Here is a 72,089-nt window from a genome sequence, read left to right on the forward strand (position 1 = left end):
GCCTGCCAAAAATCGCTTGCTGCCCCCTTTACACATGCCTTTTTTTCGGGATCCCAATTTGCAAAACTTCAATGGTCTAGCTATAAAATTAAAATGTTGCGAGCGCACCGAGCATGAACATTTGCATATTTTAAACTGCAAATGTTAAAAAGCGTTTCCGTTCTGTTTTTCAAAGCCTTTTTAGAACGTTTTATTTAAAAGACGCCCCATGAATGTGTGCCAAAAATCGCTTGATCCCCCCCCCCCTCTCGGCTGGCCCAAAATTGCCCAAAAAGCTGGCCCAAATGGTACCTCCCCAGGGCTCATAATTATTGCATAGCCCCTAAGACGAGTGATGATCATCAATATTAAAGGTGATTGCACAGTTTATTTGAGCTTTAATGATCTCTTTGAATTGTTTTTGTTCCGACAACAAAATGTCACGTTTTGCTTTTATAAGAAAAAAATACCTACTGATTGGATACTACATAAGTCTAGAACCGGGGATTGCAGATTCAAATAATTCGCTGTCGTAGTCTAACGTCACTTCCTGCCGAGGTCACAACTACTTCCGTAGTGATGGATCAAGCGGTTGCATAACAACGCTATCTACACTGTACACATCGATGTTCTGCTGTTTGCAGGATGTTTTCCTTCTGAAATCTTGAGGTTGCAGGTCTTAAATATGACTAGTAATTTTAAAATTTGATAAATAAATTCCATACATCGAAATCGCCATTGCGGTTCTCATGAAAGCGTGATCCAGTCCCGGGGTGACCAATATGACGTCATGTCTACGATAGCGAATTGTTTATGAAGGCCAAACAATAACGTAACGTAATTCTAAATTATACTTTCCCCTACACTCCAAGATTTTACAGTGGTAATTGGATTTCATTAAATAACGGTGGTGGCGGTTCTTGGGATCTGCGATCTTATGTGAATCTGACTGCAAGACCTTTTGGGAGAGCCATAAACACACCACCTACGGCCGTCATTACTCCTGTAGTCACCGCAACTGCTGGTACAACAAGCACTATAGTTATTCCAAGTAAGCAAACGTCCCTGTTTATCTAGCTTGATAACGTAGTTAATTCGTAGAAAGCTCATTTATTTCATATGCAAAATATTGCGCTTAAATACGTTTCTTCACCAAACAAAATTGTTTTATTAGTTTGCCACCAGTTTAGTAGTCTATGGGTGGCCTTCATGTGTAAGTTGTGGTTTTCTCCCTATTATAAAGCATGCATAACTCATTAACGCAAAATAAGAATCAACTGAAATTTTGAGAACAAGTTTTGTCGTGGATATCTACTGAAAAAATGTTATAAAAGGAGGTTGCTAGGATCACAAAATATTCCTTTAATAAACATAAGGAATTTAATGGCGCACATCATAACTCAAAAAAAGAACAACAAAAAACATCTTAATGAACCTTCTCATTTTACTTGATGGGTTACATTTATCATTTTTATAGCTGCCGATGCAGACGGTGATTACATCAGGTGTCGATGGGCTACGGGGGAAAGTGGCAGTGTGGACCAGCCGTCGACAAGTGTCTTAAGTCTAGATCCGGTAGGTGGTAAATCTTACACTACGTTACACTGCCTTGAACAATTGCACAAAGTAACAAGGTTTACAAAATACCTTCACTTGCAGTCGTGTATTTCCTTCGCCTGGGCATTTTAGTTTCAATGTAGACAGTCTGACTGCATGTTATAAGCTAATATTATGGCCGTCCAATTGTCAGCGGCAATAACACTGTCACGGAGAAAATCTCTGAAATGTTGACTTCCATCTCGTCCTTTAGATCAAACGGTCCTCTCTTTCATACAAGACAATACGGACTTTCTCAATAAACTTATTACCTTACATTTTTCTATCAGTTGGTTTACCCATTGTGGTTTAATGTCATTGGGGTGCGATCAGTAATTGACTTGGCCTTTTTTCGAAATTTAACTGTAGTAATATTTTAAAAACAGATCTGACATTTTGACAAGCACATAAAGCAGCATGCTTTTCAATGCATGTAAATCGCAACGGTCAACCAAATAGTTTTGAGATGTAAACACCCTGTACATTTTTTAAATCACGTTTTTAAACTTCGGGCCTAGTTTGCCACAAAAAAAAATCAACTACCAGATAAGGCTGAAATGAAAATAAAGTGGATTACAAGGACGGTCAATAAGTTCCCGCAATTATGATGTAACTCCACTTATACATAACTTTGATGACTGTTACTCACGATAAATGCAAGATTGTACTTTTGCCTTTCAAAAAAATTGCATGATGTTTTATGTTTTTAATATGAAAATTGATTATTTGTATTCATGTCATACTCCATTAATTATTTCAATGCATTTGAATTTGAATGCATTTGAAATCAGTAATGGAGTATGACATGAATACAAAAATTTCACCTAAAAAACGGGTGGGACTATACTCGGACGAATACGGTAATAGTAATAATAACAATAATAATACAATGACATAATAATAATGATGATAATAACAACAATAATAATAACTAAATAAACGATTTACTTTCTATTTGCAGCTCACTTGTACTATTACCTTTACATCCTATGATGGCACCCTTTGGGGTGTTGCAATATATATTGAAGATTTCCTTTCCAGTGACTCAACAACTCCTCTAAGTACAGTTCCACTGCAGTTTTTGATTCAGGTGAAAGCGTTATCGCCTGGGTGTACAACAACTAAACCTACCCTGATTGCTCCATCTCCAGCCCAGGGGTCTATTGTTACAATATATACAGAAGAATTATTTACAGTGGAAATACATGGGATGCCCACATCAGGAGACAACCCGTGAGTACAAATACTGAAGAGGTCATCATCATCTTCTTTTATTTTTATTTTTATTTATTTTTATTTTATTTTATTTTTTTTTATTCTTCTCCTCATTTTGCTTGGACTTTTTTCTAATCTTCTTCGTCATCTTATGCTTACTTTCTCTTTTTCTTCTTAAAGCTCTCTTGCTTACCCTTCTTCTTTTTCGCCGTCTCCCTTCTTCTTCTTCTCCTCCTCCTCCTTTCTTCCTTCTCATTTTTCTCATTCTTCTTCTTCTTCTTCTTCTTCTTCCTTCTTCTTCTTCTTCTTCTTCTTCTTCTTCTTCTTCTTCTTCAACTTCCTCTTCTTCTTCTTGTCATTTTTCTTCTGCTCTTTATGTTTTGTCGATTGCTTGTTTTATTATTATGAACTTGAAATTACGCGGTAGAAATAACTTAACCTTTTAAGTACATTATTTTTGCTTATTAGCATTACCAATTTTGCGACGGTTTCACCAAGAGGGATGACAAGATCAACTATCATGTCTGGAGAAGGAGATAACAAGTACATCACCATTAATTGGACCCCAGAACAGACTCAAGAAGGACCCAATATATTCTGCTTTTCTGTATCTGATGAGTGGTAAGAGAAAGCATCAAGTTACATACCACTAATAGGCCTGGGCGATACATGGAAATACGACGAGTAACTATTTTTTTGCATGACATCTGAAAAGACTGAATTAAAATCGCTGAAATTGATCAAGTTATATAGCCAAAGAAGTACTTATTAGGGTTTAATGCTTCAAAATGGTATATTTGCCCACATTATATGACATTTTTGTTGTAATAGTACCAAAATTCAAGGCTTCAGTTTTTAGTAAATATTCGCCATACCATATTGTAACTTTCAGCTTCGAGGGCGCACTGCCATTTTAAGGTGTTTACGGTTCAGTGCGTTAAAACGAGAAAAGTCTCAGGTCAACCTATGTTGAGTTTTTGATATTTTCTTTTTACCAACCATCAGAATATATTGAAATATTGCAGGGTAGTAGAGGACACTAAGTTAACAAATCAAATGAAGAGTGAAGGGAAAATTACTAAATTACTAAATTTCTACTTTAACGAGCCCGTAATCCTAATTAGTAAGGGGTTTTTTTAAAGCTCTTCATTTGAGTTTGAAGCTAGTCTAACATAATACACCTATGGAATTTCATGGTAAATTTTGACCTTTAAATCCAAGATGGTCGCCGTTTACATGCCAAGAGATGTCCGATAACATATTGAGTGCATTTTTTTAAATTATTTTACAAGAGGAACATTTTGACCAAATATTAGCAAAATGTGATCATTATTTCACAAAGTCACCAATGTATTGCATGTATCACCTTATTAAAACGATTTAAATAGAGGGACTGTTCAGAAGCTAAAAACTTTCCTAGACCCATCGAAGATTCTGTCTTTGCCTCTCTTAAAACAAACATCGCAGTGTTTAATAGCATGTGCTGGGAATAGTAGGGAGACCGAGATCTGAATAAAACATTTTATATCCTTCATTCATAGATTCTTGTTCATTGATTGGTTAAAAGTGTGTCACGTGATCAAAAATAAACGCACTATTCTGTGAGGAAGTGGAAAAAGTACTATTTACGTCCGTAAATAGTACCTCCAAGCCGTAAATAGTACTTCTGGATATTTACTATTTACGGATAGCGGCATACCCACGTCGCAGTCCATAAAGCATAAGAATAACATTGAACGTCTACATTGACTATGAGAATATTTTGTCACTGCCGAGAAACGACTCGCGAAATAATAAATCAAGCTGAAGTGGGCTGCTACTGCTAAAGAAGATTCACGATTTCAACTGTTTAATTTGAATTTGTTACCAGTTCTAGCGCAGGAATATCGTACTATTTTCAGACCAAAACAGAGTCAGATCCAGACCGATACTGACGTGATAAGCTTAAAAACAAACACTGACAGGGCGAGCCTAGCATGCTAGTCTTGGACCGCCTAGCCATAGTGCCGTGCGTACGGAGGCCTATCCCGATGCATGATGGCCTTCGCGTTATAGGCCTACATGGAGGCCTAAATCTTTTTACGTGTAAATCTTTTCACTAACCTTTGCACAAAAAATCTATGAATGACGGCATAGTGGAATGAAGATACAATGTGAACACTGACAACGAGTAAGCTTTAAAACCCACTAGGCCTACCAGTGCATAGGCCCTACACAGTATATGCCATGTATGCCTAATTCGTAGCATGGTGGTGGAGTTTTCTTGTAATCTTTTAAACAATCAATGAACAAAAAATCTATGAATGAAGGATATAAAACAAATACTGCCTACATTCGAGGTTCTGGTTTAAAACTATGGTCCCTCGCTGAGATCAATAGTACTATTTTCCTTCGGGGCTGCGCCCCTCAGGAAAATAGTACTATTGATCTAACCTCGGGCCCGTAGTTTTAACCATAACCTCTCATGGCCGTATATATTTGTATATTATTCATGGGCAGTATTAATTTTGTTAGAGACAGTCCGTTTCCCAAATTTAAATAAATTAACTTTATCTTTAATACTTCGACTACTAGGGCCTATTAATAAAACTGCTAATGATGATAATAATAACAATAATAATTGTTTTTCTGTATTTTTAATTACCTAGCCAAGCAAGTCTGACACAGTGTGTGACCTTGTTGGTACAACGTAAGTTATTTAAAAAAGAAAGAAACATTATTTGTATTATTTTGGATATGTTATTTTAAAATAAAACATTAAGAAAAAAGGGAATATTGCATTTCACAAACATTGAGTATCCCCACCTGCAAATTCGGACTGACGCCCTTGGTTCCCATATTCAATCAATTCATTTAACTTGCATGTTTATTGATGGGGTATGAACGTTTGGAATTTATTGTGGGACATTAGAGCACATCAGACATATCGAATTGCATTCTGAATACGAAGAATGTCCTTCTGATATCAAATAATTTTGATTTTTGAAATCGCAATGTAATACACATTTTATGGCAAATGATTAAAAATTGATATTTTTGATATTTAAGAGTACTGGAAGTAAACTTTATAAATCAGAAGGTCTGTACTCAAAGTGTATGTAGGTGGGATGAAAAACTGACGATCAATTGAAAAATTTGACCTTTCGTAATGAAGATATGGATTTTTTTCTCCAAAACACCAAAAAAAAAGGTCTTTTGGGGAAAAATCCATATCTTCAATATGAAAGGTCAACATTTTCAATTGATCGTCGGCTTTTTCCTCCCAGCTGCATACACTTTAAGAATGTATCATTAGATTTATAAAATTTACTTCGAGGACTGTTATATATCAAAAATGTGAAAAATATCAAATATTAATAATTTGTCATAAAATTTGTATTATATCGTGATTTTCAAAAAATGAAAATTTGGTATCAAAAAGACATTCTTCGTATTCAGAATGCAATTCGATATGTCTGATGTGCTCTCATGTCCCACAAAAAATACTGTCGAAACGCTCAAAACACTCATTCCAGATCCCTTAATACAGTTAACATGACAATGTGATTTCAAATTTGTGTATTCATTTGCTTTTAATAGGCCTATTCATTTGCTTTTAATAGGCTTGTTCGTTTTCTTTTAATAGGCCTATTCATTTGCTTTTAATAGGCCTATTCATTTGCTTTTAATAGGCCTATTCTTTTGCTTTTAATAGACCTATTTGTGACCCCTCTCGAGACTCAGAAGGTCAAGGAGGAGCAGGTTCGTGGTCTACTAAGTAGATCCAAGTAATCTTACTAAAAATAAAAGCAATTAGAAACAATAACAATGGACAACATAATTTGTAGGTAATCCAAAAGTAAAAGTAATTATTATTATTAATACTTCATTATTATGCAAATCAGTTGCAATCAAAACAAATACACGCATAAATTATAATATCATGAACAATCAGTGATCCACACATGTGTACATATACAAACACTATGGCCATTTTGTCGCGAATAAAGAGTCATAATGAACGACAATCTCGAAGCGAGGATAGAGACTCAAGTCCACATACGCACAAGTTCATTATCACGCATACAAGTTCATGCGTTCAACAAAATGGAAGTAAATGTAGAAAAAGTGATCGAATCCACCCATGATATTGAGGTGCGATAAAGAGTTCGTTGCATCCAAACTCACAAGTTCATCAACTTGAATTGACTAAAGTAAATCTGCGAAGGCGCTCATCGCCTTTCATGTCAAGAGATTATGAGACGGTAAACGTATGATGATGACAGTGACGCACGGCTGTTTGATGTATATAGGATTAGCTTCATTATTAACTAAATGCAAACTATAGATGGCGCTATTTATCCTAAATCATATTTCTTATTCGCAAGGGTTAGGTGATTAATACCGCCATCAAAACAGCTGGAATAGGTGAAACAAGCAACAAGGAAATTTTATAAACATGTTTTATGAAACAATAAAAGGAATTACTTGTATTAAAAGCTTGAAAGAGTAATTTCCAGTAACTAAATAGCGCCACCAATTTTGTCATTAATAGATACATTTTATATCCGAAAAAGCTTTAAAAATACTATAAAAGTCAATAATTTTGTAAAAGAGGGGAAATTAAAGTTAAAAACAACTCAAAATCATCTGTATACATTAGCACGATCTCACTTTTAGCTGTTTAAGCCTAAAATTTGGTTGTACATGATGTTTTGTTTGAAAAACTAATAAATGATCCCATCAAACAACCGTGGACGTTGGTGACGGGTACCTCAAGCGACAGGCGACATCATGATGGAGCGTCATCGGCAAGTGCTGATGGTCCCGGCACCTGTATCAAACAAAGAAGAGTCTTAAGAGCAAAGGGTGCTGATGTTCCGTCGCTGGCATCAGTATTGGAATGATACAATGGTTTGAATTACCCATTTTAAATAATAAACTAAATCTACTAAAATAATATAAGTCTAAATACTAAGTAAACATAAACATAATTGAAATCAGATAATATGACAATCAAACATGATCATGCCAGTCAATCATCCAAACCATGATTGAAATATAAATAATTGGAAATAATAAAATAATCCAAACTATATAAAAATATAACACATCCTCGCAGGAGCGTATTACATCATGATCATAGAAATGGCACATCATCCTAATGGTCATATTATTAAGAATATCTCATTGTAATACACAATCATCAAATGATCACATGCATAGTATAAAAGACCAAACTATTAACAAGCAAAAGTATATGACCCAGTTCCAAATATATTAAGGTCAACCACTTTGGTTGGCATGGCAACACAAATAAGTTCTAGCTTCATTCATCATGAGCAGTCATGTGACTCAAACTTGTAAAAGAGAAGTCCTTGGAGGGTATTAGAGTCTTCTCACCACACATTCCTTAATACTCGAATATAATTAGATAAACATCTTTTGAAGTGAGCATCTTTCATCAGTTAAAGCCAAAAGTCAAATTCATAGTTATGAAAGTGATCAAATGGTATAAACAAACTAGAATTAGCATATAATTAATTAATTGCATCAGGACTAATTAATTAACATTCAAAAATAGTAATTAGTAGCCTTGTGACTAATTGGCTGATTGTATACTACTTAACCAAGAACATAATAATTATCTTAATGTTGTCATACTTGAAATTGAAAGTCATCATTCATGAAAGACTTTAAGTAGGAGCAATTATCTAAACAAATTAACACTGCCAATTAATACTATTTACATTCCTTCATTCATAAAATGCATACCAACAGGTAAGTAGGCAGGTCAAACACCTTGTTCCTATTGTGACCACAAAGAGGATTCCAAAGTAAAATTAAGTCCTCTTTGGCACCGTATTGATAAATCATCATGGTGATGAGCATAGCACAAAAGATTGATTTATCAAGGGTATGACTCATTTCTTAGAACTTCTGGTAGAAGTTTTCACATCAACAAAATAATATCCTGAGTTACTTTTGGTACTACCTCTGCTATGGCTCTGTACAAATGAATGTGCGGACTAGGGGTCGGCACAGGTAACTCGGACTAAATATTTCTCTGTTAAACTTTCAGTTAGGAAAGTTTCAATAGCAATTACACAACTAAGTTTAAGTTCCTCATTAAAACTATTGTGTTTAACTCAAAGACCAACTTCAATATTATTAATTATGTGAAATTTGGTAATCACATAATATCAGAAAAATAAGCTATGACTTTGGGTCATAGTGTTGGTCATCAAACCTCAATTATTAAGTTATGATATCGTTAACAATAATTCCTATACATACTGATAACAACATAACATAATCAAATTCTACAATATATAAGTGAACACATATGGGATATATAGGCCTACATAAATATAATATCAAAATGTGGATCACATTTTGTCAGCCTTAATTATATCAAATTCTTCAAAACAGCGAAGATACGATTTGCGCATATTATTCACATTATCAATTTTGATATAAATAAAATCACATCATCTTGAATCTTAAAAGATAAAATAAAACATTATCTTATGATCCCATATGATATCACTAATTAACATTACACATAAATATCTACAAAAGTGACCAAAAATAGTGGTGCTTACCTGTATCAAACAAAGAAGAGTCTTAAGAGCAAAGGGTGCTGATGTTCCGTCGCTGGCATCCGTATTGGAATGATACAAGTTGCAATCAATGTTGCCAGCGCTTAGGGTGTGTCATCGCACCCAGAATACACCTACATCTCAAGAACCCTATGTTAGTTATTGTTTTGACTGACCATCTACTGCTGACTCATTTAACCAATTTTGGGCCTATTCCCTAAGATTTGAGGAATTGGAATTTAGCTTTGCACCCAAAGTGATGATGTCACTAATAGGATGGACAAGAATGTCTTTGTGGTATCTCAAGGTCTTCCAAGTAAACAGGATCACAAAAAACCGGGTCACAATGGTTAATAGGTTTTATGGTTAATATACTTACCATACCTTAGTTTATTAGAACATCTCTAAATAATATAGGTTTTGGGAACCAAATTAGAGAGTGTTACACATTCATTTGCTTTTAATATGCCTATTCATTTGCTTTTAATAGGCCTATTCATTTGCTTTAAATAGGCCTATTCATTTGCTTTTAATAGGCCTATTCTTTTGCTTTTAATAGGCCTATTCATTTGCTTTTAATAGGCCTATTCATTTGCTATTCATTTGCTTATGTTTCTATATCATCAGGTCCATCCGCGGGTGATGTGCGACTTCGAGATAGAAATAACGATTATGTTGGTAGACTGGAGTGGTATGGTGGTGCCAGTGAATGGAGGACGGTATGCGGCAGTGGTTTTGGATACGATGAGGCTGAAGTGGTCTGTCGACAACTTGGCCATTCTACCGACCATGCTACACCTGTATATGATGGTCCATGGTCAGATGGTACAGGGAAGATTGCAAATATAACGAACTGTCCTGCTTCTGGCAATACAGTCGACGATTGTAACTATGATGGGGATGATTCAATACTTAGTTCATCAGCAGGAGATTCCACCAAGACGACACAGTGCACACACAGTGAAGATGTCGGGGTGCATTGCATAGAAGGTGAGTGTTATCATCATTCAAAGGGGCTCATCATTTTGATTTCCAGGGAGGAGGAGTTAGAATAAAAACTGCGGCAACCAGTGAGAGTGAGACGAAAAAAATCGCCCACTGATGAGTAAAAATAAATAAATACCGTAAAATCAGTAAAAAATAAATAAATAGATCCCGCACCGAATGTTTCAACCCGGGTTTTCAAATTTTCTACAAGCTACATACCGTGAACCCCGTAGTTAATTCTCTCTTTTGAAATTTCAAGGGCATGGGTCCGGGGTCGAACCCTTGAAAATTAACGAGGACTCTTGAAATTTCAAAGGCAAGGGTCCAGAGGACCCTTGGAGTTTTCTTCTTATTTTGATGCCTGGTCCCGACCCAAACTGCCATGACCTCCCCCCCCCTCCCCCACATCAACTGTTGTGCGTCCCTAACATCTCGTGTAGCGCCATCCTATTGTGTTCGCCATACATCGAAAAGGCTAATTACGTATTGCGGCAACGCGTTGCTTTCGAAAGAAACGATTGAGTTTCTTCAAGAAAACACAATAGAGAAGAACCCTCGAGACGGATCCTTCGTTCCGCTCGCTGGGATTTCTTTTCTTTTTCACGGGCCTAAAAATTCGCTCGCTCGCTTTTTGTTTTCTCGACAGGCGTTGAGATGGTCTGAAGTTCGTAATCATTGTACATTCCCGTGTCGATCCCGATTCTCTCTTGAATTTCGTGCACTGTCGCTGACCATTTTGGAGCGCTGCACTTCGTATTAAAACCGTACTCTGTTGGTGATGCGTCTGACCTTGGTGCCCGGAATAAGAGCGAGTTTGTTGACACGCTGAGCCACTCTCATCGCTCTGGCTTGATCTTGTAGTAGTACCTGTTCGATGTCTTTAGGTAGGTTTGGTTTCGGTCGGTGCCATTCCTGTGTTTCTATTCTCACGTTTGTTGTAGGCCTCGGAAGATCGCGGGTAGGGAGTCCACCCAGGTATTTTTTCCGGTGTAAAGGAACCAAAGTTTGAAAATTGTACGAAGCGTAAGATAAAACCGATCAATTCTACCCAAATGAGCGTGATTCTGGGCGCCGGAGAGTTGACTCTGAATCTTGGCGGTCTTCATCAAATTTTGAAACTTCCCAGCAAACACAACACGTTTTCGACATCATTCGCAAAAGGTTATAAAAGGTTGTCAGAAAACGTTTAAATGTCGGGTTATAAAAGGTTATATTAAGAGTATAAAACGTTTTCATAACCTTAAAAAACATTTTTTGATAATCTACTGCTCAGCAAACAAAAATGCTTTACAGAAACGTTTCAATGTCGGGTTATATAAACGGTATAAAAACGTTTTAATAACATTCCAAAAACATTCTTGAAAACTTGACACGAAACATTCTAAACAGAATGTTATTTTGGGGTTGAAAAATATTTTGCGAAAAATGTTTGCCCAAAATATTTGCAATAACGTTTTAAAAACGTTTTCATGACCTTTATATAACCCGACATTTAAATGTTATTAAAAGGTTTTGAAAGAACATTTTAAGAACATTTCTGTGTTTGCTGGGTTCAAATATTTTAACATAATGTTATTTAAGTATTGACAAAATATTTGGCAAAAATGTTTGCAAAAATAGTTTAAAATAACATTTTTGAAAACATTAAAAAATATTGTTGTAGTGTGTTTTCATACAAAACGTTTTAAAACGTTATCATGACCTTTATATAACCCGACATTTTAATGTTATTAAAACGTTTTTACCTAAACCAAAAGCCAAAATATAACTTATTTAAAACGTTTTAAAACGTTTTTGTGTTTGCTGGGTTTTTCGAAGTGAACTCTCTCGAGAGAGAGAGAGAGAGAGAGAGAGAGAGAGAGAGACTTCACGAGATTGGGAGTTCTCGATAATGCGTTGCATAGCATCTGGCGTATCGGATTTTTTTCTTCAGAGGTTCCGCGTACACGAACCTAGACTTGGCACTGATCACGGTCAGAATGCTCTTTATAGCCTCGATTCGCACGCGATATGTCGTCGAAGAATTTTAGATCACCCTGGTATGTGCCCGGAGGGCCACCGGTGGGTGCACATTCTTTCGGTTTGATCGCGCGTTTGGTCATCTGCTGTGAGGCAGTGGTTTTCTTTTTGGTAGCAAGAGTCAAGAATTGAATACATGAATACAAAACCCACCCAAGTCCATGGGAAGTGATTTTGAGAGAAAACCCTGTGTATCATTTTAATTCCTTCAGTTATATTTACCTGGTCAATATGGTAAGTTTTACGTGCAAATGAGTGGGTCAAACTGTATTAAGTATGACGATTATCATTTCAGGGAATTCGTGGGGTTCATTTTAAATTTTGGACTTGGGTGGTTTTTTGAATCATATACAAAGACAACAATGTTTGAATGAGATTACCACTAGTAAGATAATACAAAATAAAGCACACAGGTATGTATAATGTTGATAAGCATTCTGCCATGTAATATAAACCACACACTTTACTTTATTAAACCCATTTTTTTTCAAAAGTCACTCTCCAGTAATGAATGTGTTACAAGCGGACTTTTATACATACTGGATTTCAATTAATGTGTTACAAGACTCAAATCATGGACTTGGGTGGTTCTTTCATACATGCTATTTTTCACATGCTTAATAGACACAGTGGATGAATTTGAGTTGTTTTTTTATACATATGGCAGGCCTATGTATAGCAACAAATTCCCATGCTTAACTCAATTTGGCCACAGTATGGACTTGGGTGGGTTTTGTATTCATATATTCAATTGTCAATTATGTCGATGCTCCAGTCGAGGTCTAACGGTTCGAGGTACAGGACACAATTGTAGCCCTATGCCCTAATTTTTGATTTGCCCTCTACCTGGTTGCCTCCTTGACGAATACAGGTTTCAATCCTGGTCCTCAATTCATCAATTGCATTGCGTATCCTCCTTGTGCGCCGTCATAATGATGTTATCTATCATCCATGTCATTAACCGTGTGTTTCGTGTTAATCTTTGATGTAGCCAAACCTCATCCGTGGACAGGGTGGAAAATAGGTACATTTCTTAAAGAGGGCATATTTTCAAAAATTGTGAGCCGATTGAAATACTTGTTTTGGTTTATTAAAGCTAAAGGTTTCTTAACATACCAAAATACAATTGATCAACTTTTCAGAAAAAGGAGAAAAAGAGGGCGCAATGAGGGTTCTGTTTTTATTGGTATACCCTGTATGAACATCATCTGTGATTTCTGTGATCATTTCAGTGATTTTGTTCAACTTTCACCAAATAAAAGTGAATTTTACTCGGTAAATCATGGGGAAAATTCCAGATATTTGAAACATATATAATAATGTATTAATATGTATGTGTACATCACAAAAGTGAATTATATCAACGTCCTAAAACCAACAGTTTTTGACCTATAGCCTCTTGAAAATCAAAGGTCAACATAAAATGCTTTTGGCTAAAAGTGGCAATTTTTAGCTACAAATGAATTTGTAGTGCAATTAATATTACTGATACAAAATGGTATGCATCTAATTTCTGGAACATTTTCTAGCACATTGAGGAGCACAACATTTGATGTATGTAAAAGGGGGAGGGGGGGGGGTAAGAAAAAAGAACAAAACCGCCTCACCCAAAAACCCATGCCCCTCCCCTGACAATTAAATGGTGCGTAAGACTCTTCCACAGGGGTGTATGTATACAACCGGAATAGCCCATGCAAGCTCTAAATTAGGTTTTTAAATTTTAAATATAGATTTAAATGAGGTTACAAAAGATAAGAGGGAATGACCATTTCGTAATCTACGTACAAATGAGGAGCGTGCAGAAACAATGTGCAATATTTATTTGTACGACGCATTTAGATATGAATGAGTACGTTAATAATGGGACATTTGGCAGAACGGTAGGATTTGTGATATAGAATAAGTAAGGTACACATGATGCATGTGACCACATGATGTGACTCAGTACAGTACAAATTCTCTCCTTCCTTTCAGACAGCGATCCAATACCAGAATTACGGCTAGTCGGTGGTACCAGTACTTATTCAGGACGTGTTGAAATCAATATATTTGGTTCTTGGGGAACCATCTGTAAAGAAGGTACCACTACTAGTGACTTCGGTGAAGATGAGGCCAAGGTAGTCTGCCGCCACTTGGGATTGCCACACAAATACGCATATCCTATTCACGGCGTGTTTGGTGAAGGCAGGAGAAGTATTATCTATTCCGATATAGAATGCAACGGAGACGAAGAGAGAATCGACTTCTGTCAACACATTGAGTATCCCGCATCAGGCTGCAGTCACTCTGATGACGTCGGCGTCATTTGCACTAATCATGGTAAGCTACACCAGGGGGAGGGGCGGAGGCTTTATGAAAGTCTTTATGGACCGTCATTTAACAAATTTTCGGCATTTTCAAACTAAAATTTTACACATTAATAGTGCCAAAATATTCCACCAAATCACTTCGATTAAGTCTTCATGTTGCTCTTACTTATGAGGGGGCACATACATCCGCGTCACTGAATAAAAAAATATATTAATTTCTTTCTCCCTCTTCTATCGCTCTCCCCGTCTCTCACACACCATCTCTCCCCTCGATCTATTTTGCTTTTAGGTGAACAACTTCAAGACAAGCTTCAAACATACGACGGTGAGCATATTCCCTGGAAGCACAATCCCAGTTCCATTCTACCAATCTTCCGTATCCAAGAGGGAGCCGTTGTTAAAGTCGTCTGTCCATCGTACCGTGCAGGAGGCCTGAATACTCTAAATGACGACCACGTGGACATCGAATGGCATCTAGGGGGAAAAGAAATATCGAGTGATAACCATAATGGTATTGCCCTCCAAGAGAAGATTCAGATGTATCAATCAAACGGTTTAGGCTTTAATGGTAGAAAAGGCAAGCGTCTTGCGTCAATGGTTTACACCGCTCGAAAGGAAGACAATATGAAGGTATTAGGCTGCAGGGCTATTGATGAAGATTCCTATGACTCTGTGTTGGTCACATCCTCTAGCTATTACAGCGGAATGACCCTGCTTGTCTTACGTAAGTACCAACAAGTTGACAATCTGACAAAACTTACAAGGAAACCACCGCGCATGCGTGCATACCACGTGTCCCCCGGTGTTTCCTAGACGGAACGCTGGCCGACCCCACGAAACCCTCGCGAAATCTCGAGGGTACCAAGTGACGTCTCTGTTTATGTTATATCCTTTTTCGAAAATATAAACATGCCTTGTTTTAAATGGGCTTTTGGTTACGAACCACAGAACATTGAGTTTATAGTTCCTAATGGCTTCAAATGGTGACGTTTATAGAGCATTATGTTGGAAAAATATGGGTTTTGAGTGACAGTTATGTTGAAAAAGGGAGTCCCGTTATAAACATATGCGTCACCTGTTCTTTCGTTTTTGTTAACTGCACATATGATTTTTCCGTCTGCTGACCATGCCAATGTCACACTACTTAGCTGCTTTAAGTAGTTGCGATCGTTTGGCTGTATAGGTTCTCAGTCAGGGACCGTTCATAAACACTTGTTAGGGGGCCCTGATGCAAAAAAGGGGGCCGTGAAATTTTTTGACCCTCCTAGGGGGGGGCTAAAAAAGTTTATATGCTTTTCTATGGGGTTGACCCATAATTTTCATGTCAAAAGGGGGCTTGAAATGTGTTAGGTCTGTAAAGGGGAGAGGGTGGCAAAAATTTTCGCGATGAAATTTTTTTGCATCAGCCCCCCGCTTACAAGTGTTTGTGAACGGTCCCTTAGTAGAATACCTGATCATTTTTCACTTCAAACACCTCGTTGCGCTTTTGGTATTCTACGAAACGAATTTTACTATGATGGAACGCGGGCGAACTGTGACATTCGCATCATCTTTGATTGCATCATTGTCTTCGCTGACGACGGACATTTTATACATTGTTTTTTAGCAAAATATTGGCAAAAATACATATTAATGAGCACTTTTCAAGTCATATTAGCTCATTAGCTGTATTGATTATTGATGAAAACAATTCAATACAAAGAAATTTAAAATGTGTTTATTATAAAAATCATATGCCCGATTAACTTGACATAATTATTATAACATTTTCATACAAAATAGATTAGCATTTATCATGAAAGTTCATCTGTGTTGGTAATCAAATAAATGAAGAATTGAACTTTTGTTCACAACACATAAAGTTGCTCACCTGAAATTTTCGGTTGTTAAGACTACAACCTTCTTCAGCAGACTGATCCAGTTCGTTGATCGATTTGACGACTCTTGACTTGTGACGTCAGAACTGGATCGTTGACTCTTGCTAAGTTGTAGCCCCCCCAGGAATTAAAAGCTGTTGAAAATCTTAAGAAAGACAAGGACATACGCATACTACCAGCGGATAAAGGGAGGATTGTTGTTGTATTAGACACGGCAGAGTACCAGCAAAAGTGTGAACAACTACTTGGTGATACAACTACTTATACAAATCTTGGTACTAAAGACCCTACTACCAAATATAAGAAAGAACTTGTGTCTGTGTTACAAGAATTGGAAAATGAAGGTGTGATAAATCATGTTGAATACAGGAAGCTTTACCCTACTACAGAATCACCACCGAAATTCTATGGCTTGCCAAAAGTGCACAAAAAGGACATGCCTCTAAGGCCTATAGTTAGTAGCGTTGGCTCAATAACCTACAACAGTGCCAAATTTATCGCTGACATTCTTTCACCATTGGTTGGTAAAACTACCCATCATATTGCCAACTCGCAAGACTTTTCCGATCGCATAAAGGACAAAAGGGTAGAGGAAGACGAAGAGCTTAGATCCTATGACGTCACTGCCCTTTTCACTTCAGTGCATATAGATAAAGCCCTCGATATTATTCGTGATGATCTGATCAGTGACACTACGCTAGATGAAAGAACAAATCTGTCAGCGGGTCAAGTGGTAAAACTTCTTGAAGTTTGTTTACGTTGTACATATTTTGTTTACAATGGAGGGTTATATCTACAAATACACGGAACGGCAATGAGGAGCCGGCCAAGTCAGTTATCTGGAACAATTAGCCATCTCTACTGCTCCGAATCCTACATTTATGGTTCAGATATGTTGAAGACACCCACACCAAATTTAAAAAAAAACACGTTACGCCCAGGAATTAACTGATCACCTAAATTCTCTCGATCCGGATATCAAATTCACCACAGAGGGTGAAGATAACAGGACTCTTGCCTTCTTGGACACTCTAACAGTCATAAAACCGTACGGCTCACTCAATATCAAGATCTATCGCAAACCCACACATACAGACCAGTACTTGAACTTTTCTTCGAATCACCCTCTACAACACAAACTGGGAGTGATACATACGCTTTTTCATCGCGCAGAGTCAGTTATTACCGATCCGGTAGACTGTGACGAAGAGAAGTCGCACATCACTGAAGCCCTATCTAAGTGCGGGTACCCCAAGTGGGAGGCTCAACAAACCTAAGGACAAAAGTAAACCGACAAAGGACAGTACGAACACCAACAAAGGACAAGTTGTTATCCCTTATGTCAAAGGCATCTCCGATGCCTTAAAACGTATTTACAGCTCATACGGCATAAGAGTGTGTTTTAAGCCAACGCACACACTACGTCAACTGTTAGTTGCGCCTAAAGACAAAACGGACAAAAAGGACGTCACGGGTCCCGTATATCTGATTCCTTGCCAGGGTCAGACCACCCGGGGCCCCTGCTCGGAATCATACATAGGAGAGACAGGCAGGTCTCTAAAAACACGTTTCCTTGAGCATAGGCGGCCTAGCTCCACCTCGTCCGAGGTATCTCAGCACATACACATAGAGTCCCCAGGACATCACGTGGACCTAGAGAAAGTGCAAATCCTCGACAGAGAACCACGGTACTTCGAAAGAGGAGTCAAAGAGGCCATTCACATCCGGGCCAACCAGCCTTCTTTGAATAAGGACGGGGGGAGCTACGACTTAGCAAGAGTCTACGATCCAGTTCTGACGTCACAAGTCAAGAGTCGTCAAATCGATCAATGAACTGGATCAGTCTGCTGAAGAAGGTTGTAGTCTTTATGTGTTGTGAACAAAAGTGCAATTCTTCATTTATAGATTAGCATTTCTTTGCCATAAAATGTTAGTTTTTACGGTCAGATATATGCCCTTTTATTTTTGAGCCGAACAACTACGGCAAAGCAAAGAAAATGGGAATTTACTACCAGCGTATATGTCGCCAATACGTACCACTCATTCGGTCATGGTATGGTACGACCCTTTGTTGTGTAGATCACCGTCCCGCACGCCGTGTACGTACTGTGTGTTATGAACATCGTGTATGCGTTCGACTAATAATTCCATCGTAATAATAAAACGCCGGTTCCATCGTTTTATTCAAAATCTCGGATTTTGACAAAACTACAGCACCTAGAGTCTTGATTTTTACAGGGTATATTGGTGTAATGAAGTACAATATAATCGTGTAAAAAAGGAATTTTAAAAAATCAGTGAGGGCGTCTTTCTCAGCAAAATGTTATAATATGGCTTTAATCTGTTTAAAAGATGCATCAATCTTGTGGATAACAGACAAGCGTCCATCTTATTTATTTTACTTTTCAGCCGCTCCTGCACAACAGCACTTCAAAACTACCATTTTGGGAGATTTTATTTGGATTGGCGGTTTTGTTGGCGAGATACACATTCCCATTTCCGATTACTACAACCAGGGGCGGATTTAGGGGGGGGCGCAGCCGGCGCGCGCCCCCTCTATTTTTTGACTAGCAAAGGGCGCCGGTAACTTAAAAATACAAAAATTGTAAGAAATTTAAAAAAAAGGAACAAATTCGACCATGAACAGCAAACAATGGGCCAAAACCGTCGAGTTTTCGAGGGGGTAACCCCCTTTAATACATTTTTTTCCTCGACGACCAAAAGGCGCCCCCTTTATCAAAAATTCCTGGATCCGACCCTGACAACTCCTGGAAGATGGTGCTCCAGTTCCCCAAGAAAGTCTTCCGACTATATGTAAGTTAAATCGTTTTCATCTGTTTCAGCTATAGTGACAACTCGTTATACCTGGGTGGTATACGGCATGTGTTAATTAAATTGTTATTACGTACAGCTGTACATAGGGCTAATAACAGAGTTACATAATACTTTTAAACCCTAATACATCCCACGTGCGTGCCATAACGCAATCACCCTAAGACATGCACGGACTCGTGCTTTTGTTACATGGTGGCAATCGTTACAAAGATGAGTTAAGCAAAATAAATAAATAAATTAGTAAATAAATAAATAAATAAATAAATAAATAAATAAATAAATACAAATTCAAAGACTTGTGGAAAAGGCAACCGTTTACTATTAGTTTCACAGCATACCCTCACTTACGATCATTGGGTATACTGATCATCAGACGGATAATTTGTCATGGTTTCAACTTAACAGTAATGCATATACATGTATATACATTATGTGGTGTTAGAACCATGACAAAGCCACCTCCAGCACAGCCTCTACTCCAAAAGTAGTCGAAAGTGCTCAACCACCATAAATAGTGGGGGCGTAATATAGCAAGTATTATAGTGCAGCCAAAAACCTCAATTCCGTGACCATTCTCTGGCTAATAGGGTTTGACGATTGATTTGACTTCTATGGGCTATTTAGAAAATAATTAGCCCCGTGTACGCCCCTTTCGGGTATGTCGAGCACAAGGATTCCGATTCTGACATTAGTTTGACATTACGGCATCATTTTCACCCAGAAATCCAAGATGGTGGCCGGCACCATCTTAAAAAATTTAGTTTTGAACCAGAGGACCTAAAATCGTGTACAGAGACACTTTTTTGGATAAATCGACCACAAGTATTTCAAATCTGACATTACTTTGACATTACGACCCCATTTTTACCCAGAAATCCAAGATGGCGGCCTCTAGCGAAAAATACCGGGATTTTCGCGAGGGACATGGGGGCTAAGTTTTTTCTAAATAATCAATCGTCAAACCTTACTAGCCAGAGAATGATCACGGAATTGAGGTTTTTGACCACACTATTATTTTTAGGTGACTAACTTCAAACCCATTTCAAGCTCAAACCCATTACAGGTGAGCGTTTCTACGCTCATCTGTAATGGGTTTTGAGCACTTTTAATTCCAAAGTTAGTCACCTGAAAAATAATACTTGTTATAAATAAATAAATAAATAAATATGTAAATAAATAAATAAATAAATAAATAAATAAATAAATAAATAAATAAATAAATAAATAAATAAATAGACTCAGGCCTCCCCTTCAAAAAATAATAATAGGCAATTTGATTATGAGGGTGACGATGTATGGTTTAACCGGTTAGTAAACTTGGTGTGCTCAAGAGGTAGGGTGTGTAGCGTTTTGTATTAATCATATGATTTATAAAATGATAGCAATATTATTACGATTACGATTATTTACAGGACCAACCGCTATCGTTGTTATGTACTGGTTATCTATTACACTGTTCAAGTCATTTAGTTAGACTGTTTTCTTTCTTTTTAATTGAATTATTATACAGGGTGGTAACTTCAACATAGCCCCCGAACCATGTTTACATCATGGATCATGCACCAAGAGTCTTTATACTTGGATCATCTACAATACCTATGAGAATCGCGTGCTCAGCCCTATTAAAGATCTGCACTTGAGATTTGTCGCGGAGGTGTCGAAAAAGATACGCACTGGTCGTGGTCGTGGTCGTGGTCTTGAAGCCGATGTCACCTTTTATGGCTATAACAAATTCTTTGGCTCTGATTACAAGCCTAATTTGTCTTCAGATTTAGGCATGATGGAGAGGCATGTGTCATGAATGTGGCTATCATAGTAACGGCAGTTTATGAAGTTATTATCAAGACAAAGAATAACAGCATGTTAGCGAGTTTCATATTCATTAGGGAGTGTTCATTAAAATGTATCCTCCCTTTTTTATGGTCTAAAATGTTTTTGATCGCCCCCCCCCCTTCATGTCCTAAAAAGAAACCAAAAATATACATCATCATTAACAGTGGCATAAATTTATTTTTGGCATTGGGGTTGGAGAAAATTTCAGTGAATCCAGCACCTTTTGCCGACAAAATAAGCGTGCAAACAGATTTGCCATATTGAAGCTAAACTGGTGAAATACAGTAGAAAACTCGAATTAATTTGCGCGAAGGGCAAAAAAATGTTCCTCCTGCATCTAAAATCGGACCTCTTCCCATATGCCTGTCCCGTCATATCCGGATGGCATCCCTTGAATTTAGTAGCCTCTGAGCACTATTGGGCTTAGCCTGGCTTCGGCCGAATGTTATAAATAAATAAATAAAAAATAAATAAAATGTTTATGGAAGACATGACCTTAATCTTCCAAACAGGAAGTGTGAATTCCAATGGGTTACCTGAATGGGCGACTCCATTTGAAATCGACATTATCTGTGTAATCCATAGGGTGTATGAATAGCCGATAGATTTCCTCCCACCTCCCACCGATTGAAATATTTCCAACTTTTGGTGATATAAATCAATCTAAATATATTGTTTAATAGATTGAAATGATATTTTTGATCGACCCTTTTTGTAAACTGCTTTCAACATCCAATCAGGTGTTACTAGTTAAATATTTCTTAATCTCAACTTCTTTAGAGTGAATAATTTCAATTTTTTTTCCAATCGGCGAGAATCAGCTCTTGGTTTAAAAAGGTTGAAAATTAAAATCATCCGATTAGATATTCAGTCGAAAACGATTTGTTCCTAACTGCAATAGACAGAAACTTTTTGTGATTGATCATTTAGTGATCCCAAAATGCGTCATTTTACATTTTTGTCCACAAATAGTGTCAAAAGTTTGACAACATAGTTTTAAGAATGATCGAGTCATTTGTTCTACAGATTTTCATTCGTCTATCTGATTGCATTTGGTTGATTTTGCCAATTCGTGGTCCACACTCTACCTCCAAAGAATTGAACTTGAATCGTGATGAATTTTCAGCCAATATGTTAAATACGGTACTGGATAGTTCTGTTACTCGCGCCTTGGTGCTTACGCCCGTTCATCCATTTAAAACCACTCTCCTGTCAGTGACGTGATCTTAGTTAGCTAAACGGGCGTAAGCTGCACCACCATGGCGTTTAAAGTGTAAATAACATTTCATGTTTGTTTCCGAACTTGACCATGTTGACTGCGCATGCGTGGTTATTCGATATATTGTGAAATTTGGGTACGAACCATGAATGGTGGTCAAATGTATAATTCTAATAGTTTGCATATATTTTGCAGTGGATAACGACTTATCGCAACGCAACGACCACGATTATTGTCCGTTATATTCAATTATATTCATGGTGGTGTTTTTTTTAACTATAAAGTAAGAATTGTATTTTTGTAAATACGCCATTGTTGAAGTAAAATAACAGGATTTGAAGGTTTATACAATCTCCGGAGGATAAAATTATTTCTGGTGATCATGAGTAAAAGAAATATAATAACGTACGTAAGCTATACCCGAATGTATCATCGGCTAAGTTTATATACACCTTAAAAATTGTATATTATTAAAGATTGTTTCAACTTGTTCAAGGATCGTGCGTCTAATAAATTATTATATATCTACATAAAGTTGATACTTATTATAAGGCAAGCCTACTGAAAGTTGATTCCAAGTTCCCCTTCACCCGCCAAAAAATTAAAATTCGACGGGAAACTTGAGCATGAACTTTCATTAGCCTAATGATCATTCCTCACAATAGTTTTAAAAGTTCAACTTCTCGTTATTTTACTTAAAGCCATACGCCCTCAATTTATTTTTTAAATTCTGGATTTACACGATTGTAATGTACTTTAAATAAAGATACTCTGCAAAAATCAAGACTTTAGGTGCTGTAGTTTTGTCAAAATCCGAGATTTTGAATAAAACGACGGAACCGGCGTTTTATTATTACGATGGCAATATTAGTCGAACATGTATGCACAGTACGTACACGGCGTGCGGGATACACATACATACACACCCGAGGGTCGTACCGTATTACAACCGCGGGAGTAACATGCATGGGCGCTAGTAGTAAATTCCAATTTTCTATGCTTTACCTCACTTGTTCGGCTCAAAATTAAAAGGGGACATATCTGACAGTAAAAGCCAATATTTTATGGAAAATAAATACTAATCTATTTTTACAGAAATGTTATAATATGGCTTTAATCAATTCGGTGTTTTAGAATAAAGTAAAGAGTATTCTTTGTTTCCGCCAATGTACTCTGTATGTTAATATTTAGGACATTTAACCATATTATTTTAACAAATTGATGCTCCACTTATGTATAATACAATTGTATATGCTATTATGTGCTATTCTCATCGATACGACAGTTTATACTTCACATTAAAATTCAAGCGCTATTTTAAAATCTTACGAAATTACAAATTTTAGTTGAAAAATCATTGGTGACAATTTCCTAATATTCGATTTTAATGTCGGTATTTTATCGCAATGCCAGACTTTGTGATCATAGAACTGGCAATACCGTTCACAGAATCCACTTTTGAATACGCTTCAATTTACTTCCTGGAAGGTTTGTAGCGAAATGTTAGATCTTTCCATTTCAACACATTTTAAACATAAAGGTAGCTCGTAAACAGCTATGGATATCGTATTTATAAATACCGCATTTATAAATCCACAAGGAAACCACTGAATGCTGCCATCATGGCCTGCTGGCAGTATGTCAGGAGAGTGGACCTCTAGAAAAGTGAGTGGTCCCTTGTTTTTTGGAAGACTAATTCATATGAGTAACATGTCGCTCATAATTTGGTGCGTTTTTCTGAACAAATATCACTTTTAATTGATTTTCCTCGGTGTTTTTTTTTTTTTTTTTCTAAATTGTTTTTTCAAACATAAGTTAAAGGTTACAGAACATTTAGTAACTTCGCACTGATCATATGTTTCTCTCCTATTCATTTGTCTAGATTGCATGCTTATCTGGGTATATTTGCTGGACAATTTTTGCGTAATGGCTGCGCCCCTGTACCTAAATTAGTATTTATAATTACGGTATTTATTAATACCAAATCCATAGCTGATAAATAAACGTTTCATCTGTTTTGCCTTGCGTGCATCATGATCAAGTCGAAGAATCACTTTCATTAATTTGTTTTGTGACCGAAGATTAGGGAAGACCCATCTTAAAAAATGATCATGGTTCGTAGATTGCATACGTCTATCGTATCCCTCACTTCACCCAAGAGCAGCTCAAGTCGTAAACAATATAAGCAGTTTTTAAGTGATAAACAGGACTTGAATTTTACTTATGTTTCGCGGAGTATTCATGTGTACTGGGAAATTAAAGAATGGTTTACTGACGCAAAATACCTGTCTGATGTCTTTATCTTTGACTCCAGTTATATCTCTGTAAATATTATGCACGTGGACCTAACAATAGTTTCTTACAATTAGATTTGTTTTCACATGATAATATAAAAAATAAGAAATATAATCCTATATCTTGCCTGAAAAATTTTATGACACGTCCTATGACGCCGGTTTGAGCATGGAAGTTGGTTCACCAAGTTTGGAAGTGACGAAATTTATGACCAGGTCATACATACTCGGCAACACGAAAGTTTGATGACGTCATCAACACCAGACAAGGTTTTGTAGGTCCTAAAATATCTAGACACACCAGTACCAGAGTAAGCAAGATTCCTGACAGGAATTGAAACATAGCTGCGAGAACCTTTCTCAATTAAATTTCAAAAACACGCAGTGTCATTTTAACTGAACATTTTTTTTAATATGTTCTTCATAGCTATATCAACATTTGACACCGGATCAAAACAAAAAAATATGAATGTCGTTGATGTTTACTTTAACATGTATATACCGTAAACGTTCGCCTAATGGCGCTATGGAGTTCATGGAAATGAGATAGCGCCATCCCTGTAAAAGCCGACTATTATCACTGATCATTAAGGGTACGTGTAGTTAAAGGGTGAAACCTATCGACACATACAATTATGAACAAGATAATGCGGTAATCATTCACCTGATACGTTGTGGCCCAGTGAGCAGAGCATTAGACTATAGTGCGAGGATAAAGAGAACTTGTGGAGAATATTGATGGTTCGAATCTCATGCAGTAATTTCTGACAGATTATGATGTCTGTCAATGTTTTTTTTCTGATTTGAGAACATTTTATTCTCTATTTTCTTGATTTTATCTTTAACATTGTTTATATAATTTTATTATTTTATCTTGTATGTGTCTTTTTTTCATGATTCTTTGTTTTTATCGTTTCATTTTAGAGTAACTCAATCCATTCAATCAAATGTTGTAATGAACCTATTTGATTGTATAGGCATTTGTTATGTGTGTGAGACGAACTGCCGCGTGCGACAAGTCTTTCAATTCGCGCGAGTATTATTCGAAGGGGGGGGGGGTCCCAAAATATACGGGGGTCATAAAGTATTGGAAAGAATAATAGGAGGGGTCATAAAATGTTTTATGACCAAAATGTAGGGAGTCACACGATGACCACAGAAAGTGTGTTATATTATTTAAAAAGACTGATTTCAATACAATTTTGGGGTTTGGAATCATAAAATTTTTGTTGCCGAAATAGGGGGTGCGCAATTTTATTGACGCAGACTTTTTGTACATTTGGGACCCCCTTCCGAAAAAATGATAGCCCTCTAAGAGGATTCAAAAGATAACCTCTGCCCCAATAATCCCTAGCTATATTTGTTTGAAACTGTTCCACGGAGGATGTATCATAATAGGCTCAGTCTTCAAATGATATAAATAAAATTTGAATGAGTGAACGAACAAAATCATACAACGACCAACTGAATAGAGGCTGTGCATATGACGTATCATCCCGTAAATATGGCGGACTACTCAAATGCATTCAACAAAAGCATGATTGCTTCTACCGCGACAGTTCGTCTCACATACATAACAAAATGCACTACGATCAAATAAGTTGACGACAACATTTGATTGAATGGACTGCACTGCGCCATGATTACGGGGAAGAAACCAGTTCAAATCCTTTGTTTGGAGCCAATCGATAAACGCAAGGCCTCTATAGCTATCATTGAATACTGGCTAGGATTCCACAACACAATGAGAACATGTTATAAGGCGCTTTGGAAGGCACACAATACCCCCAATAGCTTTCCATATTATGTGTACTCAACAACTATTCAGTATCGAAGCCCGGTATCGAAGTTACGTAATGTTACTATGTCAACGGGATCACGCGCTTAAGTAATGAACCACGATCGAAACAATTAGTACACAAAAAAGGAATACCAAAACAGCGTGATCGTAATGATCGCCATACAAACAGTGCTTGGTTCCGATACCATCACGGAGTTACGTAACTACTTCGTGGTCTGATAGTTATATGATCAATGGTCTGATCTACTTGGGTTCGATCCTTTTAAGAAAAGAAAAAATAGCTGATCATTTATAATGCATAAATGAATAAAGTAACGTAGTTACACAATTTGAAACATTGAGGCCGTTCTATTTTTCAAAGGTCATTTAACTGTTAAATGTAGTGGAATATATCACGCATTGATAGGTAGCAGGTGGAGCAAATTTTGTCAGCGGTTTTTGTTGCCGTTTGTTCGCAGTGCCTATTTATCTAAAAAAAAAAATAAGAAAATTAAAATTAAATGAAAAAAAAATTCACAATATTCGTTCGTAAAATGGGGACAAAATTCCAAAACATTTCTTGACCCTTCTTCACATAAAAGTGGGGGGAAGGAATCAAGATTCGAGCAAGAACCATTCACCATTCAAGACGCACCCTTTACCGACTGAGCTAACGGGTCAGACAATAGAAGGGTGTAATTTTGAACTGAAGAATATTTAAAAAAATATGAAGAAATTACAATGTTATAAAAAGATTTACCAAAATGAGTTAGGTATAACGTATGATTCGATTTACAAATTAAGTCCAATGGCACTTTGAGAAAGAATACCTGAAGAAACCCCAAAACATTTGCTGCTCTAGCAACTAACCTAGTGACCTAAAGTATTGGGTCATGTCACGATATTTTTTTCTGAGGCATTATGTCCAGGTTGCTCAATTTAACATACACGTATCCTTAATGCTGTTGAGATTTTACAAGGCTGGCGCTCTCACATTTCTAAGAATCCAAAAGCGCCATTAGGCGAACATTTACGGTACATCACTATATTCATTTGACATGTTCGACGGTTTGTGGGAGCGAGTACTATTCAGCATCGAAGTGGTTACGTAATTCTCTTGGTTACCGGATCACGCTACTTTGGTATGCCTTCGAGTGCCATATACTTTATGTGGTGATCATTTCGATCGTGGTTCATTACTCTAGCGCGTGATCCCGTTGACATAGTAACATTACGTAACTTCGATACTGAATACTGCGCCAAAAAGGTATCCTTACACTTGGAAGAAAAAATCCTAATTTTAAAACTAAACCATATTTGGGTAACACCCTATTGAATCCAATGTGACTTCAAGAAGCAAAGTTACAAGCATTTGATTAGACGAAGGTCCAGTTTTAAATATGACAAACTGGCCTTTTCAAAACTCCACGGACTAGACATCTGGTTTGAGAATGGTGAATGCCTAATTTATGAGTGCCTTTAATTTAAAACAAAAGAAAACTGAAACAAAAGAACTGACAAATAAAATGAAAGTTATGAAAAGTACAGAGAAGTAAAAACTAAAAAAACTGCTTTAAATAAAGCTTCATTTAAGAAAATGTGTTGTCTCTTTGTTGCGCTTGTTGGAATCATTTTGCGCCTTGCATTGCCAGTTTGTCACTTTTAAAACTGGACCTGCGTCTATTCAATTGTTTATAACTTTACTTCTTGAGGTCACATTGGATATGTTGTGGTGTCATAATGTGCAGGATTAGTGCATCTATTAAAAAACAAATTGACCAGTTTTGAAATTGTGATTATTTTTCCAAGTGTAAGGATACTTTTTGGCGCAGTATATATCATCATGTATATCCATACTACCTCAATATTAATTATACAATGCATTGTCCTCCCACCCTTCTGTATCATCGCCGCCATTTTGCATATTATCTGCTTTATTTTCCCGCTCAAAATTTCCACCGCCGTCTGCAAAACTGTATGCTGAATTGTCTTCCCAACCCACGCCATCTTGCGTATCGGAAGTGGCGTAGTATAGACTCCCGTCTTCTGGCGTATCCAAATGTGTACTTTTCTTCGGCGGTTTAGCATACATAACGGATAACCCTCCTTTGTTAGGAGAACCAACAGCAGAATAATAAATCTCATCAGTATCATTATCTGTAGAGGATATTTGGATATCATGGTACAACGCATCGGGAGACGAGATCTCTTGAATTGGAAAAGTGGGTATAGGTTGTTTGCTAGCAGTGGTGGGTGTTTGAACTTGACTCGGTTTGGTCCCAGAAATTGTCAAATCATATGGCCCATCGAATGCCAGCGGTTTAGATGTGGAGGCATCAGGCTTTGTCTGGTTTTCTCTCCGTTTGCTTCTAGATAGATGAGGATAAAGAACATGAGTGGATCGGTTCATTTTTTTAAATTTAGCTTTCGTTTTGAGTTTTCCAAATCCACTTTTATCTTCTATTATCATGATAAAGTTGATAGTGCCTTAAAAATCAAACAGAAAAACCTGGTCATATATACGTATATTCGTCATGCCAGAATCTTTCACCAGTTTTAACCAGTCAATGTGTTATTGATTGGTTAAAACATGGCAAGGATTAAGATGACGCATTCATAATTCTGACCAGTGATTTTTTTCTCACTGGTCTCTCATCTTCGATTTTAAAGGCACTGTCCACGAAATGAAGGTCCGTACCGTTTAACCGTATTATGTATGAAGAATTAGAGAAGAAAAAAAGGTGCCATATATGGAAAGGTTTCTCTTATAAATCATCATGCGCACAGTTTCCACCTCGATACACCTGAGCACACATTTTCGTCCTCCAAGCAGAGAACAACAAGCAGTGAATGTCTCCACCACAGTCTTTGATTACACTACACGGTTGAGTGGGCCTCTTTTGTTGTTTTTGTCCAAACCTCAAGTGTACCCTTCATCCCATCAGATTGGTTTTTTTTTATATCAAACGAAATCTATTACACTTCCCTCTGAAAACACTTTTTGTCACTAGGTCAACAGATAACGCAATTCAATGTTATAGCAAGGCAAATGTGGTAAATCTGTTGAAAACTACCTATCCAAGCACATTTTTTGTTGTTTTGAAGGTATTGCACAGAAGTAAAACATGAAAACCAGAACTTTCTATACCGCCACGTTCAACAATTCATTAAGGGGGGATATTTCATTTCCCCAAATTTGACCTCACAGATGGATTCGTCAAGTCTTTGCCACTCTAAATAATGTATACTTTTATTTACTTTAGACCAGCAATTTAGCAGTTCAATGAGGCCCAAAAGTTTCGGTAATTCCAGGGTAAAGACAAACCTTACAAAATACACGCACCCTCAAACACCTCCGGTACATACACATTTCCATTTTGTATAATAGTACTGATATTTCTTGAAAAAGTTCAATCAAGCACAAAAATGTGTAAGAACTGCAGCTGTATACCTTAGTTTTCGAAGACATATAACAGAAATTAAAAATACTATGATTGCTAATGATGATCCAAAGACTGCTCCAACAATTGTCCCTGTGAAATTAAATTGAAAAGATGTGATGCAAATGATTACACGAAATATAAAGTAAAACGAATTTTTAACACGGCGCTTGTCCCGTGCAGTGACCATCGCCATACATCGGATCCCTCGATCGATCCTCTATCAACTGATAAAATGAGTCATAGAATATAGAGTGCGGCTATGAAGGCCTATAGATAATAACATCACTGCTCTTTTCCATCTCACTCATTAGATCAGTTGGTAGAGCATCGGTTCGGTTCCAAGGTCCCAGATTCAAATCCTGGATGGTTAGTGAAATATTACCTGTTTGCCATTTATGTATGTGGAGACTTGTCTTAAAACCTTTCTCACAGGGTGTTTCAATAAAAAACACTACCCTTCCTTGGAATTTCTCAGGTTTATTATACTAAATCGCTATAGCTTAGCGAGGTAATGAGTTGTCTTTCAAAATATCCAGGCAAAGTTCTATTGTTGAACGTCGGAAAATAAATCTTGTATTTATACTGTCTCTATAGATGAGAAAACTGAAACTCCGTGACAATACGAGCACATTCCTCAAGCACATAGTTGCATTGAGATACATTGAATGACCGCCACTTGAAATCATTTATGGTATTTATTCCTTATTATAATGAAAAAAGAGCATCATGCATGGTTTATTTGTTATTGTTTTTCAATGTATGATTGTATCTCAAATCCTTGAATATATCCCGTTATTATTGGTATTTGTAAAAAGCTAATGTAAGACTTCCAGTTGAATATAATGTGTTGAAAGAATATGGTAAACCTCAGTCTGCGCATTGAAAACCCAAACCTTGATTTTTGGCTAAAATGGTATAAAACTGAACATTTTATCGCGCTCCGCGGGGATTTCAACAAATTCATATTCACATCGAAATTCACATTGATCGGGGGCTAAAATAGCATAAACAGTTTCGAGTGAACAATACGCCCAGTTGGCCCCGTTAACTGTGACCGGTAATAAATGTGCCTACCCTGATGTCTTACCCCTGGTATCTGGCACGCCAGTGACAGAAAGGGAAAATAGGGCTTTCAGAAGACTGAGGAAAAAGACGGAAAAAGAAGGATTAAAGAAAGTGAACATGACGCAGATTCGCATGACAAAGCCAACTAAATATCAAATAATCAGGGCCTAAATATTTCCTTCTAAGAGTTCTTTCTTTGACCCCCTCCCTCCCCCGATAACTCAATAAATATGTTCATTGTTCTTAAGTTCTGTTCAAATACGCACACACTCTGTAAACACATTAATTTGGGTATAAAATGGTGTTAAATTTTAATGTTTGCGCGCTTCGTGCGAAATTAACCCAACTTTCACTTCAAATAGTATGAAATTGTCATGCGATACGCGTGCAAATATCCCAGTAAAATCTATACATTGTGGTATAGTGCCGCCAGAGATGCGTCGCAATGCATACAGCAAGTAGAAGAGCCTGTCATCGCCAGACAACAGATGAGCAACACCTTCTATTCGGTCATGAACCTGCAAAGAATCGGCTGAAGTGCACAAAGTGCACAAACTGAAAGGTACCAGAGCTGCCAATCTTCCACAAACAACATCCGTGTCCATAAGTACCAAAGAAGATATTCCCCCTTGTGCCGACTCAAACTGGGCTGAATAGAAATGCCTCAACAGACTGAGAGCTGTGCTAGTCGATGTAAAGTGACTCTCAAAAAGTGGGGTTATCTAAACACCCAAGGTGTGACCTGCGTATGTGGAACTGAACCACAAACCATTGCAATGTTCTCTGTTGGGGCAAGAATGCAAAGCTGAGGACCTTACAGAGCACAATGATATTGCTAAGAGTTGTGTCCAGCTTTGGCTGAAACATAATATCTAGCGTGTGTAGACACGATAAGAAGAAGACGATCCCTCGATTATAAAATTTCGTTGATGTGCTGATAACTAAAATTATGTTTAAACTTTCTTAACCAAAGAATATGTACCAACATTTACCTTTTTGGAATTACAATTGGTTAAACGAGAACTTAATTGATGACCCGATGATAATAGTCTGCTTTCTTACCTGTTAAATGATCAGTTGATGATGATATCCCTGGATGCAAAGTAGTTGCCTCCTTGTTTGTGGTAGAAGTTGATTCACCTGGATACAAAAAAGTTGCCTCCTTGATTGTGGTAGAAGGTGATTCAACTGTTGGGATTACTATGTATAAAGGACATTTTGGTTAATATATTTCAAGCGCTTGTTTTCAAAACATGCAAAATAGATTAAACCCACTTTTTGTCTGAATTGAGTTTTGTGCACAACATAAACATGATAAAAGAGAGTTACAAAGTACCCATTTTAATCTTAAATTGAGGGATCTGTGTTACGTAACAGTATCTACTTTCGGGAACTATTTTACATGTTTTCTCAACGTAAAATAGACTATGTGAAAGTTTCTCCGTGCGTAATATTACTGTGTACAATTTAAAAAAATAAATTCCCGCGCCCTTCACAATTATCATGATTATTACTAGAACACAATACCAATAACAACAAACTACATAGGCAGCGGAAGCGGGCGGGAAATAAGGCTGTACCGGGAACACGTCCCCACTCAATTCTTCCATGTGGCACGTCCCCTCCAAAAATCACAATAGAAGAAAAGATAAAGAATAATTGCCCTATGTAGCTTTCCTTTTTAGCCCGAAAAACACCCTCTTTTGTGGGAGAATATACGATATATTGACACTTTTATGCGGAAATGTCACAGTAAAACCGGATCAAATTATGCTCGTCCCCTCCCAATGTTCATGCTTCCGCCGCTACTGAAAGACCAACACTTTACTACAACCAAAACAACGACGACGAAAAGTGTACTATTCCTATCGATTAACGTGCTATTCGCGAAGTGCTTGTTTGTACGTAATTCGTCGATATAGTTTTGTATTTTTTTCCTGAGAACTGACACTTTCTAATACAGGTTTGACGATCACGCGACAATTCGAATCATATCGAAAGATCACATGATCAGTAAAATATCAATATCGATAGCAATAATATTTGCAGCAACGAAACGGACCACAGCTGATGTACTAGACTGTCTATTTGAATACAAGTATCGGGAGCATAGCCGAGATAGCATAGATTCTAGTCGCAATTCTAATATAAATTAGGTCACATTGTACAAAAAAAGTTGTCCAAATTTAACTTTTTCGTAATTTTCTTTTTCGTTATCTGAAGAAATGTTTTGTAATTTAAGGGGGTGTATCTCACCTTCACAAAGGTACTCTATTTGTAAATACTTATGGGTCCCAGAACATGGGTCACCAAATATGCTATTGGTGGCCTCGATGCTACAGTTTTGAAGCTCATTGCAGCGCGTTTGGACTACATCAAAAGCTTCACAGTCGTTTGTCTTAATGCTCTCATGCACACACACCGACATGTTTTGGCGCCCATATAACACCGCAGTAACGTTAATTATATGATTAGCGTTGCATTCTAAGTAAGCTGTCAGTCCTTCACATGCGTAAATATCAAAACGAAGACCTACAAAAATATAATAAAAACGATGTGATGCGATCAAGCAAAATCAGTCGGAACTCGGAAATATTAAATTTTCAGTTTCTTAGGATAGTAAAAAGCATTTACAAAGCTGCACTTTTGCATAAAACCCCGTTGAAATTGAACATGTTCCAAAGATATGAGCAATTAAAGAGTTTCCAAAACAATATCAAACAAAATTAAATTTTTACTTTGCTCAAAATCCAATATTTCTGAGTTCCGACTGATTTTGCTTGATCGCATCACAGATTAATCATACATCCAGTGTCTTCTGAAAGAAAAACTTTTTCAGTATTGGTCATATGCTGTCAAAAAATTAATAAATGATCTTAAATATTGCTAGTTAGCAATAATGTAGAATATTTCATTATCTATGTAATGAACACTAATTGATGACATTGTGATGTGCCCTGAGTATTTTGATTTGATTATTTATCTTTGTTTACAAACTTACATGAGTGATGACATTTTGGGGGAATTCCCCTCTCAAGTTGAGCAAAACAAGTTGAATCATATCTAATTTGGCATATTTGGAAACCCCCCTGAGGTTGTAAAGTGAAGATGACATCACGGGATTCCCCTCAGGAAATGATTTCATGTGAACGGTTAATGTTATAATTAAGTTTTGGGAATTTCCAAGGTCACATTTGGCTATTAATACTTGGGATTTCCCACTGCTTGATATATACGAAAATGTAAGCACAATTATTCAGTTTTGTAGTATTGATCTGGGCTAGCTAGCTAATATGCTTACAGTCCAATTCCTTCAAAGAAAGGACATTGCTAACCAGAATTAATTTAAGTAGTCAATGCACTACTACCTGTCAGTGTTGTGGGAGAAGATCTAGAATACGTCAAAGAACGTACTTCATCCAAGAAAGGAATATAAATTCTTCTGTCGACTCGCTGAAGTCTGGTTCATGCATAGATTATCCAAATATGATGAGCTATGGTTTTTGATACAACACAGCTGTCAAAATAAGTGGGGACAACTGCATCGCAGTCCTGTTTCCTGAAGATATTGTGTGAAAGGTGGAAATAGCACCAAGTTTGGAGAAAGTAGCGCAAGGAGTTAAGTTTAGAGAAAGCAGCGCAAGGAGATAACGGTTTGGAGAAAGCAATGCCATTTTTGTGTGAGGATTTCATACGCAAGGATAATTATAAACTCAAGTGTACACTGGACTTTGCTGATTTTCGCAGGACAAGTGAATAAGGATATATTACATCAGTCGTCCAGAAGGGTGATTATATTTGATTATTGTGTATGCGCATTTGTTGTCATATATTATACCAATGTGCTTTCAATTAAAGACTTAGATTTTGTTAGCTTAATCAAACAGTGTATTTGTGTTGTGCATTCGTGTGAGTTCGGGTAAAAGGTGATTTTGGCCTTGAGTCAAGTACAATTCGTAACAACATGATGAGTATTCTTCATTGGAATAGATTAAGTGATACCCAGCAAACACAAAAACGTTTTAAAAACGTTTTAAATAAGTTATATTTTGGCTTTTGGTTTAGGTAAAAACGTTTTAATAACATTAAAATGTCGGGTTATATAAAGGTCATGATAACGTTTTAAAACATTTTGTATGAAAACACACTACAACAATATTTTTAAATGTTTTCAAAAAATGTTATTGTAAACTCTTTTTGCAAACATTTTTGCCAAATATTGTGTCAATACTTAAATAACATTATGTTAAAATATTTGAACCCAGCAAACACAGAAATGTTCTTAAAATGTTTTTTTTTCAAAACCTTTTAATAACGTTTAAATGTCGGGTTATATAAAGGTCATGAAAAGGTTTTAAAACGTTATTGTAAATATTTTGGGCAAACATTTTTCGCAAAATATTTTTCAACCCCAATCAAGTTTTCAAGAATGTTTTTGGAATGCTATTAAAACGTTTTTATATCCTTTATATAACCCGATATTTAAACGTTTTCTGTAAAACATTTTTGTTTGCTGAGCAGTAGATTATCAAAAAATGTTTGTTAAGGTTATGAAAACGTTTTATACTCTTAAGGGAACTGGAATGAGCGTTTTGAGCGTTTCGACAGTATTTTTTGTGGGACATAGGAGCACATCAGACATATCGAATTGCATTCTGAATATGAAGAATGTCTTTCGGATATCAAATAATTTTCATTTTATGAAATTTACGATATAATACACATTTTATGACAAATTAATAAAATTTGATATTTTTCACATTTTTTAGATATAACATAACAGTCCTCGAAGTAAATTTTATAAATTTAATGATATATTCGTAAAGTGTGTGTAGCTGGGAGGAAAAGCCGACGATCAATTGAAAAATTTGACCTTTCATATTGAAGATATGGATTTTTTTCCCAAAAAGACCTATTTTTGTTGGTGTTTTGGGAAAAAAAATCCATATCTTCAATACGAAAGATCAACATTTTCAATTGATCGTCGGCTTTTCATCCCACCTACATACACTTTAAATATAAATCATCAGATTTATAAAGTTTACTTCGAGTACTGTTAAATATCAAAAATATAAATTTTTAATGATTTGCCATAAAATGTGTATTACATTGCGAATTTTAAAAAATCAAAATTATTTGATATCAGAAGGACATTCTTCGTATTCAGAATGCAATTCGATATGTCTGATGTGCTCCAATGTCCCACGATAAATACTGCCCAAACGTTCATACCCCTTCCCTTAATATACCCTTTATATAACCCGACATTTAAACGTTTTCTGACAACCTTTTATAACCTTTTGCAAATGATGTCGATAACGTTTTGTGTTTGCTGGGTAGGTGGTTCAACTAAACTCCTCAACGAAAGTTTGGAAAGTTTTTTCAAGCATCTGTATCTCCAATTATTTGTGACATATTCATATCGTGTTGCATATCACTGGATAGCTCCAATACTCCCCATTACAATGACACCCCATTTGAAACAACAACATTTTTCACGGCTGAGTACACGCCTTGTGAATGTAGTGGGGTCTCAAAATGAATTTGCCAAATTGACCATTATTCTGTGCTCAAACAAAGCTAGCCACTAACCTCAAAAGCGGGTGGAAAAACCACAGGCAGCCACAATAGTCAGGCACCTTTTCCTCATGCTGCTCACCGACCTGGTTACACGTTACTGTGGGATGGAATTCCATTCTTCCACAAGGATTCGTCGCAGGTCATTCAATGTGGTTGCATATGGGCTTCTTTGGCACGCACAGCACGATCAAGCTGGTCCCACAAGTGTTCAATCGGGTTGAGGTCTGGCCCCCGTGTCTGGCCTGATGGCAGGCCATTTTGACTCTACTCCCATATTCTGTAGGTAGTCGTTGACTACCGTGGCTATGTGGAGCGAGCGGTGTCATCTTGGAGGATTGCATTAGGTCCCAGATTGTGAAGTTATGGGATTGCAGCTTGCTGCACAGAATAATGGTCAATTTGGCAAATTCATTTTGAGACCCCACTACAATCACAAGGCATGTACTCAGCCGTGAAAAATGTTATTGTTTCAAATGGGGTGTCATTGTAAAGGGGAGTATTGTAGCTATCCAGTGATATGCAACACGATATGAATATGTCACAAATAAAACTTTCCAAACTTTCGTTGAGGAGTTTATATGGCAACACTCACCTTCAAATGCTTGATAGAAATAGCTCCTGGTTACCTTTCCTCTCAGTTCACTTTTATGTATGATATACACTCTAAAGGAACCAGGAGTCAAACTAACTCTGCTCTTTTTGAACCACCATATAATATTAATGCAGGGAAAAGAATTAGGGGTTCATTCATAGGATTGAGGGCATGATCGTTGTTTATGCCCGAGGCGTGAGCCGAGGGCATAAATCAACGATCATGCCCGAAATCCTATGAATGAACCCCGTTCATACATACCCAATATTCTGAACATTGTTAGCAATCCAAAACAAATGAAAATAATAAGGTTTACAAGTTTAAATAACATTTTCATACCGTTTCCTTCAAAAATTGGGAGAAAATGAGTAGGCCTACCTGCAGGAAGCAGCTCGTGAGGTCAACGGCCGGGAGTCAACGCGTTCATCTCTTGCGATCCGTGTGTGATGGGCGCTGTGACATGCGCGTGTACGCAACACTAGCAAATCGTGTATCGCGTTAATTGGGTTCCAACGCTGCGTGCCGCAGCTTGTTTATGCCCTGCGTACTGGTCATAAACGGTATTTATGACCAGCAAAAAAGGGCGCAAATCCAATCAGAAACATCGTTATAATCGTGAGTATGTATGAACTTTTCATTCACGTGTTACTAAATGTGGAATAGCCTTCCAAATGATAGATGTAATTATAAGTCAATGAGTATTGCTCAATTTAAGCAGTTGTTTTTGATACAACCCGTGTAATATGTCTTTTCATCTAAATATTTCATGTTTTCCCAATTGTTCACAATTTTATTTACCATTTACAATTAATATTTTTATTTTCTGATTTATTACTGTAAATGATCCTGTGCCATATACTGGGGTACCCAAAAAGGTGGCTTTGTTACATTTTGATGTGCAGTTTGGATTTCAAAACACTGTCTCTCGAGTATTCCTTCACTTAGAAGATTCAATTAGGTCTTAAATTGAGGCTAATTTATTCTATATTACTCATGTTTTTATCCTGTTTAAAAATATTTTTCAATTATTTTCTTATGACGTTTGGCATGAAATGTGCCAAGGGTGGCTGAGGATTAGGGGGAGGAGGATTAGGGGGAGGGATTCATATTGTAAATTTGATTTAAAACCCCCTTTAAAAATTTGAATCCAGTAAAAAAATGTCTAAATGAACTCCCAGACATCTAAACCAAGTAAATAAATACAGAAGTTCATTTAAAAGATCAATACTTGCTCAGAATGATTGTAAATGTGGAAAAAAGAGTTGGGGTTACATCCTCCCTACTTTGTGATTGTTTTTGCCCGCACTCTCTCATTTTTTAACCGATTTCCATAAAAAAGGTGTCAAAATGCTCAGAAGGATAAACCACTTCAAATGAGATGTGTAGGTAAAATGTTTGAACCATTTCATTTTTTTACTATGTAACACAAAGGTACCCCAGGTTGTGACACAGGACCAAATATGCTTTTTGTTCACAGTATAAATGCAGTGCCTCCTTCAGTGTTTGACATTGAAGGAGCTACCCTGGGTAAAGAAAGTTTTAATAAATAAATAAAATAAATATGTACGCACCAAAACATGCCAAGGCCAATGGGTTTCTATGGTCATTGACCTATTTTGATGCAACAACTCGGTAATGAAACATCCTACATATTGCTAACTAGCATTATTTAAGATCATTTATTAAAACGAAGATTTTGACACCTTATTCATCAAAATCAGAGCAAGTTTAAAATTTTGACCCTTTAGAGGTTGACCTTTTTGGTAATAACTCAAGAACGGTACACGCTAGATATGTAAAACTGTTTTATTTTCTGAATCCTTATGACCAGAGGAATACATTAGAAATATTTTCGACACAATTTGATGAAGTTTGAAATTTGACCCCACCAATGTGACAATATTTTGTTTTTGGAACAACAATACGAAGAAATAGGATAGAAAAATTAAGCATTAAGGGAACTGGAATGAGCGTTTTGAGCGTTTCGACAGCATTTTTTGTGGGACATGAGAGCACATCAGACCTATCGGATTGCATTCTGAATACGAAGAATGTCTTTCTGATATCAAATAATTTTCATTTTATGAAATTCACGATATAATACAAATTTTATGACAAATTTGATATTTTTCACATTTTGGAGATATAACAGTCCTCGAAGTAAATTTTATAAATTTTATGATATAGTCTTAAAGTGTATGTAGCTGGGAGGAAAAGCCGATGATCAATTGAAAATTGTGACCTTTCATATTGAAGATATGGATTTTTTCCCCAAAAGACCTAATTTTTGTTGTGTTTTGGGAAAAAATCCATATCTTCAATACGAAAGGTCAAAATTTTCAATTGATCGTCGGCTTTTCATCCCACCTACATACCGTACACTTTAGATTTATAAAGTTTACTTCGAGTAGGCCTACTGTTAAATATCAAAAATATCAATTTTTAATGATTTGCCATAAAATGTGTATTACATTGCGAATTTCAAAAAAATCAAAATTATTTGATATCAGAAGGCCATTCTTCGTATTCAGAATGCAATTCGATATGTCTGATGTGCTCTAATGTCCCACAATAAATACTGTCCAAACATTCATACCCCTTCCCTTAAGGGCCTTTTTTTTGGAAAGAAAAATAAAGAGTTATAAAATGATGACCAAAATGTATGGAATCACAAGATGACCAAAAATAGTGTGTTTATTTTACTCAAAGCGACTGATTTCAATACAATTTTAGCCTGTTTAAGGGGTATGGTGTATCGGTGGTGGGGTGGGGGAGGTCATAAAATGTTTGTTACCGAAATAGGGATCGCAATTTTATTGATATTATGTCTCCAACTATCAATGTCAGACAAGAAAGTAATGCGTAAAGTTCAATGCGTTGAACTTCAGAATGTAATATATTTGTTTAAATAAGGTACTATTCAACAGTATTATGCGAATGTCGAAGCTCAATGGATTATTGTTTGTCTTGCCAAACGATGCATGAGCTTTAATGCATTGTATGTAGAGGACCGTTCATTTGGAACGTGCCAAACAACCTTTATATCTCTGGTACTGTCAATTACCACCAAACAAACATGATATACTTGACTAAAATGTGACCGTACACCACGAATGAGCCGTAAATGTCCTCAATTGTATTCTGAGTTACAGTGTAAAATGGGCATGAAGGTCGTATTCATAGGTACCTCAATTTGGTGCTACGTGTACCTCATTTAATGAGATACACGTAGCACCAAATTGAAATACCTATGAATATGACCTTCATGCCCATTTTACACTGTAACTCAGAATACAATTGAGGACATTTACGGCTCATTCGTGGTGTACGGTCACAAATTATTTTAATACCTTTTCGAAATTTGTTGTAAACGGTGAAATTTTGTGCAGATATCATCAAAGAAGACGTAAACTATATTACGGCGTAAATTGTAGAGGCATTTAAATACCGTTTGATCGGTTCAGAAGATTTGCAGTAAATTGCATAATTATTATTTACAAATATTGGGAAATCAAATGCATAACTTCAATAAAACCAATGGATTTTATCACATTCGGGAAAAGGAAGATTTAAAATCAGAGAGATGGAGGGAAAGAGTGAAACGAGGGTGAAACAGAGAAGAGAAGAGGGGAGAGACATAGAGATTGAAACATAGCTCAGTGTACATACCTTCTGCTGATACAACCACAAGAAGACTTGACAGTGCCCATAGTAACCGACCAAAAGGCATGATTAGTTTTGACATTTATTGAAAGTCAATATGCAACAAACATATTTTGTATATACACATGATATTATGTTCAGTTAGAAAATAAAACATGCAATAATAACCATCTATATGCGCATAATCTGGTCAGAAATAAAACACACCGGCAGTACAAACATTGATTGTGTTGAACCTGATATTATATATATATATATACATGTAGTTCCGGTTTATTTCCGGTATCAAAGTTTAACCTAACTATTAAGATATAGTATGACTAAATCGGAAATGACCCATATCAATATGTATATATTTACATTCGTATTTCAAGGTCAAAAATGACACTGTTTAGAGGGAAAAGTAAAAAAAAAAGTTATGTTTAAAATTGTGATTTGTTACAAGTGGAGGTATTAAATCAAAGGTGTTGTGAATTTTGATACCTGTATTATTGTTTACAGTGCAAACGTTCTTTATCCTCTTCGTTCACGTGCTGCTACCATATTATGTAGCATAGTTGACAAACAGTTCGCTATTTAAGGAAAATCGCAAAATTTGATACAGATATAGTGGTTTATATGGCGCTATGAGTTGGGAGTATTATATTGCTGCATTATTGGAACCAGTGTTTTTGGCATCTTTACACCTAAAATAACAAACTAGAATTGGTTCCATTTTTGCTACATGTATATGCCACCTAAGGTCAAAATGGGGCCAAAACTCAAAATTTATATTAAAAAGTCAATTGTCATATTGATTAATTCAGCGGTTATAGCGTCATAATTATGTCAAAAATTCATACAGAGAGGTCAAATTTTAAAAATGGTCCGATTTTATCAAATCTGGTTTCAAACTACTCCCCTTAACATAATTTATACTTAACTTACAATGTTGGTGCGATTTGTATTGTCGTGTATTATAATGTTCTCTTTCAGATTTAATGCAGCCAAAGTCCATTACAAATAAGTACATGTATAACCTTTGACCCATGATTTCATCCGATTCTGAGGTTACACATTTTTCACACAAATGTTTTTCCTATTTCGTTTTCCCAGAGGAGTAATTTGAGACAAGTTACGATTGAAATTTGCCCCTGAACTAAGCATTCTAGTGCAATATGACAATTGACCTTTTAGTTCTTTTAATATATCTTTGTGTAGGATCAAATTTTGGTCAGTGATCCTAGAGGTTTTCAAAACAGATCGTTTTGGCCAAATTTGGAATCCACCATTTGAATAAAGTATTAATATGTAATTTCTATCAGAAACGTCCAATTTTTAAAATCTAAAATTCCTAAGAAAGGTAAATATATAAAATTATAACTAGTATAATAATATGACCAATACCAATGATATTCGCAGCTTAAACAATTTAACTTGCCTGGTGCATATTGTTCTATGACACCCTGTAGAAGCCACACTTTATCAATTATTCTATTACCTTTACAACCCGTTATTCAAAATCACGACCTGTGATTTGTTAAAACGCATCACGTGAAAGACGACATGTTTAAAAAAAATCAAAATTCAAAAATTTCAGAAATGTAACTTTTCATGACCATATTTAGAATCAGCATGACAAATGCATTAAAATGAGTACAAACAAGTCTAGTATTGGTACAGAAGATCTTAAGATAGCTCTTGATATTTTGAGAAAATATCTCAGAACTTCAACTTTTTCCGTTGAAGCGCATGGCTAGCACGCAGAGCATTAAATAACAATAAGTGGCCAGGGTAAAGAACTTTATGTTCTTCTCGCACAGCAGCGTACTAATGCAGTATAAGCGCCGTAACACATTCTCCGCAAAGCATTACGCTTGGTTTACGTGCACAATATTTCTGCAATACTCGTTTTAGTTACGCGTACTCGCCCCACCTCGACGTAAACAAAAAAGGAATTTTTCTTTAAATCGCAACATTCTTTTTTTCTTCTTCTTCTTCTTTTTGGTAATAGAATAGAAATAAAGGGTTCAGCATTATCCTTTACCCCGAATAGTGAGTCCTCGGCAGTAAAAACGTTTAAATAATGGGTTCGGCTGCGCCTGAGCCATTATTTACGTTTTTACTGCTTCCGACACATCATTTGGGTGTAAAGGATAATGCTGAACCCTTTATTTCTTAAATAAAAAACGATTTTTACACTCGTGGATACTCTAATCGTCAAACACGTTTTAACCTAAATATTGTCCAAATTATCAAATGATTGCTATATTATGTTCTGCCTCCTTCGAAAGTTCATTCGTCATCGGAACCTGCATAGATATCGTTATCCATCCATTCAGTAGTGTTCTCACCCTGTCTATCCCCTACACCATACAGCATATTATCTTCCCACCCTTCTGCATCATGGCCGCCATTTTTATTATCGTCTGTTTTTCTTTCCCGTTCAACATTGCCGTCATCGCCAGCAAAACTATCATACGCTGCGTTCTCTTCCCAACCCACGCCTTCTTTTGTATCTGAAGTAGCGTAGTAACTCCCGTCTTCTGTCGCATCCACATGTGTACCTTTCTTCTGCGGCTTAGCATAAATGACTGACACGTTGTTGTTTCTAGTCGCTGTTGGACCAACGGGGGAATAATAAATCGCACCTGGGTCGTCATCGGTAGAGGATTCTGGGATATCATGATATATCGCAACTGCAGATTGGTTCTCTCGGTTAGAGTTAGCATACACAGGTTGTTTGATGGTATCATTGGATGGTTGATTAGACGTGACACCGGAAACTGTCAAGTCATATGACCTATTGAATTGATTGGTAGTTGTACTGGGTGTCGGTTTTGATTGATTATCGGCACGTTTGTTCCTGAATTTGTGACAAAAACAAAAATATGTACGTATAAGCCTTGCGTATTTGAAAGTCAGTCAATGTGTTGGGAGAATATAGATGCATGATGCAGTCATGTCTACAGTAGAATTCATCTCGACCTTTGCAGGACTTAAACCCCATTAAAAGCTATTAAACCAAGATAACACTCATTGAAACAGCTCAACTGATTAAATCGGATCTTCTCTAGTTGTGCACATGTGTCTGTTTTACATGTGCGAAATCGCAATAAAGCTGGTATTATAGCTTCAGTTGAGTAAACGATTATAAAGGAAACGGAAGGAAACAATGGTAAGTGGAGCTTTGTTCACGAAATGAGACAATTGCCTGCTTTTTGTTAACCAGCATTCTTGAAAATGAGCAACATAATGATTGTTGACTTAACACGGTTTGGAAATAATTTCTTCATATTTTTGGTGTTATCTGTCGTTTACATATCCTTCCTAAAACACAAAAGTGCGACCCTCTCCAAACACCTAAATTAGCTAAAATTTAGGACGTGTTACAAAACTATATTTTCTAGAATTTCATAGAATAGTTTAAATGTAGCTTGTACCGTTTTTTTTGTGGCATCCATCAGAACGGAGCGGTCCGTTACCAATATAGCTCAATATTTTCGGTCAAATCTCCATTCAATTAACACGGGGAGTTGGCTAGCTATGAGCTAGCTATGCTTTGCCCTCACTCATATTCTACGAAAGTGCAACCCCTTCTGAACATCTAACCTAGCTGTAATTTTAGGTCATGTTAGAGAAATATATTTGCTAGAAGTTTGGAGAATAGTTTAAATATTGGCCGATTATTTTTCACACAGTGATGTTAACTAGGCAAATGCAATTTACTTCTAACACTACACTATTTGTAAAGGTCGCGCGTCAATGGTGAGAGCACTGTGTATTGTGTATAGGAAAACGGACAGTAACTGCAGTATGGATGGAAAATAGCATTGTACTGAATTGGTTTTCGGTGGAAGCCCCACTTTTGGTTCAAGTTCCTTGGGGAATTAGTCAAGGTTAAAATTTATCCATGTAAATTCTGTTCTGTCTGTTACCAAAGTAACAGGTGTAAATCAGTTCTTCTGTGGAGAACTGGTCAAGCGGAATTCCTGTTTAAGTTTTAATTTTATGGCCAGATGGTTGTCATAATAAAATGCTTTATACGTAATTCTTAATTCATCAAAAATAAAGCTGGAGAAGGCGGCATATTAAATAATTAACAGTGAAATTAATTGATTCAATGTTATTAGAGAAATAATAGAGGATGGCATACAGGTTAGTTTGCAGTGTCCTCCAAAATCTTGTTCATTAATACATCAAAGCAGCTTAACATGATTTTCACAAACAGACGAATAGTTTCGTCACTATGCAGAGTTGTCACCTGCTCCACTACTCTACCGTGCAGTGTATAGGTGTTAGACAATGCATTTGAGAAAATATTGTTGTGTATTAAGACACCCTTTAGTTTATGCAAATACGGGCTCTAGACTACAAAGGTCACGTACAGCTTAAAACAGGAATAGTAATATATACCTTAGCTTTAGAAGAAACACAACCAGAAAAATCATGATTAATATAAGCACTAATGATCCAACAGCGGCTCCGATTATCGTCCCTGTGAAGATAAATAATATTGAATGTATATACAAGTCAGCATAATAATGATATAATAATTGAAAGACGTATTTTCTTGTAATAAAAAAAAAAAACCAATATTTTTCTAATGAGTGCAATATATTCTTGTATCACACGAAAATAAGTCATTCATTATTATTATTATTATTATTATTATTATTATTATTATTATTATTATTATTATTATTATTATTATTATTATTATTTATTTATTATATCATACTCACTTTGTAAAATTAGATTACCTTTGACTAATTTGACCTAAGTGCGAGTGTAATGCCGATAAGCAAATGAGCGCGCACATCATGATCTGCGCATGCAATATTTTAAAAATATTGTAAGCATCCGGGTACTTTGAAGACACACTGCGATTCCCGGATTTTTTATTGTACCACTCTCAAGGCTGATATCATAACAACTGTTTTATCTTTTATTTATTTCCGCATACCCATTACTATTATTACTAAGTGATACCTGTTTCATATTTTTAGTTGCTTATTTTTAACCATTTGTTTACTATTTCAGACGGGCAGAACTCATATTTGCTCTTTTAATACCTATTGATAAACCTGTTGGAGGTTGCAGAGTTTTGTCACTGTGTGACGTTGTGCTTGTCTCCTTGGCAGTAGAAGATGGTGTCTCCTTGGTAGTAGCAGGTGGTATCACTGGTGAAGAAATACACCAGATCAGTTATGTTGAATACTCTGCTGATTTGAAGTACAGATTACGCTGATACCACTAACACGCTCAATCAGCAAGTTTTAACTTAAAATAGTTATATTAAAATACTTATATTTCGTCTGAAAATCCTATACGCGTATCTGTCAGTCGGTTATATGATAATGTACACTCCTGACCATCTAAAGTAATCGAAAGTACTGTAGATCATCCACATTGGATAATAAGAAGAATATATGCCTCTAAAAGAGTATTTTTGGCGAAAGGCAGACACCCTCCACAAAAACATTACAATAAATTAGGCTTACAATAATACATGTTTGTACAGCCGTATGTATCAGTAATATGGTTGCTCAAACCCCAAATTTAGAGGCACATATGCCTGTAGATGGAATTCTACGGTATAATATAACGAACATACCTTGACATGATGGTAAGTCCCCATTCCATCTGCAATTATTTGGTGTTTCCCCTAACACACATTGTAATTTGGCGTTGCCAAGGAGTTCATGGTTTGTATCGCATTCAAATGTAACCCACTTTCCAAAAGAATAATCACTTTCGAGCGGTCTTCCAAACGGTATTCGTGGCTCTTCACAAAGTCCTAGAGACACTATATGCAATCAAAGAAGTAGACGTTGCAGGGAATATACAGTTTGTCCACTCTAAAGTACAAAGTGACAACGCGCGCGTATACAGCGTGTTAACAGTGCGCAGTGCTGCGTCTCTGCTGCAGGTATGCGTGCCTTCAAAGTCGGCACAATGTGTGCGTTCGCGTCGGTACTTTGTACTTCAGAATAGACTGACTGTAGTTATATTTAGATTTGTTTATAATTTTATTATTTCTCAATTTATAAGTTTTCATGTGTTAGGGTAGTTTTTATTACACTATGTACAAGAGTATATTACGGGATATTATTCTTTTTGAAATTAGGAAGCATAAATTTGGCTTACAGTTATATACCGAAACGAGTTCCTCGCTGCCGCATATTTCATATTCATTTCCACCACATGGCAGATTACAATCGCTGTCACTAACTTGTCCATCATAAACTGAATTGTCATCTCCACAGATGCACATTGTTTCAGCTTTTAGAGCAGCAAATTTCATAATAGGATCAGTAACATTTCTACAGATTTGAAGACACTTTGCAATCGTCATCTGTTCATGTGACATTCCATCCTCCGGTGACACATTCTGGAAACACCCTTGATACCCAGGGGCTAAAAGAGCAACATAAATAGTGTCACAATATCATCATATGACCCGCGAACTCTGTATAGTGACGAATTCTAATGTTTGTTAAAATAATTATAAACACAGTATATCATGTTAGAATTAGGTTACCTGATATGCTATCGTCAGTTGTCAAGCATTCATCACCCAATTCCAAATGCCGCAACTTTTTGTATTTGATATCCGACTTCAAGTTCTAGTTTATGATGTTTAACCTACCTGTGCAGATTACATCGACGTGGTTACCATGGCCACAACTATCTTTTTCCTCGGCACATCTGCAATCATCCAATGTATCTTCATCTACAATTGTTTTAAAGCGACAACTGAGTTATCTAAGACAACAAAGCATTTTATTGAAGTAAAAGAATATTGGAATTGACAATCATGGTCGTGTGAGCTAGAGCTCTCCAAACTACTGGCCTTATAAGAAAAAGCTAATGCGCGCGGGTTTCAGAAACAACCCTTCTTTCTTGGAGGAACTTAATGATCGCTCATAAATACTCTAACGGTATAATACCAACCTCCATCACAGTACACGTTGGCAATCACTGGTCCTGTCGCATTGCCATACCTTCCTTTGCCAGACATCGCTGTCCCTGGATAGCCAAGTTGCCTACATACAACGATGGCTTCTTTGATACGCCAATCTTGGTTACCTAACTCCTCGTCCCCATCAGAGCAGACATCACGCCATTGGTTTGAAGAATACACATGTACCTGCAGTCTTCCTGCATTAGGTGCTTCAGGTGGAGAATCTATTAATCTGATATTGGTGATATCTAAATTAGTGAAAACAGACGATAGGTTTATTAAAGTTTCCATAAGTATTGCCACTATCATGTAATTTCATATTATGCTTTACTTTTTATTGTTCTTTTCATAACTATTTTCGCTAATAATTTGTCATATTAATAACGTTTTTATGAGGAGCAGATAATTTATACACTTACTTGTGACTGAGCAATCTCCATCATATGCTTTTAACTCGCAAATTGTTAAATAATTATCTTTCACATTCGACACATGTACGCTAATATAACGTCCTTTAAGACCACATGTAAATTGCACAATGTTTCCAACGGCAGAAACCTTTCCAAACACAGGATTATTGCTTGTGTGTGTATCTTCTCCAACATGAACAGTGGCGGTTTCAGAGCCGATTGCCTTTTCAAAAACAGAAAATAATGTTTTAGTAGTGTCAGAAAAAAAGGAAAATATCACAGTGCGTCGGTTGCATCACATACGGTTCTGTTCGCAATGTGTGACTTTTTGCCCGGCTTTTTTGACCAAACTGTTGTGTAACAATATGTTTTGGAGCATTTCAAATCCATCAACTTACAGACCTTAATTCGTTCTTATTGATGAGATATTGCTTTTTTTTAATTTTGTGTTTCACATACAACGCTATTCAACGCCGTAAGCTACTTCTACCCATTCATTAGTAGGCCTTACGTATATCACATACAGATCAATACGGTAAACGACGCATCACATTACTTTCGTATCCAGTACACGCATCGCATAGAGATCTATACGACGTATAAAGAGAACATAGCGGGACTGTAACCTAATATAGCGACAGAGTAAAAAAAGCGTTTCATATACAGAGCTATAAGTTTAACACCATATTAAACAATTTTACTTGAATAATGGACATGCCAATTTCAGCAAAATTAAACTTCCAATTTTCTTCTTTATGTAAATACCCTGTAGAGAAATTCAATTGAGAAATAAGTAGGTATGAAGCCAAATCCAAGAACAGAATTTTCGATCGCCATTTTATCAAAAAGCGTGTTGCGTCGAATAGATTAGTATGTGATGCGACCGACGAGTTAACCAAACCAAATCACACCACCGTATTTCTCTAGTTATATTATTTCAATTTCTCTGTCATAAAAAAAATCATACAAAGAAAAAATAAAACAGCAGATGGGCACCCAAATATTATATTGGTCTTAAAGCTCCCCATAAAACAACGGGAGGAACATGAATAAACAAAAAAATATCTGATAATAGCCAAGTCAAATTAAGAAAATAATTGCCACAGAATCCATTTATTCACTATTCAGAAAAACATATTTTAATCTTTAAAATATTACATCGAAACTCCTCCAAAACATAAATACCCATTTTATTGAATAAGAATTACCACAAAAAGGCAGAAAATTGACAAAGAAATGAAAATGTATGTAAAAATTAGCTAAAATATATGTGTATATTAATGTGATAGCTGTTGGTGGTGTCCAGGTCTAGAATTTGATATTACATAATGTTTTTTTTAAGAAAAATTAATAAACGATCACATCAAACAAGCGTGTGTGGAATCCAAATTTTGACATTTAACCATTTCCCCTAGAAATGTGCATCGGAGATAGGTCAAACTATATTTTTTCTGAATCTCTATGACATAGTTAGGGGAAAAAGTTCACTTTGGTGACCACTCTCTGGCTAGTAAGGTTTGACGATTGATTCGACTTCTATGGACCATTTAGAAAAAAATAGCCACCATGTCCCTCGCGAAAATCCCGGCATTTTTCGCTAGAGGCCAAAATCAAAATGGCCGCCACCACCATTTTGAAAATTTAAGTTTTGAACCAGTGCACCTATAATCATGCACAAAGACACTTTTTCGGATATGTCGAGTACAAGGATTCCGATTCTGACATTAGTTTGACATTACGGCATCATTTTCACCCAGAAATCCAAGATGGTGGCCGGCACCATCTTGAAAAATTTAGTTTTGAACAAGAGGACCTTAAATCGTGTACAAAGACACTTTTTTGATAAGTCGACCACAAGGATTTCAAATTTGACATTACTTTGACATTACGAACTCATAATTTACCCAGAAATCCAAGATGGTGGCCGCCGGCGCCATCTTGAAAAAAATAAGTTTTGAACCAGATTACCTAAAATCGTGTACAAAGACACTTTTTCCGGTAAGTCGACCCCAAGAAATCCGAATCTGACATTAAGTTGACGTTACAAAATATTTTTTGCCCAGAAATCCAAGATGGCCCCATTTGGTAGAGCGTAAATGTGATTTTGAATGAGAGCAGAAGCATAAGTGTGTCATTTCCGCCTTATCTGGGGTTCATGTCTCTTATATGGGGTTTCAACTGCCTTATCTTGGGTTTACATCCCTTATCTATGGATAAGGCGCCTTATCTGTGGTTTAGACGGCCTTATCATGGGTTTACGTTCCTTACCTGTGGCTAAGATGCCTTAACCTTAGCATATCGCAGTCTAAACCCAGATAAGGCATATAAACCCCAGACAATGCGCCATAACCCCAGATAAGCGACGTAGACCCCAGATAAAGCAGTCTAAACCCCAAATAAGGCGCCTTAACCCTAAATAAGGAACATAAACCCCAGAAAAGACATCTAAACCCCACATAAGGTGCCTTAACTCTAGATAAGGGTTGTTAACCCCAGATAAGGGTCGTACACCTCAGATAAGGCATCTAAGCCCAAGATAAGGCGCCTTAACCCCAGATAAGAGACGTAAACTCAGATATGGCAGTTTAAACCCCAGATAAGGCGCCGTCTGGGTTTTACTTCTCTTATATTAGGTTTATGTTCCTTATTTATGGTTAAGGCGCCTTATTTGGGGTTGGGACTGGTTTATCCGAGGTGTACGTCCCTTATCTGGGGTTACGGCGCCTTATCGGGGGTTTAAACTGTCATATCTGAGTTTACGTCTCTTATCTGGGGTTAAGGCGCCTTATCTTGGGTTTAGATGTCTTATCTGAGGTTTACGACCCTTATCTGGGGTTAACGACCCGTATCTAGAGTTTGGGCACCTTATGTGGGGTTTAGATGCCTTATCTTAGGTTTATGTTCCTCATTTAGGGTTAAAGCGCCTTGTTTGGGGGTTGGACTGCTTTATCGGCGGTCTACGTCCCTTATCTGGGGTTACGGCGCATTATCTGGGGTTTAGATGCCTTATCTGGGTTTAGACTGCGATATGCTAAGGTTAAGGCATCTTAGCCACAGGTAAGGAACGTAAACCCAGGATAAGGCCGTCTAAACCACAGGTAAGGCGCCTTATCCCTAGATAAGGGATGTAAACCCAAGATAAGGCAGTTTAAACCCCATATAAGGACATGAACCCCAGATAAGGCGGAAATGACACATTTATGCTTCTGCTTTCATTCAAAAATCACATTTACGCTCTACCAAATGGGGGCCATCTTGGATTTCTGGGCGAAAATTATTTTGTAACGTCAAATTAATGTCAGATTCGGATTTCTTGGGGTCGACTTACCGGAAAAAGAGTCTTTGTACACGATTTTAGGTAATCGGGTTCAAAACTTTTTTTTTTCAAGATGGCACCGGCGGCCACCATCTTGGATTTCTGGGTAAATATGAGTTCGTAATGTCAAAGTAATGTCAAATTTGAAATCCTCGTGGTCGACTTATCCAAAAAGTGTCTTTGTACACGATTTAAGGTCCTCTTGTTCTAAACTAAATTTTTCAAGATGGTGCCGGCCACCATCTTGGATTTCTGGGTGAAAATGATGCCGTAATGTCAAACTAATGTCAGAATCGGAATCCTTGTACTCGACATATCCGAAAAAGTGTCTTTGTGCATGATTATAGGTGCTCTGGTTCAAAACTTAAATTTTCAAAATGGTGGTGGCGGCCATTTTGGATTTTGGCCTCTAGCGAAAAATGCCGAGATTTTCGCGAGGGACATGGTGGCTATTTTTTTCTAAATGGTCCATAGAAGTCGAATCAATCGTCAAACCTTACTAGCCAGAGAGTGGTCACCAAATTGAACTTTTTCCCCTAACTAACAAGAGGAATACATTGAACACACAAGATTTGACCAAATTTGACATTTCACCCTCCGCATAAGTTGCCATTCTGGATTTATGCAAATTAGGCACTGTTTCACTACTTGGATTTTCCGAGACTGTTGACATGTTTTGTGTGAATTTTTGGGAGATGGACGCATGTGAAATGGAATCGATTGCAATTGGTGGTGGGTAATTTTTTGACTGGACTATAATAGAACACACCACAATTGAATGTTTAAGTCTAAACATACAACAGTTTATTATGATACTCACACCAGTATTGGACTTAAAAGTATGGACACTTTTTTACAAACTCTAAACATATCAAATATAATTTAACAATTTTAAAAGATGAACTTTAAATCTGCTTCTAAAAATGTTGCCGGTGGGAGCAGTGGCGCACAGCGTAATCATCACTATATCTTCGTTTCAGAAATTGCCATGATAGTAGACGAATCCACCAGTTCTTCAACAGCCACGGATGGCGAGTATGTTCGAGATAGGCCGATCGACTCAGGCTTAAGCACACAACCGGTTACCATAAATATACACGCTGAAATGACTATTTTTTAAAGATCTGCGAATGCTCATTATCCTCTTTAATGTTGCTAAGTCAAGGAAATTCGATTTTCGTCAGTTTTATTTTCAAGACGCAGAGTGGAATTTCAATACGCACAGTAACGCTTTCAACACATATACTCAACTGCAAGTCTTACAAATGTTTTGTTAAAAAAGCAAATATATCTGTTAAAGGGTTTGAGTATATAATTACATCAAAAGAAGAATCTACACCATTATAGCACGACATGTAGTCTATTTTCATTATAGGAATAAAATCAATTCATCTCAATATGCAACGGAGCTCAACTAAGGAATGTGATCTCTTTGTCCCTGAGTTGACTATTCCATACACCCCATTGAAAGACTCGGCCTTCAACAATATTCAGTGACAATAAAATTAGCTTCTTTATTTTGAAAGGAAACTCACATCTGAATCGCTGAGCTATTAGCGATTGGCATGATTGGTTTTTAGCCAATGATTGGTTTTAAACCAATCGCACACAGAGCGCAGAGTGCAAGTATAAGCTAATTTTGTAATAGAAGCTACTCTTAGCAGCCGGCGGGCAGTTTATAAAGACACAAAGACACGTGCTTTGATGCCTATACAAAATAATTCTTTACCATGCGTGGACGATGTGTGGCGATCGTAAGAGGTAGGGCATGCTAGTCACTAACAGAGTATATGAAAAATCAAGCCACTGTTTGATCCTCGTCTTACGCCCAAACAAATTAAATGTAGCATATGCACAAGAGATTAGATAGAATAGTAAAAGGCATTCAGAAAAAAGTTAACCTTGACCTTTTGAAACCGAATTTATCAGGTATCATTTATAGTTCATTTAAATGTAAAAGATTTTTCTTTCAGATCTAATACACTTATACTCACTCAGGAATCTTGATCACTCTGGTCTAGTGTTTCTAGATGTTTTTAGAACCAGCAAGACCGGCTTATAAATAACCAGTAAGTTTGAGAAATGATCAAAACCAGGCGGTTTTAAAAAATTCAAAAACCCCATTTTTTGTACAAATGTGACTGGCATAATAATGTTACACACGTTCACGGACATACCACAGCAATCAACTCTGTTATAAACGACAATTCTTCGGACACAATGAGATTCTTGCAGATCGACTTTCCACCAGGCGTTATTGTCATTACCTAGTATTAAAATAAAGTGAGGAGAAAAATATTTCGTGAACGATTAAAAACGCAATATCAAAAATGGCACCTTCTTCTATGAATATAAAAAGGGATAATGACATTAATCATATTTGGAGTGCGTCAAAACATACCTAGACAATTCATATTGGCACATATTCGGTCGGTCGAACATCCGGGCTATCTCTAGTCTCGGGCCCAAACTGCATGTGGCTCACGGTTTGTTGTGAACAACAGAAACCGGCTGTGAAGGAGGCTACATAGCGATGTTGCTGGAGTGACCCTCAATTTCGGAAAAAACGATACTCGACCATGGAATTTAATTTTAGGTTTGTCAGTATATAAACGGTAAATCAAGTAAGTTTCTTCCACTCTGAAGACTTAGAAACGGTTGTTTGATTCCACTGACTATTTGCGATCGAAATTTACATAACACCAATGACAGAAATCATCAACAAAAATCGAATGTTTTCACACGACCGTGAGTCGCATCATCAACCGGAAGTGACGTGGCACGGACCGACAGAATTCGAATAGTGTCAATTTATAGAACTGAATCAACAGTATAAGGCTTTAACAGTTTGTATAACGTTATCAGGTAGAAAAATACAATGATCGAAGTTTAGGGCACCAGAACCAAATTTGTTCGATCTTTGGATCGACCGTCGATGCTACGTGGATGCTTGTTATTAATGCACTAACAACTAATTAATCAAAATTAATTTATTTATATTGGTCAATATCAATACAAGCCAAAGATTAATATGTTGTCCCTCCAAGTTGAGTATTGCTGCATCTTGAATATTAATTTGGCGAGGCAAACAAAAGTGCTAGTGATGAACGTGATAGACAGTTATCACAATAAGCAAAAGTTATTTGATCGATTTCATAATAAGGATCGACCAAGCATCGATGATCGATCGCAAGATCGAACTAATTTGTTTCTAATACCTTAGGCTAAAATAATGTGAATAATTAATACTTAATTATTATAATGACGACACCTGTATGAGTACATGTATTGCTCTGATATGTGCCGTCTGTGTTTCCATCCACTGCCTTGTCAGATGTTCCTGAACCGTGAATACTACTTTGAATGGTGTGTTCCTGAAGTAGGGGTATTTCTTGAAATGAACAGAACAATAAACATTACTCTTACTTCAACATGTGTTATTAAAATGTATTTTAATCGCGCCATATGTGTGTAGATGTGTGGCGGATTATTATTATTATTATTATTAATATTATTATTATTATTATTATTATTATTATTATTATTATTATTATTATTATTATTATTATTATTATTATTATTACCCCATGAATTATCCTTGCAAATTAGCATCGAACCTCTCGCCAATGTTCCTTGCCAATGCTAGCCACGAATCAATGTCACAACTGTAGCCACTCCTAAGTTACCATTTAAATGATTGACAGTGATGTAATGCAAATGGCGCTGGCCATCTGGTCATGTGCGCATTTATAAAAGCGCATTTATACATATAACCGAAGTCCACTGTCCCTGACGAATATAGGTTTCAACCCTAGTCCTCATTGCATCAAATGCATTGCGTACCAACGTTGTGCGCCGGATACTTGCGAATATAGAAGTAATACGTTTGCAAAGATCTTGGATTTTACCACAAATGAAGAAATGTAAGCATGAGAGTACAAAGTCAAAAGAAAACGATGGTATCGGAAGGTGCGACCCGCAGGCCGGAAGATACGTCAATGGCTACTGGGGAAGAGAGAGATGCTGCTCAGAGTACACCTGTTGGTGATGACAGATCAGGATTAAAGCCTGCTACAGGAAGTCCTGTTCTTGACGGTCCCAGGAAGGAAAGGAACAGCACCCTTTAAGGAAGCCAATAAATATTGCTACATGGAATGTACGCAGTATGTCAGGAGGAAAGATTGAAGTTGTGGAGAAGGAGATGGTTGCAAACAATATTAAGATCCTAGGAGTAACAGAGTTGTGGTGGCTTGGTCAAGGGAGGTTCACTACAGATGATGGAAGTATGTTCATCTATTCTGGAAAAGATACTGGAAGGAAACGAGGAGGTGTGGGTTTCATAATAGAAAGAACCACAGCCAAGTGTGTTTTGGGATATAATCCAATAAATGAAAGAGTGATGACTGTAAGACTGCAAGGACATCCTTTAAATGTATCTATCATATAAGTGTATGCACCAACATCAGATGCATCAGAGAGCGAGATGACAGACTTCTATGAGATGGTACAAGGAGTTATGGATAGTATACCTAGAAGAGACTTACTCATCGTACTGGGGATTGGAATGCTAAGATTGGCAAAATGAAGGAGAAAACTGGGTGTATAGGCCAATATGGACTTGGGATCAGAAATGAACGTGGAGACAGACTGGAGGAATTTTGTGAACCTAATAACCTAGTCATTGGGAACACGTTATTTCAGCATCATCCACGGAGACTGTGGACTTGGATGAGCCCAGGAGATAGAACAAGAAACCAGATCGATTACATCATGGTCAGGAAGAGGTGGAGAACATCACTCCAAAATGTCAGGACACGACCAGGCGCTGACTGTGGTAGTGACCATCAGCTACTTGTTGCCAAAGTAAAACTAAAACTGAGAGCTAAGAGAGGAAATGCACCACCTACCAGGTATGATGTTGACAACATTCCCACTCAATATTCAGTGGATGTGAAGAACAAGTTTGACGAGTTACTGAAAGTTAATGAAGAAGAGCAGACCCCAAATGAATTGTGGGAAGACATGAAAGAAACAGTCCAGAGCACAGCAAAGAAGTACATCCCTAGAAAGATGAAACGGAAACAGCCGTGGATCTCTCAGCAGACCTTAAACCTAGCTGATGACAGGAAGAGAGCAAAGGCAGATGGAGGAAAGGAAGAATGGGCACGGTTAAACAAAGAGGTCTCCAAAAGTGTTAAGGAGGACAAAAGAAACTACATCGAAAGGAAATGTGTGGAAATGGAAAGATGTAAGGGTGACTCAAAAATAGCTTTTGGTATTGCCAAAGAACTTACCAAGAAGTGGACCCCCAGGATGGATGTTATAAATGATGAGAAAGGTAACACTCTTACCGAAAGTGTAGACATCAAAAGGCGATGGGTTCAGTATAGTTCCCAGCTGTTTGAGGCACAAGATGACAAGGTGTATGTACAGTGTGAAACGAGTGAGGAAGAACCTCCACCATTGAGATCTGAAGTTGAGCTTGCCATGGAACAAATGAAAAATGCTAAGTCACCTGGCATTGATAATGTAGCTTCTGAGTTGTGGAAGGCAACTGGGAAAGAAGGGATAGACCTAATGTGGCGTCTATGTGGTATCATCTGGAAAAAGAAGAAATGGCCGAGAGACTGGTGCAGGGCAGTATTTATTCCATTGCCAAAGAAGGGAAATGTGAAAGAGTGTGCCAATCACCGGACCATCAGCCTGATTTGTAATGCAAGTAAAGTGCTTCTGAAGATCATCATCAAGAGAATGAAGAACAAAATGGAGCAAGAAATATCTGATGAGCAGGCAGGATTTCGTGAAGGAAGGGGTACTAGGGACCAAATTGTCAATATCAGGAATGTGATTGAGAAATGCAGAGAGCATAGACTTCCTCTTTACATGTGCTTCATAGATTACAGTAAAGCTTTTGACTGTGTTAGCCACCCTCAGATGTGGGAAACTATGAAAAGATGGGTTTCCCAAGTCATCTTGTGGATCTGATCAGCTGCTTATATGAAGACCAAGAATCGGCAGTCAGAACAAGTAGTGGAGACACAGATTGGTTCAAGATTGGAAGAGGCTTACGACAGGGCTGTGTGCTATCACCAAACCTATTTAACATCTACTCTGAAGACATAATGAGAACAGCTTTGGAGGGGTTTGAAGGTGGAGTGAAGTTTGGCGGTACAAGAATTACTAACCTGAGGTACGCCGATGATACCACTCTTATTTGTAGCAGCAGAGTAGAGCTGATTGATCTTTTGAAGCGCATCAAAGAGGCCAGCGAAGAAAAACACCTTCTCCTGAACACAAAGAAGACAAAAATACTGGTTGTAGACAGAGAGCGGAAAAGTGATGAGTTTGTGATAGATGGACAGCAGATTGAGGAGGTGAAGCAATTTGAATATCTGGGTTCAATGATTAACAACAGTGGTGACAGCACAACTGAAATTAAGAGAAGACTGGCTATTGCAAGGACAACTGTGCAGGGCATGTCAAGCATATGGAAAAGCAGAGGCCTATCCATTGACCTCAAGGTACGCCTACTTCGTGCAACTGTGTTTTCCATTGCCACTTATGGATGCGAGTCTTGGGCTATGACCAAGAATGATAGGAAAAGAGTAGATGCTTTTGAGATGTGGTGTTACAGGAGGCTTCTACGAGTGACATGGAAAGACAGGAGAACAAATTCCTGGATCCTCGACAAGATTGGTACAAGTCTAACCATCAGAAGCGGCATAATGGAGAGAAAGCTGAAGTACTTTGGCCATATTGTCAGGAAACATGGAGGTGTAGAAAAACAGATTTTGCAAGGGGCTATGGAAGGCAAACGAGGAAGAGGACGTCCACCAACATCTTGGACTAATGACGTGAAGCTGGTTTCTAACCAGGGAATGCAAGGTGCAACGCACTTGGCATCAGATCGAGTGAGATGGCGTACTCTTGTGAAGACCACAGCAGCGCTACATAGCGCCACCTGACACAGAGAGAGAAGAAATCAAGTGGTGTGAGGTCTGATCTTGCAGGCCACTCCACGGCATGACCCATACCAACCACTCTGTTTGCTATCCGTGGACAGAGTGAAAAATGGTACTTGCCTTTAAAAGAGCATATCTTCAAAAGTTGTGAGCCGATTGAAATAATTGTTTTGGTTTATTAAAGCTAACAATTAAAGGTTTCGTTTTTTAACAAAATATATTTGATCAACTTTTCAAAAACAGGCGAAAAAGAGGGCGCAATGAGTGGCCTCTCTTAAGGGGACACCCTGTATGACGGCCGGAAAATTTTCTATTTACTAGGCGTATTAAGTGTGACATTAAATAAAGACTATAAAGGCCCCACTAGATAAACTAATAATAATATTAATATTAATATTATTATTAATAATAATAATAATAATAATAATAATAATAATGATAATAATAATAATAATAATAATAATAACAATAATAATAATAATAATAATAATAATAATAATGGGATGTAATAATAATAATAATAATAATAATAATAATAATAATAATAATAATAATAATGCTTAGTAATAATTTTTGTAAGATTTTTGTATTTTTACATGTATATATATTACGTTAGAAAGAAAAAAATCAACAAATGTTATCAATATTTAGAGTAAATTTGATCAATATCCTGTTATGTGCCCCAAAAGTATTCCATGGTATTCAAAAAAAGTTATGTATTTTGTCATCAAACATTGATTTCCACTTGTTTGGATATTTATCTCCATTTTGTTTGAAATTGGAATATTCTGGAGTGTCATAGAATGTTCTGGAATGCTAATGATTAAGGTGATCAAGAAATGTATATCTAGTAACATGTCGAAATTTCTGGAAACATTTGGATATTATTAGAACAATCATGAGTGCCCCAGAAGGTTCTATATAGAACATTCTATTAGAGTAACCATCTATACACACTAATGAAATGTGATTGGTTTGTGTTGAGGTAATGTGCTATTTTTAGAACTATGTATACAGATTAATGAGTCTGATTGGCTTGTGGTGATGTAATTGAATACATGAATACAAAAGCCACCTAAGTCCATGCGAAGTTATTTTGAGAGAAAAACCCGTGTATCATTTTAATTCCTTCAGTTAGATTTACCTGGTCAACATGGTAAGTTTTACGTGCAAATGAGTGGATTAACCTGTATTAGGTATGACGATTAGCATTTCAGGGACTTCGTGGGGTTCATTTTAAATTTTGGACTTTTTTTGGGTTTTTGAATCATATACAAAGACAACAATGTTAGAATGAGATTACCACTAGTAAGATAATACAAAATAAAGCACACAGGTATGTATAATGTTGATAAGCATTCTGCCATGTAATATAAACCACACACTTTCCTTTATCAAACCCATTTTTTGTTCAAAAGTCATTCTCTAGCAATGAATGTGTTACAAGTGGACTTTTATACATACTGGATTTCAATCAATGTGTTACAAGACTCAAATCATAGAATTGGGTGATTCTTTCATACATGCTATTTTTCACATGCCCAATAGACACAGAGAATGAATTTGAGTTGTTCTTTCATGACAGGCCTATGTATAGCAACAATTTCCCATGCTTAACTCAATTTGGCCAAAGTATGGACTTAAGTGACTTTTGTATTCATATATTCAATTTTCTATTTTAAGAAATAATGTAATGTGCCAATAGTGCGGTAGTAGAGCCAATAGTGCCCGATTGTGCTGTCGACTTAGAGAAGCGGCAGACGGAAATATCTCCATCTACGAACTGCGTCATTTTGCTGGACTAACATAGTGTGTTATCTGTCTGTCAAGTGGAGCAGAAAGAGGAGCTATGGTCAACATAAAAGACCATTGGAGAACACTAGCATAGCAGTTGGGATAGTGACATTATAGTCATCAGGACTTTGGACTGAGACTTTGGTAAACCAGGTGTTTACCTTGGATAGACAGGATCTTGGATCAAGAACTGAGACCATCAACATAATCTCGTCAGAAAGTCGGCCAATCAAGGTCTCCAGGCTTGGTTAAATAAATATAGCTAAAGACTTTCTTTGTAGTAGGTATTGCATTATTAGTTGATTGACAGCCATACATATAAATAGTAATAGCGTTGTTATATTATAAACAGTGTGTTTGTGTGTTTGCTGTTGCGACAGTTGCGTGAACTCGAAGCAGGTGATTTTGGCCTGGGTCATTTTAGTGACCACAACAATCCTTTAAATAATGCACTTTAGCAGGTTTGGCCATCATAATATTGCTTATATTAACTTAAAGCACTTCATCAAATATAGAAACCCCGTTAGCTCAATCAATAGAGCGTCAGTCTTATAAACCAAAAGCCCTGTTTCGAATCCCGGTAGGTCCATTAAATAAAATTAAGCTAGGAAATACGTGTTCGTTGAAAAATAAAGAGTAGATAAGTGTAAGACTCGGTAAAGCAGAGTATACGCTACTAAATAATATTTTTGATTTTTTTTCATGATTTTTCGTCTCATTGGGCTGACTTGCCAATGGTTGGATCAACGTAGGATAATGGTTGGTTTAACGTTGGTCAATGAATGGATTAATAACATTGGCCCAACATCAAAGATTTCATGTTAGCCCAATGTCACAAATTACATTTTTATTGGGGTTGGGTCAATGTTGGATCGACGTTGGCCTACGTCGGCACAACGCTGAATGTGGACGTCGCACCAACGCAACCGTCGCCCGACGTTAGATATTGACGTTGACACAGCATAGTAGCAACCATTTGTGCCCACTGGGTACTTCCAGGGGCGTAAATCCATTTTTGAAAGTGGGGGGGGGGGGGACACAATGAAAATTATTAGTCATTGATACTTCGGCGTGACAGCGCCACACGTCGCGGCCCCGCGACGTAGGGGGGTGTCTGAGGGGTGATGTGCCCCCTCAGAAGTAAGAAACTTTTGCAAAATGAAGACCTAATTGAAGCCATTTGGTGGACCACTTTGGCACAATTTTAGCTTGAAACAGCTGAATAATTGTGAAATGACGGCGTAATAAGCCATTCGTGGACAAGTCTTCACTAAAACAGAAGCGAAAGCGACCACTTGTTTATGTATACGCAGGGGGTGTCTGAGGGGGGATGTTCCCCCCTCAGAAGTAAGAACCTTTTGCAAAATGAAGACCTAATTGAAGCCATTTGGTGGACCATTTTGGCACTATTATTGTGTAAAATTTTAGCTTGAAACAGCTGAAAAATTGTGAAATGACGGCCTAACTCTGAACTTGTGGACAAGTCTTCACTAAAACAGAAGCGAAAGCGACCACTTGTTTATGTATACGCAGGGGGGGTGTCTGAGGGGGGATGTTCCGGCCTCAGACGTTGGAAAATTTTGCAAAATGAAGGTCCAATTGAAGTCATTTGGTGCATAATTTTTACACTGTTATCATAAAAGGGACCGAACTCAATTTGCAAAATTTAACTTGAGATTTGAGATTCGGAGTTATTACTATAAAGCATGCATGGATTGATGTTGAAGTCAGCATTGAGTCCGTCTTAAAACTGACTTTGGTGATAAAATGTGACGGGCCCTGCATATCGACGGGCCCGCAGTACAGGCTTTTGGGCCTAGGACCCGCCTTCAAGCAATGCCCAAAATAATCACAGGCCTATAATATATTATTCTTACGATCGACCCGGCTGTGCGAATTTTTAGGTATGGGCAGTGATGGGCCTACTCAATTACGTGCAATTTAACATTTTTTCTTCTCTTTTTCTCCCTTTTCTCTTCTCTTTTTCTCCCTTTCTCTTCTCTTTTTCTCCCTTTCTCTTCTCTCCTTTCCCTTTTTTTTTTTTTTGGGGTGGGGACCATAATGTGGGGGACATTTGATACTGTGTCCCCCACTTTGAAAAAGTGAGGGGACGTGTCCCCCTGTCCCCACCGATTTACGCCCTTGGGTACTTCCGTTGCAGACCAGGCTGTGTATAACATCACGTGATTAACATATCATCCCAGGGAACTTTGCAATTACGATTAGGTCATGCAGAAAACTATAAAGAGCCTGATCACGTGATTAAAAGATTATCCCAGGGAATTTTGCAAATAGGTCATACAGAAAACTATAAAGAGCCTAACAAAATATCGCTTTGCTCATAACAGCCTACACGAATAGAGATGGCAAAGGTAATAGTTCTCGCTCTACTGATAGTTGCTGTAGCATCATTTGCGAACTGCGCATACCTAGATGATGATGCGCCTCTGCAAGATCGGAACATTACCGCATTATATACAAAGTTCTCCTCCTCACTTATAAATGTATTAATGATCTTGCACCTGTCTATCTACAAGAACTCATACAGCATTACACGCCTCCACGTAGTCTTCGATCGTCAACACAATTTCGTCTAACTAGCTCATCATATTCTACTCAGTATGGTCATCGCTCATTTTCTATTGCTGCCTCTGAACTTTGGAACAGTTTACCATTACATGTGAAAAACTCTCAGACTGTTAATCAGTTTAAAACATCTCTGAAAACTTATTTATTTAAAATTGCATACTAATGTTTATTTGTTATGTTTTTGTCTATGTATAATTTGTTTAAGCGCTTAGGGACTTTGGTGTAAAGCGCTATATAAGCATGGTTTATTATTATTATTATTATTATTATCTTGGATATAAACGATGATGCAGTCGAAGCAAGAATACGGCGTGACCCACTTGCCGAAAATCGCGCGGAAGACGGTGCTCAAGGCAGGCAACGTCGAGGATGCCCGCCAAAATGCTAAGTAATTAAGGTAAGATGTTTTAAGCACGTTAAATAGATTATGCCGCTATGCCGAAGGTTCACTGTGTCGAACGACAGTAATGTTGAATATGATAAGGACCGCGACGATGTCGAGGGTCCGCTATGTAGAACTTGATTAGATATGAAATAAGGTTCAATATCAGTTCAGGGGGCACTGCTAATTCAAAGACGTCTCTGATATCAAAGACTCGTCAGTGCCGAGTCACCTGCCAGTATCATAATTCAAAGACGTCTCATAAATCACATACTCCCTAGTCTCAAAACCCAGCCGCAAACACTATTGTGAACGTGAACTGGCGCAACGGGAATAATCATTGCGAATAGGCCTAATCAGCATGATCAGGGTTGTAGCTAGCCCAAGTGCCTGCTAGCTCCTGCTAATTTTACTATCCAATTCATGAATTAAATCGTGGGCTCGGGATACACTCTTTCTAGTGAACGTGAGAATCGGAGAATGCTAAAAAAATGTTGCTCTTTTTCATAATTGAGCTTAAATGCTGCAGAATAACTTTGCTCCCTCGACGACATTTTGCAGACCTTCAATTCTCCGGACACATCAAAACTGTTCATTGGTTATATTCGGAGCATATATTTTTTTACAGATTTCCAACTGAGCCGCGAATTTTAGTTTTAGGCCTATATGAACACTCGTGCTCAGTAATTCCTCCAATTCAGCCTAACTTTAGGCTTTTCTGTTTTGCTTGATGTGCTATAATAGGCCTATAGTCATTATATCTATGAAAGATAGGCCTATAATTCCTAACAAATTTCCTGCGGACCTGACTTCTGCATGGGTATGAACCTGCTCAATTAGGCCTATATGGATAAATGCAAGTTAGCCTTTCTTTTTTGACGGAGAAGGGTGCCTGAGGGGGATGTGCTCCCTCAGAAGTTGGAGAATTATTTTCAAAAAGTTGTGAAAGGCACAATAAAGTCATTTGGTGTAAAAGTTTACACTTATTATTCGTATTATTTTGGGCATAACAGATTTCAACGGACCCGACTTGTGAGGGGGATATTATCCTCAAACTAAAATTTTGCATTAGGCCCCTATTATTAACTTATTTTTCCGACCATCCTGATTAAGCATAGCCGATAGGCCATATAACCATGTCATGATAATGTATAATATGTATTTTAGAATGGATTTCCAGTGGATGCGACTTCCGTGTCACAAATTTCAAGCATGAACATAATTATGATGCGCAATGACTGACCAGGGCCGTTTCTAGGGATTTTGCCGCCCTACACAAAGCCTCTCTCTGCCGCCCCACCAAAGCATACCAAAAAAGTGTTAAAGGGGTTACCCCCTTGAAAACTCATCAGTTTTGATCATTTGTATACCGTACTGCCCACGACCATTTTTCTCAGTAGCGTAGATTTCTTTTTGTCATTTTTTGGAGGGATGAGGTTGGGAAAAAAGTCTTTAAGTAAATTCAGCAACTTTGGCGACATAATAAGTTTATGGTACCAATGCGCGCGAAGAATTTTGCCATTTTGAAGCTACACTGTTTAAATGTGGTGCAAAAAAGGATTAAATTCGCGCGAAGCGCAACAAAAATTGCACTTTTTGGACAAAAATGGTCAACGGTTAATATTTGTCAGAAACCCACATACAATCGTCAACATTGGGGGGGGGGGCTATTGCATGGACCAACCCCCTGGAATTTACCCCGGGATCTACACCTACGGTTTTCCCTCTTTTCTGTACTTTTTATCCCACTTTTCGTTCTTCTTCGACACTTAGTGGTTTCTTTTCTCCTCTCTTCTGTTTTTCTTTTTTCCTTCTGTTTTTTCACCGCCCATTTTCATCTTCCTTTTCTCCACCCGTTTCTTCTTTCTTTTTCTCCGCCCCGTGTCTTCTTTTCCTTTTCTCTGCCCCGTTTCTTTTCTTTTTCTCAGGTCCCCCTTTTCCTTTTCCGCCCTGTTTTCTGTTTCTCTTTTCGTCCCCTTTTTATTTGCTCACATTTTTTCTTTTTATCAGCCCTCATTTTTTCTCCCCTTTCTTTCTCCATTCCTATTTTTTTTTTTTTCGCCTTTTTTTGCGCCCCTCTGCGTTTGCCGCCCTAGGCGACCGCCTTACCTGGCCTAATGGTCGTAACGGCCCTAAATGACTCAGAACGTACTCTTCCTCGTTTCTTCTTGTTTTCTTCCTTGTTTTCTTTCCACTTTCCCCCTTTCGTTTGCCTAAAAATCCCCGGATATTGAAATGAGCCTGGGTGGCTGTGGCAAAACAAAATTTTCAACCCAGTTTTGCAAATATTTTGTCCTGATTTTTGTAACATTTTCGTCCCGGTATTGGCAATTATTTTATATATGTTTTCAGTTGTCGGGATATTTCTTTCAATTTTGGGAAATCAGACCGAAAAAAGTAGACATTTTCCTTTTCCTCCTTTTCCGCCCTTCAATTTTTTTTTTAGGGGCACTATACTGCCCCACTGGCTATGCCCAGGCCCGTACGCAGAGTGGCGCCGTGCGGTGGGGCAAAAGTCCTCAAAAAAATCCTTGCGACCGTAGCGAGCAAAAAAAATATGTTTTTTATGCTTTTTTAGACAAAAAAAGGTCCAAAGTTTGTGACGAAGGTCCACTTTTTACAAAATCGCCCCCTGGAAAAAAAAAGAACCACTTTTCAAAATCAGCACCCCCCCTCCAAAAAAACCGGGCCTGGCTATGCCATTGCTCTGTCACTCCCCTTCCTCTCCCTCCCTCTCCCTTCTCTCTTTCTCTCTCTGTCTCCCTCATTTTTTTTTTTTTTTTTTTTGCTGCAGGACCCAAAGCCCCACTTCCTGGGCAGTGGGCACGCGCCTGGTTTACCGTAATTTGTTGATATATTTTGAGCCACCTAATCATAACATAACCCTACCCCTATCAATAAAATACATGTACAATTGTCCATATTTCTCCGAATTCATCCCATGCACATGTTCAAGAGTCAGGCCACGAGGTTAGGCTTGAACGTTTACGTAGGGGCCTACCATTTCCCCTCCCCCTTCGTTGACTGGCCACAAATTCATTGTTCCCTCCTTTTTTTGCCTTGCCAAAATATTCACTCCCCCCATGCATGATTTTTTGTTACTTCAAAACGTTGGATATGGCTCGATTTTGCCAATCTAAGTGTTTTCTGGGACCATTTGTCAGAATTTGCACAGATAGATATGATGTTTGCACAGGCAGATATTTGCTAAACATAGGAAAGCATATTCCGAAACAGTCACCTTCTTTCCGATGTGCTGCATCTAGTGCCAAACTGTAAAAAAAGCACGACGTATGTGATATCACAGACCCCCGTATGTGAAATCACTGACCCGTCTTTGATATCAGAGACGTCTTTGAATTAGCAGTGCCCCCGAACTGATATGTTATGTCGAAGGTTCAACATGTCTAATATAAATGGGGTCGCTATGTCGAATATAAAATAATGTTTCAACATGTCGAATCTTGCCCTAACCTTACATTAACCCTAATTGTAACTCTAAGCCATAACCCTAAGCCTAGCCCTAACGCTAACCCCAACCCTAGTTATACTTCATATTCTACATAGCGCACCTTATTTAGAGGTTAATGACTGCGCATCAGTTGTTTTGAGGGTATTGTGAAATGACAATGTTTAGATATTTCACAATACCCGAAAAATAACTGATGCAAAGTCATTAACCTCATTCATAACCGTCACTTTTCACTTTTTTTAAATTCAATTTACGTCACATTTTCTTCTTTTAACAGAATACAATTTTAACTTTATCTGTCGTTTTCCCTGTAAAAAATCGAATAGCCCATTAAATTAATACGCACATGTAGGGTTTCCCTAAAGGTAGCAAAGTTTAACCATATACCCTAGAAAGAATAGAGTCCATATGGTTTGACATGGTTTAAGGAGGTACTACACCCCTGTGGTAAATTTGCGACTATTTTTCCTTTTTCTCAAAAAATAATAACACACAAATAACAAAAAGTTATGTATATAATTGGGGCAAGGGATCAAATTACTACACTGAAATTTCAGTAACTCAAGACAAGCGGTTCAGCATATATGATAGAAAATGAGGTATATCCTCGCGGTACTTAATTTCTTATCATAAAAAACGAACCGCTTGTCTTGGGTCACTGAAATTCCAGTGTAGTAATTGGATTACTTGCCCCTACAATACACATAACTCTTGTTACCAGTGTGTTATCAGTTTTTGAGCAAAATGCAAAAATAGACACACATTTATCGAGGGGTGTATAGTACCCCCTTAACAATGTCATACTTAAAGGCCTATTCATTGATTAAAAATTAAAATTATTAATTACTACTACTACTATTTGACATTTAATATCGCGCCGAAAACCAAAACTAAGGCGCATGAAAATAAAAACAATTGATGAAAACAAGAATAACATAATACAAAAAACATCATAACATCAGATAGTGTCCAAAATCAAGCAAAATGAATACAGTTACTGATTGAAAGCAATATTGAACAGATGTTGTTTAAGCAGTTTCTTAAAAATGTCAATTGAAGAGGCGGTTTTCATATGTTCTGGTAATGCATTCCATAAAACAAGTCCATAATAATTGCCTAAAATTGATGCATAAGTTATTTAAAAAAAATTTTAATGAAAGCAAACGAAGAAAAAACAGCAGTATTGATAAAGTTGAAGCCCCGTTTGTAAAATGTGTTTAGACTGTGTTTATTGAATTTTGATGATTTTAGGATCATCCGAATGAGCAAATCACTGAATAGGCCTTAAAGCAGTAGAGCCATTCATAGACCATGATGAATAAACTAAACATTTTTTTAATTTTTTTAGTGAGAGAGAACAACAGCCAGACGCCTTGAACCAAGGCTAAAAGTAGGTTACCTCTCGTATCTTTTCAGGATCTAGATTTATGCTCTTTTGTACACAAATCCATGTATTCACCCGCGACGTGCCTATGCGTGTTTGGAAACCGTCTTTCGGGGTTAGTAATTGCATAGAGCTATTGCTATAGGGCAACTGTAAAATATCAGGCTCCCCGTAAGACTAACAGTAGGCCTACTACTGTTCTACTGTAGAACAACACTATCTGAACAACGACCTCCTTCCCCACTGGTAGGTGTACAGAGTAAAACAATCCTTGTAGGACTACACAGTAAAAAGGAGAAAAAGTCCCCCCCCCCCTACGAATTCACGCATGTCTGCCAGTAGGACTACATTAAATAATATCTCCCCGGTAGGACTACACATTACTTCACTTAGGATCCATTGGACTATTCCATTTAAAATCCACACTACCCTGTGGAATATTTAGCTTAAGTGAGTAAGATTTAATCTTTCCCTAGAGAAGTCCTTTTCAGAGGGCCGAGCTTTCGGAACTCTAGCGAGTGCCATCTTCAGAGCAACTAAATAAACAAGATGATGCACCTTTATATATATACACTAGGGGAATTGTCAATAGGACATGTCAAAGTGATTGACATAAAGTGTCAAGATGGGGATGTCAAAATGATTGACAGGCAGTGTCAAAATGAGTCAAAAAGGGGAGAACTTCCTTTGTGGAGAACAAACAAGCTAATTAACTTGGTCAGAGGTCCTTTTGAATAATCTATTCCATTCACGCGGAATGTCCACTCCTTTGTCCCTATTGAAATTGAATACATGAATACAAAAGCCACCCAAGTCCATGGGAAGTGATTTTGAGAGAAAAACCTGTGTATCATTTTAATTCGTTAGATTTACCTGGTCAATATGGTAAGTTTTATGTGCAAATGAGTTGATTAACCTGTATTAGGTATGACGATTTCAGGGACTTTATTTTAAATTTTGGACTTGGGTGGTTTTTTGAATCATATACAAAGACAACAATGTTAGAATGAGATTCGCACTAGTAAGATAATATAAAATAAAGCACACAGGTATGTATAATGTTGATAAGCATTCTGCCATGTAATATAAAGCACACACTTTCCTTTATTAAACCCATTTTTTTTCAAAAGTCACTCTCTAGCAATGAATGTGTTACAAGTGGACTTTTATACATACTGGAGTTCAATCAATGTGTTACAAGACTCATATCATGGAATTGGGTGATTCTTTCATACATGCTTTCATACATATGACAGGCCTATGTATAGCAACAATTTCCCATGCTTAACTCAATTTGGCCAAAGTATGGACTTGGGTGGCTTTTGTATTCATATATTCAATTGTCTGGAGAGGAATGGATATGCCAAGCTTCCATGAACTTCCTTTCAGACCACTTGGCGTTCGTGTCCAAAATCTTGGTATTGTCCCAGTCAATGTTGTGTTGTTTTTGCCACACATGCTCAGCGACTGCTGATTTGTGTGTGTGTTGCCAGAGTCAGTGTCTCTTTGGTGTCCACTAGTTCTCTTCTTCAAAGTTCTGCCAGTTTCACCAATGTAAACTTGGTTACAAGATCCACAAGTAAGGAATTAATGTGCTTTTGCTCTACCTGTCTAAAATTGACGCACACTGACTAAAAGGCCGCTTTGTCATACAATACCGGCAGAATCCACAAACCCACTGTGGGACCTTACTAGCTTCATGATCAGTGTGGGGGGACTATAACAAGTTCTTTTTTTCCCAAGGTACCATTCTCCTTTTTTAACAATCAACAGCAGCAGCAGGAACAACAATTTCTTGTGAAAAGATCATCTAAAAGCCTTTATCTTAAGGACTGGTCACTATTTACGCCAATTTTTGTAAAATTTCGTATTACGCCTTATTTTATGAAATTTTCCATAATTATAAAATTTCACATTCCCTCCTGTGGCAAAAAAATCGGACCCCCTGCTCACTAAAATCGCACCCCCCCTTTAATCACCCGTTCCCCGGTGTATATAATTACCGCTGACTCACTGATCCCTTTAGTTAGCTGTCGTTGTACACATTAAAGCGACTTCAAGCTAAATATATTCTATGAACATTTCCGAAACTTACTCGCAGGGAGGTAAATAGCACTTGAGATCTTTTCAACTGCGTGGGCAACAACAATGGAGCTGCCACCGACATGAAAAGAATTTAACTTGTTATTTACCTCGCTGCTTAATCAACAAATTTGTCTTCATACATTTTGTTTTTTGCAGATGTGACAACGCCCAAGACAGATGAACACTCAAGTCCAAACACTTAAAAAATCACGGAAACTACGGTTAACTTGTGTATAATGATAAATGGAATCTTCAGTGATCGTACATACACACATTTTTCGAGTAGCTACGCTTGCATCATTCAACTTTCGCGATATATTGCTTGTCATACATGATGCCTTCTGTTGTGATACCGGCATACTTAACGAATTAAACTCTATATATATCTTTCACAACTAAATAACAGTAATGTCGCCCTCTGCTGACAGAATAAGAAAATGCAAAAAGCTTGATCGCTACACGCGCTCGGCGAATCGTCCGAAGCGCTTAACACGTGTAATAGGGATGATTAACAGTTAACTCTTATTCGGCCCTCTGTCGTGTTCATAACGGTCATTGGTCAAACTGAAATGAGGCAGCTACACGTCATCATTTTATTCAAACGGGTAACTCGCAGGAGATAGTGTTTTAAATGGATTTGCGATCTGCAATACAATGAACTACATCATGACAGATCTCTCTTATCAGAATAAACAATTATTTAAATGGGTATTTCGTGAATTTAGCATCCTCTGTTAGGATATCAGGATATGGGTCCATAGATATCAACGAAAAAGATTAAGTTTCAAACCTTAGGCTTCAGTTGATTAGGACCTTTAATTTGAGAGGGGCACATAATTAAAATTACAGCGTCCCATAGGCTATAATTGTGTTGAAAATTTGAATTGGATGCTATCTGTGTCAAACGCCAATCCCCTTAAGTAAAACTTATCACATTCGTAAGTTATGGCGCATTCACTGATTCATAACTCAGGATGCATGTCATCATGTCGTTCGAGTATTTATTTAGTCACGCAGTCGACTACGCCAAAGTGGCGCTAGTGAAGCGTATTTCAAATGGCAGCGACGTCTCCAAAATAAGGTAGCCAGGCTAGGCTGGTCATGCGGACGGGATATGGGCACATCAGGACTTCATCACTAGAGGGCTACAGTAAAATTTTTTTTTTTTTTTTTTCAAAATCGCTCTTCATGTTTGAATTGAACTTTTCGTACAGCTCTGTCATATTTGAGCAACATTACCACGTTATGATAGATATGCTATACTATCGGAGAGCAGACGCAGACTCCGTTTCTCATCTGACAAGACCAGGCTCGCTACTGTTCGTTCACACAGAAGAGCTGGCGATTGTCCATTAATAAGCTTCCGGTTTATGTCAGAGAGCAGAGAGGCCGAGTCTGTGTCCGCTTTCAAAGTCTGCTAAATATGGTTAACTGTAGTTTGCATTATTGTATTTTATGTGTTGTGTGTCTTGGAGTGCATTTTGTCAAGCTCTGTTAATAGAGCACTCATAATGCTAATAAATAATAATAAGAGTAAATAATAAAGAATAAATGCAGTGAAATCAACATTTTGGACTTAAAATATTGATGTTTGGTGAGTAATTGAGACGTTTAGGCTTAAAAACGTGTTTGATTGGGGTAACGGGCCAAAATCAGGGTCAGTATGTTAATTTTGTTTAACTATCTTGTTACTGAAGTGATGGACACACACCGACATCGCCTGGTTAATAATTACATTGTACAGGAGAGACACTAAAATGAATACATGGGATCGATACACGTGAATGTGCTATGCACGATTTGATATTCAGGCGATATATCTTTGGATACCGGGGTAGAAAATGATGAATATCTCCAGTAATTTGTTGGTTCTAAAGAAGCC

General features: G+C 37.2%; 3 protein-coding genes and 1 long non-coding RNA gene across 7 annotated transcripts in view; 2 read left to right on the forward strand and 2 right to left on the reverse strand.

Annotated features, from left to right (window-relative positions):
* The window catches only part of LOC140156420 (uncharacterized), a 7,268-nt gene extending 3,495 nt beyond the window's left edge, over nt 1-3,773 (forward strand). Inside the window, exons 2-5 of the mRNA XM_072179370.1 lie at nt 852-1,030; nt 1,457-1,554; nt 2,537-2,808; nt 3,259-3,773. Of these exons, the coding sequence (XP_072035471.1) occupies nt 852-1,030; nt 1,457-1,554; nt 2,537-2,808; nt 3,259-3,415 (706 nt within the window). The 3' untranslated portion in view covers nt 3,416-3,773. The remainder of the gene's footprint in view (nt 1-851; nt 1,031-1,456; nt 1,555-2,536; nt 2,809-3,258) is intronic.
* A 5,874-nt stretch (nt 3,774-9,647) lies between these two features.
* On the forward strand, nt 9,648-19,091 carry LOC140157996 (scavenger receptor cysteine-rich type 1 protein M130-like). Its single transcript, XM_072181245.1, has 5 exons — nt 9,648-9,687; nt 9,999-10,361; nt 14,352-14,696; nt 14,976-15,410; nt 18,973-19,091. The coding sequence occupies exons 1-5, from the start codon at nt 9,648-9,650 to the stop codon at nt 19,089-19,091; spliced, it is 1,302 nt and encodes a 433-aa protein (XP_072037346.1).
* Nucleotides 19,092-27,222: 8,131 nt separating this feature from the next.
* Nucleotides 27,223-45,342, reverse strand: LOC140157439 (uncharacterized). Of its 4 annotated transcripts, XR_011859678.1 has the most exons (5): nt 45,263-45,342; nt 40,874-43,712; nt 32,095-32,232; nt 29,976-30,057; nt 27,223-28,893 (listed from the first exon to the last, which is right to left on the reverse strand). XR_011859678.1 is itself a non-coding variant. In XM_072180643.1 (4 exons), exons 1-4 carry the CDS (start codon nt 40,947-40,949, stop codon nt 28,392-28,394), a joined length of 798 nt encoding a protein of 265 aa, XP_072036744.1. In that variant the 5' UTR covers nt 40,950-42,428; the 3' UTR covers nt 27,223-28,391. The 4 variants fall into 4 exon arrangements, 1 of the variants encoding a protein (XP_072036744.1); XR_011859680.1 differs by lacking the exon at nt 29,976-30,057; XM_072180643.1 differs by lacking the exon at nt 45,263-45,342 and having other exon boundaries at nt 40,874-42,428.
* Nucleotides 45,343-46,487: 1,145 nt separating this feature from the next.
* Nucleotides 46,488-47,560, reverse strand: LOC140156421 (uncharacterized). The gene is made up of 3 exons (XR_011859558.1): nt 47,499-47,560; nt 46,997-47,266; nt 46,488-46,655 (listed from the first exon to the last, which is right to left on the reverse strand). It is a non-coding gene; the product is annotated as an uncharacterized lncRNA (long non-coding RNA).
* Nucleotides 47,561-72,089: the final 24,529 nt, after the last annotated feature.

This window comes from Amphiura filiformis, chromosome 7, assembly GCF_039555335.1.
Source record: "Amphiura filiformis chromosome 7, Afil_fr2py, whole genome shotgun sequence".
NCBI lineage: Eukaryota > Metazoa > Echinodermata > Ophiuroidea > Amphilepidida > Amphiuridae > Amphiura > Amphiura filiformis.

Bases quoted from the DNA above. Each gene is read 5' to 3' on its own strand.
- LOC140157996 (XM_072181245.1), top strand. From the start codon at position 9,648: ATGGACAAGAATGTCTTTGTGGTATCTCAAGGTCTTCCAA. The intron at 9,688-9,998 runs GTAAACAGGATC...CTATATCATCAG, and splicing joins GGTATCTCAAGGTCTTCCAA to GTCCATCCGCGGGTGATGTG. The intron at 14,697-14,975 runs GTAAGCTACACC...TTTTGCTTTTAG, and splicing joins CGTCATTTGCACTAATCATG to GTGAACAACTTCAAGACAAG.
- LOC140157439 (XM_072180643.1), bottom strand. From the start codon at position 40,949: ATGTCAAAACTAATCATGCCTTTTGGTCGGTTACTATGGGCACTGTCA. The intron at 30,058-32,094 runs GTAAGAAAGCAG...TTAATTTCACAG, and splicing joins ATCAACTGATCATTTAACAG to GGACAATTGTTGGAGCAGTC. The intron at 28,894-29,975 runs GTATACAGCTGC...TCATCTATCTAG, and splicing joins ATATGTCTTCGAAAACTAAG to AAGCAAACGGAGAGAAAACC.